General features: G+C 42.8%; 3 protein-coding genes and 3 long non-coding RNA genes across 8 annotated transcripts in view; 3 read left to right on the forward strand and 3 right to left on the reverse strand.

Moving 5' to 3' along the window:
* The first annotated feature begins 2888 nt into the window (after positions 1 to 2888).
* RFESD (Rieske Fe-S domain containing) lies at positions 2889 to 8855 on the forward strand. The gene is made up of 4 exons (XM_042021490.1): positions 2889 to 4483; positions 5275 to 5455; positions 5546 to 5580; positions 5782 to 8855. The coding sequence occupies exons 1-4, from the start codon at positions 4406 to 4408 to the stop codon at positions 6073 to 6075; spliced, it is 588 nt and encodes a 195-aa protein (XP_041877424.1). The 5' UTR covers positions 2889 to 4405; the 3' UTR covers positions 6076 to 8855.
* Positions 8856 to 17343: 8488 nt separating this feature from the next.
* Positions 17344 to 25097, reverse strand: LOC121661359. 3 transcript variants are annotated; one of them, XR_006014935.1, is made up of 4 exons: positions 24887 to 25097; positions 23277 to 23846; positions 23063 to 23177; positions 17344 to 22164 (listed from the first exon to the last, which is right to left on the reverse strand). It is a non-coding gene; the product is annotated as an uncharacterized LOC121661359 (long non-coding RNA). The 3 variants fall into 3 exon arrangements; XR_006014936.1 differs by lacking the exon at positions 23063 to 23177 and having other exon boundaries at positions 17344 to 17656; positions 22089 to 22164; positions 24887 to 25095; XR_006014934.1 differs by lacking the exon at positions 23063 to 23177 and having other exon boundaries at positions 24887 to 25093.
* Positions 23721 to 45341, forward strand: RHOBTB3 (Rho related BTB domain containing 3). Its single transcript, XM_042021491.1, has 12 exons — positions 23721 to 23806; positions 23976 to 24192; positions 28634 to 28826; positions 30632 to 30783; positions 31577 to 31688; positions 32465 to 32833; positions 35105 to 35217; positions 36768 to 36879; positions 39586 to 39759; positions 40944 to 41110; positions 42300 to 42396; positions 44970 to 45341. Coding segments are annotated over exons 1-12 (1824 nt in total). The 5' UTR covers positions 23721 to 23804; the 3' UTR covers positions 45086 to 45341.
* Positions 45342 to 45861: 520 nt separating this feature from the next.
* Positions 45862 to 51295, reverse strand: LOC121661358 (syncytin-A-like). Its single transcript, XM_042021492.1, has 2 exons — positions 50975 to 51295; positions 45862 to 48298 (listed from the first exon to the last, which is right to left on the reverse strand). The coding sequence occupies exon 2, from the start codon at positions 47290 to 47292 to the stop codon at positions 46207 to 46209; it is 1086 nt and encodes a 361-aa protein (XP_041877426.1). The 5' UTR covers positions 47293 to 48298; positions 50975 to 51295; the 3' UTR covers positions 45862 to 46206.
* An 8237-nt stretch (positions 51296 to 59532) lies between these two features.
* On the reverse strand, positions 59533 to 61772 carry LOC121661361. The gene is made up of 2 exons (XR_006014938.1): positions 61172 to 61772; positions 59533 to 60777 (listed from the first exon to the last, which is right to left on the reverse strand). It is a non-coding gene; the product is annotated as an uncharacterized LOC121661361 (long non-coding RNA).
* Positions 61773 to 64427: 2655 nt separating this feature from the next.
* Positions 64428 to 70448, forward strand: part of LOC121661360 — an 8679-nt gene continuing 2658 nt past the window's right edge. The window contains exon 1 of the long non-coding RNA XR_006014937.1: positions 64428 to 65385. This is a non-coding gene — a long non-coding RNA (uncharacterized LOC121661360). The remainder of the gene's footprint in view (positions 65386 to 70448) is intronic.

Raw genomic sequence — 70448 nt, forward strand, 5'->3', positions numbered from 1 at the left:
AAAAGGTGGTTTAGATAAAAATAATCTCTGCTAGCTGTCATGCCTAACAGTCAACTATAGAAATGATAGTGCAAATGCATCCAGGAATAATATTAAACCTGAAAGGGAGGCAGGTTCATTAGCTTATCAAAGAAACTTCCATTATGAAGGGTCATGTGGAAGAAATGTGATAAAGACTCTGTATAGGAAATGTACCATTGATCTGTGCAAGCATGATAATACGTCATAATATAATAATAAGATATAATAATGGATGTAGTTCTTACTTCCTTGGGTATGCAGGCCCTCATTATGAGACAGAGAATCAAAGAAATAAGGCTGGTATTAAATTACCTAAACACACATGGAAATCACTGTTAATAGGGAATTTCTGAAGTGACCTGTGATAAAACATGTAGGAGATGAATCTTAGTGAAACTAAACATTAGATGAAGTCACTGTGGGAGGTTTATCTGGGATCTTTCAAGCTACTGAAGAGGAAAACATTCTTTTCTATACAGACTGCAAAACTTGCTCTTTCAAAACTGTAGCGTGTAAACTGCAGTTTCTGGAGAGAACATGGAGCAGGAGGTAAAACTGTACTTCTAGCTGTAAAATCCAGAGAAAAATGCTTTTCTGTATTGTTCTACATTGGTTTTCTAAAAGTGGAACAAAATAGTTATCTGCTTGTCTCTTCTCAAATATTTTGAACCAGTTGTCCACTCGAAAATAGGATATAAAATCTGAGTAGCTTTGTCTTCCAACTACTTATATCAAATACTTACATATATGATGAGTTTAAAAATCTCTTGGGTTTTACTTTGTGCTTTTTCCCAAAATAATATAATTGGTCTGCTAGAATTCAATGTAGTGCTGTTTAGTATTTTTTTGGGAAGTAATTGAATGCAGGAGTGTGCAATTTTTTGCTTGTTCAGCATGAGAAAATGCACACTGGGAGAGCTACCAGTGCTCTTGAGGATAAGCTAAAATCCAAAGGAGTCTTGATTAGCTGGAAAAATTATCTGAAATCAATCAGGTAAAATAATAATGGATTAGTTAAAAAAAAAAAAAAAAAGGGAAAGGGAAAACCACTAAAACTGTGAACAAAAAACTGTTTAGGCTGCATTTTTACAGTTCGAAAAAAGTACTATATACCTGGAAATTTTACAGAAACAGAAACAGCATCAGCCAACCACATGATGTGATGAAAAAGGAAATTAGTGACTTGTGAGTATGGTTTAAAGGAGTACTGTTTGTAAGACACGAGAGGCAATTATTTTATTAACTGCAGTGAATGCTCAGGGTATTGTCTCTGCTTTGTGACTTTGTCTTTTAAGAAGGGCATAAACATATCAGAGCACTTGAAGGAAAATAATATAAATAAGGGACCTGTGAATTGTATTAGGTATCAGCTGTCAGAGCAACCTTGAGAAGTCCTCTGCAGTGACAAAGCCTTCACTTTGTGGAAAATGCTGCCACCAAGAGCAGGAAAAAGAAATTATTTTGATTTTCAGGCAGGGCTGTTCTGATGAGCAATTTGGAGGAAAAAAAAAAAAACCTCCAAGTGTTTAAACATGAAAACAGCCTGCCAAGCTATCTAAACTCTGCTACTGGAATTAAGTTCAAAATATTTGTCAGGAATGGTACCAAAGTAGATGTGATCCTGCACAAGATCGGGAAGCTGGCAGAGGTCCCTTTGGGACGTTCTTTACAGCTCCTTTTTGTCAGCAGAGGGGTTGGTTTAGGCCTCACCATTATTACTTTAAAAACAGCCACTGAGCTTTCGAAGTCACCTGCTTTGGTCTGTCAATCATTTTCGTACGCATGAGCTGTCATCAGCATGCTGAGGGTTTTGATGACACATATACAACCAGCTGTAAACATTGCACGTTGCTTGTGCCCGGTCCCACAGAAACAGAACTCTCACATCACAGAAAAGTATAGGTTTGGCTGTATTTGTAATGTCAAAATGACAAAAAAAAAGAAAAACTCTACTGGTTCAGTGAGTGCAGGGAAAACTTGATAAAAAACAACAGAGCTAAATGAGGAGGGTACAGTCTCAGAGCAATATTCCTTCACTGCTCTGCCTTAAAACATGCCAGGCAGGAATAACTATAACAATGTTTTAGAAGACTTTTACCATAAGCAGGGGTGTTTTAAACATATCCATCCCATCGCAGTGTGCCTGTTATAGTCCCCTATGCAGTCTGTGCAGCTCATCAATTAACTAATGCAAGGATTGCACCAGCCTGCTTGAAATGAAATGGTCACATCTACACTGTTCTAGTGGGTTTTAACAGCAGCAACCACAAAAAAAACACCACCACCACCAACACGACAAAAAAAGAGAGTAATTTCCTGGGCTGGACAATTTTATTTCTGAATGAGGTATCCCAAAATCCACAAATACGACCAAAATACTGGTAAGGCTTTGTAAGGATGACAAAAACTCAGGCTCTGAACGGGAATAAAGTCCAGTCAACTTGTGTAGCAACTGCCATCCTGCTGATCTTATCTGCTTCTCTAAGCTTGACATGAAAATATTGGGGGGGGGGGGGGGGGCAAAAAAAAATTAAAATAAAAACCACGTGCCCCAAGCTCAGGCAAGGCTAAGATAAAAGACACGGGCATCAGCAGCAGGACGGCGCCCGCTCCGAGGGGATGACGGGGGCAGTTCGGCTGAAGACGCGGGGTGAGTGGTCCCTCCTCTGTCTCTCCCTTCCCACCTGCAGCGGGGCTGCTGCTGCTCTGGTGGCCCTACCCGAGCCTCCGCGGAAGCTTGTGTGTATTTATATACCTCTATACATATGTGTGTGTGTGTGTGTGTGTGTGCGTATACACACATACACATGTCGGCTGTGCCACCCCGGCGGAGCATCCCCCCAAGGAGAGCCGGGGAGAGCGGCGGGCGATCGCGCACGGCCCCGGCAGCAGGGGTATTTTTCCTTTTATCCAGAATAGCAAAAATTATTCAGAGCAGGGTGCAGCAAGGAATTGCCACAATTCACAAATTCAGCTCTGTTTCCAGCTGGAGAGGGAACCCTTCCGCTGCTCTCAAACCTCTTTGTCGTTCCCACCAGGTGGCACTTGGCAGCAGGGACAACTCTATGCGTGCTGTCTTCTGTGACTCAGAAAATATTAAAAGCAGACAAACTTTTAAGAAAATATCTGAAAAAAGCTGTTAGAAGGCTATCTTACTGTGTATATGCGTTGAAATAACCTTTCCTCTTGCTGCCTGAAGTGTGCTCACTTCCTCGACTTGGTGCTGCTCCGGTAGCTCGGGATTCTGCCATGGAAACTGTGAGGTGCTGATGTGACCCATTTCCGCTTATCTAAGGGAATAAAGTTGCCTTGAGGGCTTTCTTTTGGAGGGCCCCTGATGTGCCAAGGTAGTCCTTAGTCCACACTTGTTTGTAGATAAGAGTGTAAGTATCAGCTGTGAAAGAAAGCTGTTGGCTACTGATTGCTTGCACAGTTTAAGCCATTCAGGGTCCACGATGAGCTGATGGTCTCAGTCAGGCTTCAGAATGGGAGCCTGGATAATTTATGTGCGAAAAATCCAAGCTGACCGTAAAATGTCATGGCTAAATGAGCTGGAGGTTAGGTGACAAGTGTTACTCTGATACCGGTTGGGACACACACATACACATGTATGTGTACAAATACCTGTGTGTGCGTGTGCTTCTGTTTCTATAGATGTATTTATACACACACGGGTTTTTAGAGGTGTGTTAATAAAAGCATTTTTAACTACAGACTTCTGTATTTTAGTATCTTTGCCAATGTGGAAAGTTTATAGGGAGAGTCAGCCAAAACGTGATGGCAAAATTTGGGGATTTCCTACTCTGGTTCCTGAGGTTAGTTTGCTTATCTCCTAAAAAGACTAAGTGTAAATGCCTGAGTGGATCGCCCTGTGAGTCTGGCAGTGACGTTTCACTTTCTGGGTAAGACTGGGTGGTAGTTCCTTGAACTGCAAAGCAGGGAGTTGGTCTTAGCAGTTGGTCATGTGCAGATCAGTTAACAACTGGTCTTGGAAATGCCACACTGTCACTTAAACCAGTCTTCCCAGCGCAGTGGTTTATGAGGAAGCACGCAGTTGCTGATCCTGAGGACACGCCACGTAACCTGTGACTGAGCAGGATTTTGGGAGCAGGCAGCACTGGCGTGGGCTCACGGTGAGGAGAGCAGCAGGAGGAATTGGAAGCTCTGCTCTTCTGTTATCAGGCCAGCTCCAGCGTGTCCCCGGTTCTTATCAGCCCTGGCAGAGCCGGTTTCTGACGCGCTGAGCCTCCACACGTCCTGCTGTAGGGTGCTGTTGGGGCTGGCCCCGTTGCCTCCTGCTTGCACTTAAAGAGGGGCTGCGAAGCACCTTGTGACATATGGGAGCAAGGCAGGGCAGTGCTGATAGACACCGTGAAGAGAGGGGATGCTGGACCTCATCATCCTCAGCCTCCACTACTTCATCTGCTTTCTCATCTCTGTTGCAATCTGGTGTGGACCAAAGGTACAGTGCAGCTCTCTGTGACTCTGCACACCCCTGCAGCCAGGGAGACAGAGAGATCCCCCCCACCCAGCCCACAGTTCCCCTTTCTGTGTTTATAAAGACCTGTTTCAGCCTTATTTTTCTAAGGAAGTGAGGTTGTACTGGGAATTGAGGAAGAGCTGGAACACAGTGGCTAATTGTAAGTAAATTTAATGGGAAGGTTGCTTTTGTGATAAAACTGCTTATATTCTCTGTTGTGAGAGGGAGAGTCCGTTATATGTTTGAAATATGTAAGAGGAGGGAAGGAAAGGCAGGCACATTTGCTAAAAATGTCAGGCTGAATACAGCTTCTTAATAAATAATATTTTCTCCCCTTCACAGAATAATTTTTTATTGACTTAAATCACTTTATATTTCTAGCCATAATATTATGTGAAGAGTATCGGATTTGCATGTAAATGCTACCCATTGAGTACCTGAATTGTACAGTATTTTACATTTGCCATACTTGTATTTATTTGCACATGGGTTTTGAGGGGTGAAGGTGGTTTAGGTGCAGAGTAAATGAAAAGTGATTGAGAGTTTATCTTGCCTCAGCCTCAGGTATCAGGTTTCCAACAGCTGGTTTTCCTTGTCCTGATAGTTCTGTTAGAGAACATGCTGAGTGAACTTTATCACCAAGCTCTTGTGCTTTTCTACATCTGCACACTGATAGTCTTTCACTGAAACTTTTTCTCCCTCTGCCCACAGAAATCCAAATGTGAACTGCTTTATAAGTGACTTTTTCATTTGTTTGTACTGTGTGTTTTAAGGATGTGGATCGGCACAGCTCAAGTGCAGGAGGAGCTGAGGCGGAGCCAGATGGCCTTATATTCATTGGCAAGGAAGAGGACATAAAGAAGTCCCAAAGAATAACAGCCAAAGTCGATGGCAGAGAAATTGTTGTTTTCTACCATGAGGGGAAATTTCATGCTCTGGACTCTCGCTGCTACCGTAAGATATTTGCCTGTGTGATCTCAGTGTTGCTAGAGTTAAGCATGAAGTGTGCTACATAAATTAATATGGTGTTCTGCCATGTTTCAGATGAAGGAGGCCCTTTACGTCAAGGAGAAATAGAGGTATGTAAGCAAAATAAAAATAATGCAGAGGCATAGAGTCATATGGAAGCTCTAATGGATTTTTTCTAATGCCTTTATCTGAACATAATATTGAAAAACCCAGTCGTATACACATAATAGCAGACAGTCATACAGCCAAATTACCAAACATACATTTTGTCCTAGAAGATGACTTGCTATCTTTTCTTCTTCTTCCTGCAGGATATCGATGGACAAGCATGTATTGTTTGTCCTTGGCATAAGTTTAAAATTACCTTGGAAACAGGAGAAGGATTGTATGAAGGAATAAATCCTCTGGAGCCATCACTAACACCAAAGTGGCAATCAAAAGGAGTAAAACAAAGGATTCATAAGGTCACAATAGACAATGGAAACGTTTATGTGAATCCTCCAGATCTGTCTGTGAGCTTTGACTCTGATTATTATGCTGACAAGTACAAAATTGGTGGTGAACTAGCTATGGGAAAACAAAGTCACTCAGAAGCCGCGGAGTAGGTCACAGCCAAAAAGCAGAATCCCGGGGAATGCACCAATGAAGAACATTTGTTGGGAAATAAAAATGTACTGTGCCATGAAGGTTGTGTCCAAATTATATTCCAGCGTTAATGTTATGTTAAAGCATCAAAATACATGGAAATGAGAAAGATAAGCAGCCCTGCATTGCCAGAAATGTGACTGATCTTGTGCTGAGGACATTTTTTTCACTTGCATTTCAAAAAAGACTTAATTACAGCAGAGTGCCTCATAATATTTGATATTTTGCTAGAACTATTTTAAATTTTAAGAGGGGATATTGTATATTACAGTTTATAAAACTTACTATGTAATTTAAGGTAGATAGTCAGGTGGAAAGGTTATCTTTATATGCTTAACAGTTTATACTTCTAATGCCTTTGGTAAAAATTGCATGGGAATTTTTAACTTTTGAAGTACTTGTGTGATCTCTAGGTGTTTATTAAGTGCCACAAAGGGAAGCACAGAATTTCAGCATATTTTGGTGCACTCCTTTGTGCCTATTTGTGCGTTGCTACCTTGAGTACATAGAGCCATTTATTTTCCTTCTCCTCACTGAACTCTTGTTAGTTCATTGAATAATGTGGCAAGGATTTGTTATGTATAGCTTGTTCTTCCTGATTCTGTTGGTTAGAGGGAGCTGTTTGGTGTCATATGTGATGTAGTAGCCCTTGTTTGTTTTATTTTTTTATTTATTGTAACCATATTTTTATTCATTCATTTGAAAAAAAATCATGCTTTCTGTGTAGAGGCAAAAGTTGTGTTTTTCTGTGTGTGTTCACTGTACAATATCAGACCTGCCCCAAAAACCCCTTCCAAAGAAGTTTCTCTCTGAGTTCTGCTGCCCTCCGGGACATGGTGGGCTCTTCTGTTAAGCCTGTGGAGCATCACGGAATCATTGAGGCTGGGAAACACCTCTAAGACCATCAAGTGCAATGGTTAAATTAGCCCTGCCAAGCCCACCACTAAACCATGTTCCCAAATGCCACACACATCCCTTAAATACACCATCCTGCATTGCTGCAATTCTTCAGCATGTTTTTTTGTGTGTGTGTGATGTGTTGGCTTTTTGCAAAGTTCATTCATAGTCAGGTTCAGTTTTAAATGCCTGCTCTTCAGCTTGAAGTTTCTCTTGTGTGTGCAGCAGGCTGGCTTGCTTTTAATGTATGTCACGGGCAACTAGGCCTGTGCCAACACAGTTGTTCATACAAAGGTGTTTAGAAGTAGTGAGGCAGAGGGAAGAATCAAAGGAAAATTTGTGCCCCATTGATCACAATGAAAAAAAGCAAAGCACACAACAAATTAATTTCACCACATCGAAATTGAGAGAACCACCTCTGATCATGCCTCCTTGACATGATTTTTGTGGTTGACAGGGGAAAAGCATATTGAAAGTGCTTTTGAGCTGACCTATCTCAGTTTTGTATTTTATATGAACTACAGCACAGAAACGCTTCTGTTGCTTCCTCCTCCTCCTCCTCCTCCTCTTCCTCCTCTCCCTGACCACTCAGCCAGCCAGTGCCAATGACCAGATGCAAATGCCTGCCTTCTGTTAAATGAATCACATCTTGATTATCTGCTAGAAAATGCTGTTATGTACTGACCAATTCTGTGATTTGTTGGGGGTTTTTTATTACTATTTGTTTGTTTGCTTTAAAATGAATATGTCATCTTCTCCTCTTGAAGCCACAGGGTAGACAGCAGGAAGGTAGGGCAGGTACCTTCCTGCTGTCTACCCCAGATGATGCCCCAAGGGGCTTGGGTGGCATGAGGGGGATGGAGAATTGCTGCCCTTCCCTCCCTCCTCACCCAACCACCTGCACCTGCGATTAAACTTGACCACAGACATCGTGTCCTAGTGAAAGACACGGATCATATAAAAGGAGGGTATTGAATCACCCCAAACGGGGCGAAGAGACACTGCAGAGACAGAGTCAGAGAAGCGGGTATTTGCTTTATTCGGCACTGGGTGCGTGGGGGATCGCTCCTCCAAACACACACGGCACTTGCTACAACACAATATTAGGGGTCAGATTCATGAATATTCATCAGGTTTCTAGGGATAGGAGGGGTTATACAAATTAGTTCTCGGAAGTCATTAATATCATTAGCGTATGTGTCACTCGTGCGGTGTACCCTGGTGGTCTCACTGGGGAAGGCTCCTCTTTTTCCTCCGGGGTCTTTCTGATGGATATCAGTATCTTCATCACAATGCACTTTTCACCTTTCTTTCTGAGGCATGCATAGTCCTTTACAGAATGATTCAGCAGTTTCTGTCTTGGATTCAAGTAAATTCTTGTTCCTCTTATCTGGACAAGATTGAGTCCTGCTTCTTAGGTTTTGATCAACATTTGCTGTCTCCCAATACTTAACTGCGCTTACATGAGTTAACTATTGATCATTTTTATCAGTATTGCAAGATCTTCAGCTACGCCTGCATTGGCTCATGGATTGCTGAGATGGTATTTTTTAATGACATTTTTTGAAGCAGTGCATTACTAGAAATTGACTCTTTAAATTAGTAAATATGCAGTTCAGTTTAAGAAAGTACCAACTCTGAACAAAATGCTATTGACTGTATGACATTTAGAAGCATGCTGGTAACAGGAAGTTCGGTTTGAAAGCTTCATGGACATGTTCATACCAGTGGAAGAGTGCTCATGATTTTGCAGAATTGCCTTTACTGGCTAAAATTCAGAAAAGTGTTTATTCATGGGCTTACTCTTAATCATATGGAATAAATGCAACTGCATGTCCAGGCATAGGTAAATCCTTTTTCTTCAATACTTCTCAGGTGTAGTAACTATCTGCAAGCTTTTATGGTTGCTTTACCTTTTTTTTTTTTTTTTTTTTTTAAAGTGTTCTTTCCCAGGAGGATTGCTTTAATTTAACATCTAAAGCTTGCCCACTTGATTTCATTCCCCTCGATTTTCCTGTTGATGATCACAGGAAGAACTGAGAATTATTAACTTAGACAGCCATGAACAAAGCCAGGAAGGTTGGTGGGCCATTAGTTTTTCATTTAATTTTCCTCTTTTTCTTTTTTCTTTTTTTCCCTTTTTCCTTTTTTCCTTTTTTCTTTTCCCTCCCTTTTTAAATATTATTTTTGACAGCAAAGAACAAAGCCTTCAGTAAGTTAGTCACTTCCTTTAAGAAAAATATGTGCACTATTCTGAGCTTTGAAGTGCTAGACTACGCACCTAATTTGAAAATAGTTTAAATATTTAATGTCCTATATTTGAACATTCTGAGTCTTTTCTTTCCAGCCCTTTCTAGGTCCCCAGCTATACCGGTAAGAGTGCATGAAGACATGGAAAGCACAGGTGTTTTCCTGAAAGGGAACCAGTCAGGAGATTTTTCGTGAGGGACAGAGGGGGGAATGCGGGGGGATCCCAGATGTGCTGGGAGGGCAGCGCCAAAGCTGGATGAGGAGTGCCCATACAGGAAAAAAAGAGGAGGTGTTGATCCTCACAAGGAAAGGAAACTTAGGTGGGGAAAACCAGGAAAAGCAGCAAAAGGCACCTTTGGGAGCAAGGACGCTGGAGCAGGGTGGGGGAACCGAGAGCCGTCCAGGGTAGCCCTGGAGAGGCTGGAGTGAGGCTGGAACGTGGCTGTTCACAGTCAGGGACTCACAGCGGGACGGGGACAGAGGCGAGGAGTGGTTAAGATGCTAAGGTGGCATTTAAGGGACAGTAAAGAGACAGAAGGAATGAGTAGCTGCGGGCAAGAGGTCAGTGAGTCAGTGGCTGGATAATTACCGCTTCCTAGCGGGGTGTGTTAATGACAACCAAATCATTCTGGAGGAGTGTTTTGTTTGTCTAGGGGGGGAGGTTTGGTTTAATTTGACAAATGAAAAAACACCATCTGGTTTTTTTTCATCACAGATCAGTCAGGCAGGCAGCAGAGAAATAAATTTTATTCTTTGGAATGAAAATTTTCGTGATGATTCTGCAAGACTTTCAGGCTCTGTAATAAGCAAGCAGCTTGAAGACAATCAATAAGTTATGTTTATACTATCATGGAAACATCTTTTCAAGAAAGACAAGTGAAGACTATGTAGCAGTTTGAAACGCAGCGTGAGCCTTTACCTGATGTGCCTGCACTGCAAACCTTGATTAAAGAGTAGTGACTGTAAGGCTGGGCGCTGTCCCTTTCCTTCTCTTTGTAGTACCTTGTTGAGCAATGTTCCCCAGCTGCACTCAGTGCTGCACACTAAGTTAAGGATCCCTTCAATGTAAAACCTGCTATTAAGTTGGGACTGAGAAGTTCATTATTGAGCATGTTTCTTGGACAAGAGCAGTCTTTGCAGGATGGCAGAACACAGGGAGAAAAAAATGTGCATTCTGTAGGAAAATAATTTTTAAAACCACCTTTCTCTGTTGAAGACCTTTTCAATGGCTTTGTACAGTTCCTAATTTCATACTTAATATTGGAATGAAATCAGTTCTGAATTTTGCATCTCTGGTTTCTGAAATGATCAGAAGTATCTCACGTGGTTCTCTTGCTGGTGGTACAAATATGGACTGTTAAAGTCAGCATTCACCAACACCCATCACTCTGCCTCATTGGCTTGGCAGCTGCTTTCCAAGGTTTCTGGGGGAAGCAGGGGCCAGGGAATGGAAATAATCTCAATGGAGAGGTACTTCAGCCTCTGTGTGTGTGTGGGAAGGCTGCCCTTTGCTGGCAGAGCTGTGGGAGAGCTGCTGCCACAGCAGATCCGACCGCTGGGGTCTTCCCCACCCCGGCTGCACCTGAGGTATCTGGGGTCTGTTGTTTTCTGCTGGGCCAGCAAATTCAGCCAGCTCCGTCAGCAGGCGAACAGGTACCATGCTGAGGGAGGCAGGAGGAGTCAGTGAGGCTTAAGGGGGTGTGATAAATTGGGTCAGTTCTTTGAACTCTATTCTGCAAATGCTCTTTTTGATGTGGCATTTATTGATGCAAGCCTATGGATTTCATTAAGTGAATTTTTTAGTTGAATGAAGAGTTGAGCACAGTTTGCTGCCATCTATAAGTTACTGAAGTAGATTAAAAATGAAAGTGACAGTTTTGCCTGTAGGGAAAAAACCTGGAAAATCAGTGCAGATGTCCTAATTAGCCCATCTGTGACTCTTCCTCCATGAGATGAAGAGAGGTCCCTGACAAGCAGTAGCTGTGATGCTTGAACAGTGGAATTGTTCCCCTGAGAGATGTCAGAGAAGGATGGTTTGTTGTTGCAAACCATAGTAGTTAGAAATCCAAAGCTTATGAATGAAAGACTACTCCAGAAATAATTATTCTACTTGAAAGTAAAATGTGTTATTAAAACCAACAAATGAAAAGTTATAATTAATTTAACTCTTCAAATTACAATTAATTTTTGCATCAGCTGTGTTTGACTAAGGACCCAGATAATGAAGAGATTACAAGTAAAGGTGATCCCTCTTTATTAAGGCAGTCATTATAGTGGAAAAAGTGGTAAAGCTTTTACTCCTACTGAAGTAGGTCTGTAGCACCTGAAAGTTTTCTGATATTTTTAATGTATATATGTGAGTTTAATAAGAGGTTTCACCTCTGCACACAAATGTCCTGCCTTTATTTCCATTAACATCCAAGACTCATATTCAAGGAAAAACTATAGGTCTTTTATTAGAGTGTGTGCTGAACATATCCCCTCCCCCACACCCCACCCCCTCCAAAAATGCAAAACTTCATGTTTATTTGGCACAGATTGCTCCAGGAAAGACTGAATAATTGTGTATCTTTGTTTTGCCCCAGGAAAGCACAGAAGAGTAGTGAAGTGATGGTCTCTCACATTCATTGTAAGGCCTTGGGTATTCCTGGCGCAGCACTGGCTCAGCACCCAGGAGACCAGCACAGTCACCCGCATTTGAAAAGCCATGGATGCTCAGGATCAGCAGCACTTCCCTGGAGGCTGTGTCACCTTGCAGTGCTCATGGTATTTTTCATGAGACTCAGCACTGAAAGAATACCTGAAGCTAATAATAAGTTTGGAGGTGCAGGTGTTCACAGTAGTTTTCATTATCAATTTTCTTGTGCTAAGCAGAATGAAGATTTGATGTCAACTACATGGATATGCAAGGTTCTGCACCTGGGTCAGAGTAATGCCAAGCACACAGGCAGGGCAGAGAGAATGGTGGAGAGCAGCCCTGAGGAGAAGCACATGGGGTGTTGGTGGACGAGAAGCTCGAGATGAGCTGGCAATGAACTTGGACGGGCCAGAAAGCCAAAAATGTCCTGGAGCAGCAAAAGCAGTGTGGACAGCAGGCCAAGGGAGGTGATTCTGCATCTCCACTTGGGTGAGACCCTGCCTGCAGAGCTGCATCCATCTCTGGGGTGCCACTATAGAGGGATGTGGACCTGTGAGTCCAGGGAAGGCCACGAAGATGATCTGAGGCTGGAACACCTCTGCTATGGAGACAGGCTGAGAGAGTTGGGGTTGTTCAGCCTGGAGAACAAAAGTTTCTGGGGAGACATTAGAGCCCTTTCCACTCAGTAAAGGTACTCCAAGAGAGCTGGAGAGGGTCTTTTGACAAGGGCCTGCAGTGACAGGACAAGGGGAATTGGTTGAAACTGACAGGGGGCAGGTTTAGATTAGGCATTGGGAAGAAATTCTTCCCTGTGAGGCTGGTGAGGCCCTGCCACAGGTTGCCCAGAGAAGCTGTGGCTGCCCCATCCCTGAAAATGTTCAAGACCAGGATGGACGCGGCTTTGTTTGAGCAGGTCTAGTGGGTGACATCCCTGCCCATGGCAGAGGTGTTGGAACCAGAGCCCCTTTAAATGTCCCTTTCAACCCAAACCATTCTGTGATGTTATGATTTTATATGATGTGGTACTCTGGTTAGTTTTTCCATTGCTTTTTAATAGCTGATAGCTGTGAAATTGAAGCAGAAATAACCATTTGAAATGTTTCCTAGTTTTGCTATGGAGTATTATTCCTCTGTTAAAAAAAGTGAAAACACTGGAAATGAAACAATAAAAGATACCAAATGTGGTTTTGGCATTTACCCAAACACTCTCCCCGTATCTCCCTAGTGAAAAAAGGAAACAAGAAACAACCCAAAATTTCCCTTGGCCTAAAGAAAATAAATCAGACTTCTCGTCTTTTGAAGTTCAAATGGGACAAAAACAGAGCTGTTCTAAACTCCCTTCCTGAGATGACAGATAAATGAAGCACATGGTGGCTTCCCCTTGCTCAGGGCAGCAGTTTTGCTCTCCCACGGTGGTGACAGGCTGTCCTGTGACTGCAGCTGTGCCATACTTACCCTCTCCTTACCTGTATAAAGCAGTTTGTCAGAAAGCTCCCAAGCTCTCCCTGTACCTGGCTCTGCAGAACTCGCCCCAGAGAGGGTGTGGCTCAGTCCAGTAAGTGTCAGATTTGGTTGACAGCCTGTGTCTAGAGGGTTTTTAGTCAGCAGGTTCAGCTGGAAACACAGGTTTGGAGTCTTTGGCCTTGCAGAATGCACAATAACAAAGGAACAAAGTACCTACGGAGACATGGTATGGGGTTTTATCTGTACTCTGTACAGAAGTGAGTGTTCCCCATGCTTTCTGCTTAATGTACCCTGCAGGCATTCCTGTTGGGTGTGTGGGTGTGTGTATGTGTGTGTTCCGTTCAGAAGCTTCCTCCAGCTTCATGAGACCAGTTGGCCCAGTCTCCAGCAGGATTTTATAGCCTTTTGCAGGCTGATGTGCACCAAAACCAAACATCTCAGCTGCCTCATCTCTGGAATGCACTAATTATGCGAGTGCATGGGTGGTTCCTCCTGCAATTCCCACTTGCTGTTCCAGTCTTAGGAGAAACCACATTGCCCATCAGAGATGGTGGGGGGAAGGAGGAAGGAATGTCTCTGTCACACCCCTCCAAGTTCCTTTCTATAGGAGCTGCAGGTGGGAAGAATATCAGTTTATTTTGACAGAGTTGTTCTAGCTGAAATTAAAAATAATAAATGCAACTTCACATTGACAAACTCCTGGTGTTTAGCTTTAAACACCTGGATGACATCCTCTGCAATGCCGTCTCTATACCTGAGGAGCAACATAAGCATTAATTAAGAATGAATGCTGCTAACAAAAATCGCTGTCAAGATCTTTCATGTATCACCCATCTCCAAGTTTCCTTGAAGCCAGGGAAATGGAACAATGGAGGGCAAGCTGCCCATCAACCGGCAGAATTAAGCCTTTATTTCAAAGGGGAGGAACTGAGTTTCCAAAACAAGCTTCCTTCACTCCTTGCAAGATATTTTCTAGCCCAGCAGCTCTTGACAGGTTGCACATCTGAGTTGACTGCAGCTGTGTCCCATCCTGCTGAATGTGGGGCATGTGGGATGCTTACTGCCAAGATGGGATATTGGCACGACACTTTGTGGTACCTAGGAATGCACCCTAGTCACAGGTTTATTTTAATTAGGATTACGAGGAGCTATTGTACATGGTTATGCATATATATGCGTATTGGGCAAGGTTTCTGAGTAAACAAAGCTGGGCCTGCCAGGAGGCAGCACATGGTGAATCGCAAATGAGGTATCTGCAAGATCCTGCCCTTGTTCAGAAGTTCATCCTTTTTAGAACTTGATAATCCAGGTTCCAACAGGAAAATAGAATCCTTAGAAATAGGAGTATTGTAGCACCTGCAAATCCGCTGCTGCCTCCCCTCTGCCTCGTGCCAGTTTCAAGGAGGTCCATGGGCAACTTCTGCCTTGTTGACCCTGTGTTCCTGTTCCCTTTGGGTGGCTGAAGAGCTACTTGTGGCCAGTCTCCTCCTTCTCAAGTGTCTGCTGGCCCTTCTCCACCACACTGGCCACAATGCAGTCACCAGCAGGGAAATCTCCAGCAACCCAGCCATCTGGGGCCACACCTGCTGAGCCCAGCCAGCAGGATGAGGCCTCCCATTGAAAGAGTTGATGGAGCTGATGGAGAAGGTGTGTCTGGACCAACCAGCTGCAGCCTTCCTGTCCCACCAGAGTCTGGGTGCTCAGACGTCCATGGCAGTCTCCTCTCTCCAACATATGCCAGTGGGGAAACTGCTGGAAGAGCTGCTCCACATCCCCAGCCTTCTGTGAAGGGGGCTGCTTTACAACTTTTCAGACACTTGGGCTGAGAGCAAGGCTTTGATGTGTGCAGGTGAAGGTGCTGGTGGAGTTTATGGTCGAAAACTATGGTGACATCTTTGGGGAGGTGATGGCTGGCCTCTCCTGTCCATCAGTTGAGGAGACCCCCACGGCCAGTGACAGGTACAAGGGTGAACTAGAGTCTTGTCACAGCCTGGGGCTTGGGATACCAGAAACCTCAAAGTTAAGAAGACAGCTCTGTGTGCTTCAGGTGTTCTTGATGGAATGACATGGAGCTGTGTCAGGGAGTGTTAGTTTGGATATCAGGAGAAGGATTTCACACAGGGGGTGATTGAGCACTGGAACACGCTCCCCAGGGAAGTGGTCATGGCACCAAGCCTGACAGAGCTCAAGAGGTGTTTGAACATGATGGGATTCATGAGGCTGTGCTGTGCAGGGCCAGGAGCTGGACTGTGAGATACTGATGTGTCCCTTCCAACTTAGGACATTTTATAATTCTAATTTGGCTGAAATGGCTCACAAGGGCCAATGAGGAACAGCATTGTGCAGAGTGTGGAAAGAACTCCATGGCAGATCCCAGGCCCTCTCACTCTCCACTCTGAGCCCTGCTGTGTGGCACAGGGGCCCAGTTCACCTCTGCACATGCACAGGGCTCTATGGGCATCACCCACAGACAGAAGGTGCTGGAGCCATCCTGTCACCAGTGCCAGCCATTAGTTCTTTTCTGGGCTGTAATGACCCTGCTCTGGGTGAGCTCCTGACCTCAAAGAACATTGACCTGGTGAGGAGCTGGGTCAGGACCCTAAACTTCAGCTGAGTAAATTTCCAGCTGTTCAAAGAAATAGTGAGATCTGCTGGGATCTGTCCTTAGTAACGGATCTGACCAGAGGTGGCAACTCTTTAAAGCAACTTTTCTTGGAGCAGAAGACCTTTCCAAGCTGATGCGTAAGGAATCAAGCAAGGCAGAAGGGAAAGTCCCACAGATAAACAGGGATCTGCTCCTGAAACTGAGGAGTAAAAGGAAACACACTGCCAGTGGGCATAGGACTGGTGACCAGGGAACAGTACAGAGATACTGTTTGGATGTTTGGATGTGTGAGGATGGGATCAGGAAAGCCAAGGTAAAAATGAAACAGGACATGGCAAAGGGTATGAAGAGTAACAAAAAGGGATTCTATAAGTACATCAGTCAGAAGAAAAAGGCCAAGGAGAATGTACCCCCTGATAAATGAGAAGAGAGAACTGGCGACAGCAGATATGGAGAAGGCTCAGGTACTCAGTGAGTTCTTTGCCTCACACTTCAGTGGCTGTCAGGCTTCCTGTGTCCCTTGATTCCCTGAGGCTGCGGGTGGGGTTTGGGGAAGTGAAGTCTCCCGCATCATCAGTGAAGACCAGGTTTCAGAGCACCGGATGCGCCTGAATGGGCATAAGTCTATGGGACCTGGTGACATGCATCTCAGTGCCCTGATGGATGATGTTGCCAGGACACTCTTGTGATAGTTGAAAAGTCACAGCAGTCAAAGTCCCCAGTGACTGTAAAAATGGAAGCATCATTCCCATTTTTAAAAGGGGAAAAAAGAAGGCCCAGGGGACTACTGGCCAATCTGGTGGCATTCTGTGGTGGAGTGACTGCAATGACTGACAAGGGAAGACTGACCAGTCATCTACCCAAACTTCTGTAAGGCCTTTGACACAGTCCCACACAACATCCTTGTGTCCAGATTAGGGAGATATGAAGGGTGGACTACTTGATGGATAAAAAGTTGGCTGGGTGGATGCAGGCAGAGAGTTGTGGTTGATGGCCCACTGTCCAGGTGGAGCCTGGTGACAAGTGGGGTCCCTCAGGGCTGTGTCTTGGGGCCAGTGCTCTTTACTGGTTTTAATGATGACGCAGACTGTAGGATTGGTGGACCTTCAGCACTTTTGCAGATGACATGAGGCTGAGTTGGTGCTGCTGACACAACAGAAGGATGGGATCCATCCAGAGGCACCTGGACAAACTTGAGAAGTGGGCCCATGACAACCTCATGAGGTTCTACAAGGCCAAGCGCTGGTGATGCACCTGGGTCAGGGCAATCCCAGGCACGAGTACAGACCTGGAGAATGCTCTCCTTGAGACCAGCCCTGCAGAGAAGGATGGGTGCTGGTGGATGCTGGTGGATGAGAGGCTGGACGTGAATAACCCATTTATAAAGACACCTTTATTTATGTCCTTTCATCACATGGTATTTCTCACACCGCATGCAGAGTTAGGATGCAGCAAACACTCTAAGCAGCCAAACACCTCTTGAGAGAGGTCTGACCTTCTGGAATAAGCAATATGAGAGTGCAGGATAATGCAAGAGGCTACAAGGCTAAAATTAAGTTAATTTCTGACAGCAGTAAGGACAACGTTTAAATCCATGAAAAACATTCAGTTGTCACACACCGTTCATCCTCTCTTGCTGCCTTGGTAATTGCTTCTGTATTTAGAGGTATGCAGACAGAAAAGGAGGCTGAAAAATAGAAAGTAGTGGTGAAATCATAACAGAAAGGAAAACAAAAAAGAAATCAGGAAAGTAAGTTAAAAAGAAAACAGATGATTGGAAGTCTCACTCTGAACGGCATATGTGGGTTTTAGTAAACTGAAGGGTTTTCTTAAGTATTTTTTTAAAATACAAAATGGCCATCCACTGGCAGATGATTAACATCAATATAATGAAAGTTAATTAACAATGTGCTATGTCTTTTGATTCTGGAAAAGTACAGTTGTATGAAAAGGGTTAGAAGGCAACTTCAAACAGGAAACTAACTCCTGATGAAGATTTACTTATGATTCATTGAGACCTTACAACTTCCATAAGTGAATAAGTGGTTTTGTTATGCAGAGAGTTTATGGCAGTTATTTGTATATCTAGGTATAATCTTTGTTCTTTAATTTTCTCTTCTTAAAATGAACATTAACTCATGTATTTTGCTGACATAATTAGATAATTTTCATTTACCATAGTTAATGAATGCTATCTTCACTCCTGTTGTATGTTTTTAGTAAGAAAGAAGTGGAAACATGACTTTAGTAAGAAAAACTATAAAGTCATACATTGCTGAAAAAAAAGTGTGGGCAGACAAAAGGCAGAGCTTCTGCAGGGGCACGTTAAGTAGTTTGAGGCACCTCTCCCTGTAAAATTCACGTGCTGGGTCACTCAGTCTTAAGTGCTTATCCAGGGGATCATAAGGTGGATTAAAACAGCTCAGAACTTTCAAAACATGCTGAGCGTATGCCATCCCTCCCCTGCCCCCAAATATCAGCAGCATCTCTGGCCAGGGTGGTACCGTTCTCAGTACCTAGTGGGAGAGCACACCCAGGCAGCAGGGGTTTGTTGAAGCGATTTGATCAGTATGTGTGGCCAGGCTGCCCCAGAAGAGACATTTCCTTGCTCTCTAGTGAGGATCACGTGCCGCTTCCCCATTCTTTGTGGTGCTTGCTCCACGCCCACCTCTCCCTGCTGCTCAGCCTCAGCAAGTCCACGCCAACAAGCCTTGGGAGGGGAACCAGGGCAGGCTGGGGTGGGGGTGATGCTCCTCTGCATGACATGCTGGTCCATGCCCACCTTGCGGCAACAGCTTCCCTTTCTAAAACAGCAGAAACAACTACTTTTTTTGGATCCTTTGACCTGCATTCTAATGCAATTAATAAACACTTGTTAAACTATGACGTGAGAATCACAGGATGCAACTCTGCATTTACAGTTGGGGGTTTTCACCATTGTGAGCGGGGTTTCTTCTTTCACATCATGTTGTGCTTTCAGCTCTTCACCTCTGGAGCAGGTTGGGGCATTTAGGTACCACACGGGTCCCCTCCTCATGGCACAGGACCTTGTTTCTTTCACCTCCAAAGGCAGAGAGCTTGCAGGGCTGTTCTTGTGTGGGACATCTGCAGCAGCAGACCGGGCTCTTGTTGTCCACATCTCGTCTTCACAGGGCTAGCAGCTTTCCATAGCTTACTAGTTGCTTGCACAGCTGTATTCTACCACAAACTGGATCTGGTTTTAAATTTAGAAGTGATATTTTTCTTTCTCCTTGATCTCCCATCAGATCATTTCCCACCCACTTCGTATTTTTGTTTCAATATTGCCCTGGTATTACTTGATCTGATACACTAAGACTAGAAAAAAAGAAGTAGTAAAAGTAGATGTTAATAAATAGACAGGATTAGACGAAACTGTGACAAGAAAAAAATAATAATTCTCTCTGGGATCTGTGTATCACTGGAGGGCCCCAATATATTCAAAAACTCTTTTAGCAGGGCCTGGGGAATGCCAGAGTAGTGGGAGCAGCTACCACTCCTGGTGAGAGGACACATCCTGTGACACAAAGTGAGATCCAGGGATGAACACAGTCTGTTGGGAAGCTGTTGGAGAGGCTCCAGTGAAGTCCAGCATCACTGGCTTCTGGAGGAAGGGTGGTAAGTATGCCAATAAAGAGGGTCGTGTGGGCATAATAATCCTCTTGCAATTTCAAAAAGCCTTTGAGAAGCTTTTTGCAAAGCTTATTAAACTTTGTAAAGAAAATAAGTTGCCACAAGATTGGATGAGAGGTTGGTTTTGGAGTTGAAAGCTGGTGTAAGAAGAGGAAGTGAGGGACAGGGCTTAGTGGTCACTCTCCAGGAAGGAGGAGATTTGTGCAGTCAGGGGATAATTCAGGTCAGAAGGGACCTCTGGAGGTCATCTAACCCAACCTCCTCTCCAAGTGTGTCTAAAGGGCTAAGGTTGTGCAAGGACTTCTTCAGTGAAACCTTGAATACCTCCAATGATAGACATTCCACAACTTGATACAAAAGCCTTCCAATCTGAGCAGTTTTTTCTTGATGCCTCCATCTGTGACCTCCAGAAAGAAGCCAAGAGTGAAACCTGTTGGGCTGGAGGGACATCGGACTCTGGCTGTGGGTGCCTGTGCCATCACTGAAATAGACTTGGATATGGAGGGTGGGGCTGAGCTTGGTGATGCTTAAGGTTCTTTTCTGTCCCAAACCATTCTGTGATTTATATGTGGAAATTGAAAAAAATTGCTTCCAAGTTTGGGAAACACTACACGATTTTTCTGGCATGGTTATGCTGAAAAATACTACTGGTCCTGAACACTGTCCCTCCATTCATTTCCCACACACAGCTTTTGTTGGTGGGGGTGTGGCAGATGACTGCAACAATAGAAAACCTCCTTTTTGTTTGCTGGTGCTTTGTCTGAACAGGGGGTCTTGGCTGGCAGCCGTGTCTAGTCTGGACAGGAACCAATAAAGCCAAGCCTATCACAGGCTATTTTTTGCAGTATTAGGAGGAAACAGCTTTATACAGCAAAGTTTATTACTGTTATTTGGAATCATCTTCTATCTTTGAAAAAAACCACCTGGAAATTTACCTCTCCTAGAAAAAAGAACTCATTCAAAAGGTCTTGTCTTTCACCTGAAGCTGATCACACCAGCAGCAGCAGCAGCAGCTTTTTGCAACGTGCAAATTCAGCTAATGAGCAGGTTTGGCAGTGACTTTGACATCAGGTGCATTAAATCTCCTCACTGTCCTGAAAATACAGGCTGGATAGTTCTGCTTGGACCAGTACAAGTAAGGCTACAGCTTCCACAAGGGAAAAATCCTCCTCCTTGACTTGCCTGCACTTATCTCCTTGCACTGGAAAATATCATTCCCCTTTGTCATTAGCGACTGTGTATTTGTTCTCAGAGCTTTATCTGAGGTGCTCACCGGAAAGCTACAACGGAAGTGGTTTGAAACAAAACAAGAATGTTCCAGCGCAAACTACACACGACCGAATATGCAATTGTTTCCTGGACCCTATCAAAGACTCCCTTTTCTGCAGTTAGTGTTTGTTTGTCAGCAGCAATGGCAAATGCCTGCTGGCTGAGGAGTTTGCTGATCACAGGGTATTCAACTTCCCGACTGCCAAACAGAGAACAGTCAAGCAATCCTCTGCAATCCTCTCAGTTAAACAATCTTCTACGGCTTTCCCTTGCAGTGCCCATGTAATTGGCAGAACGCATCTAGGGTAGGGGTGCCAAGCAACTTCCCTATTTGTGGTATTTATTATCCTGCCAAAGTGAACTAATTTCCTTCCCTGTTTTGTTTGTTTGTTTATTTGAAGTGTATTGCACAATCCCTGAGCAATGCAAGCAAAAACTGGGTTATGGACTTACTTTGACAGGAGTACAGATAGCATTCTCATCCAATTTTAATGCTTGCTTTAGATATTGTTCTCAGTCTTCTAATTGCTGGGAAACACTAAGACAAGTTCAGTGTATTTCAGTCTGTAAACTTTAAGTGCTGTTCATCAGCTGAGATGAATCTCACATCCACCATCTGCCTACTTTGCCAGAGCTGATACTTTTGTCAGCCCCAAGTTTCCCAGGTGGTTGAAGGAACTAGTGAGAGGAAGACAGGTGTTTTGTGACCCTCCTTCTTGGTTGGTACCCCTGCCTTTGGCACCCCCGGGCAGGACTTGGTCCACAGAAATGAATGAGTTTTGTTAATTGGAGTGTGGGTTAATTGGGTCACTCCTCATTTGTACTGCCTTACTCACCAGTCTGGTTTTTCTTGTTACAACTATCTATATATGTGTCCACATCTGCATGTATATGTGTGTTGTATTTATAATATGCATGCATACATGTTTTTAAACATATGCGCTTATAAGTCTGTGTATGCACATTTGTGTATGTATATGCATGCGCACGTTTATTCATGTATTTAGTTATTTATGCATTTAGCTCTACCAGGTCAGGCTCATTAGTGGTGTGAAGAATTTTTCTCCAAAAGGTTTCCTCATTTTCAATGGGTAGATCGCTGCAAGTGCAAATGTAAGAATTCCAGGGGAGGTTCAGTGACCTTTAAAAAGTACACAAATAGTCATGGTTGCAAAATTTTGAGTCCTCTGTTGACTCACAACATCATATACCCAGTGTTTGGGCACCGCTGAGGCTTTGGAGGTGTAGGGCGATACATCACAGTTGGAGGATCACCTGGGGAAAAAAACAGTGGTTTCCTGTGATAGTTTTTTAAACTTACCTAAGAAACACGTATTCTAACTTCTTTTTTGCAGGAGGAAACAAAACCACAACCTCCACTTGTCCTTTGTCTTATAGTTTTCTAGAGCAAAGATAGACTGAAAAGCAGAAGATCGAATGGGATAAAATGTGTGGAAAACAGGTTGGTAAATTATCTGTTGTTTTGTTCTTTTTTTTTTCAGTAGTAGAGTTTATAATAAAAATAATAAAAATAATTCATTAGCATTCATTAGCAGATATTAATACTTACATTTTATTAAAATGGTCTTGCCATTCAGTACTATATTGGTACAAAACTTTGGCAGTGACATCAAATGGCATCTCCTACATTTGCAAATAGTGGAATAGTGCTTTTCTCAAACTATGGATTGTTGCAAGCAAAGCTCTATTCACTATTCTGTTGATAATCGTATCAACTCCTGTTTTGAATGAGTTCTTGCCCATGGGATTAACAGTAGCATGTGTTCACATAACAGAGTATTGTTTATCACCTAGAATGACTAAAATATTTTTACTTTTTTTTTTTTTTAATTTTAGAGTATGCAGTGGTATCTGACAGCAAACATGGTATTTTTAGAATGGATTTGGTATATTTCCTGTGTGACCTCTGTAGGTGACCCTGCGTTGGGGGTTGGGCTAGGTGATCTTCAGAGGTCCCTTGCAGCCCAAACCATTCTGTGATTCTGTGATTTGTGTTTGTTTTAATACAATTTGAGATCATCCTGTTGGAAAATAGTGCTTTAAATGTCACATGAACACTAAAAAATCTGCATGGCATTTAAGAAATTATCAGCCTAATATTAAAAAGATATATATTATTTAAATTTTAAAAAATTAAAAGAGGTTTAAATACTTTAAGAGACGATCTTCACACTGCTCTTTCCTTTGGCTGTGACAGTCCCAGGTCTCTTCCCTGGTGCAGGCAAGTGGCGGCACCGTCCTCTGGTGTGGGGATGCTGGTCCTGTTCCTGCGGGGCGGCGGCAGAAGCAGGAGCAGAAGCGGGGTGGGACACGGCTCTGCCCCAGAGCCTTTCCCTGCCCCAGAGCCTTTCCCTGCCCCTGCTCACCTGGCTGCACCTGCTCTCGGGACGTCATCTCGCTCTGCCCATCGCGTCCGCGGTGCTCGCTGACGTCAGGATGTGATGGCCGTGACCGCCCGGCCGGACCCTGCTGCGCCTTCACCGACAGCGGCGGAGCAGCGCGGCCACCACAGCCTGGGCTGCTGCCGCCGCTGCCCCTCCTGCTGCTGCTGCTCCTCCTGCTGCTGCTGCTCATCCCGCTGCTGCTCATCCCGCCGCTGCTGCAGACCCTGATCCTGCTGCTGCTGCTGCCGCCGCTGCTGTTACTGCGACTGCTGCTGATCCTGCTGCAGCTCCGGCGTGCGGCTGCAGTGCATCGCCCGGAGCAGCCAGCACCAAGTTATCCAGCCCGGCCAAAGCAGAGGGAATGCGGCAAGAGCTCCAGAGGTCACCGCAGCGAGGCTGAGCGTGGACACCAAGGAATACGAAGCCAAGCCCGCTGGGGATTTGCAATGCAAGCAGCCTTTCCAGGTTTCTTTTCTGCTTTGCTCCCACCCTGCTGCTGGATTTGAGATCATGTATGTGGTTTTGCTGTTGATTACAGGAGGGTGTTAAAATCTAGGGAGGGAAGAGGATTCGGAAGGATTAATGTGTTAGTTTTGATTTAAGGGGATTTTATTTTCTTTCCCCTTATCCCTGCCCTTCATCTTTGTTAACACAACTTTGTCTTTATTATTTTTATTTTAGGTCGGTTAATATTGTAGCTTTTGGGAATGAAAGAGATGGTTTTTCTGAGGACAATCAGCAGCCCAGCCTGATCTGGAGCTATCTCAGGAGAAGTGCTCTCATTTCCCAGATCGACAGCAGCCTGTCTGCCAGTCACGTTGGAAACCCAGTTTTTACCGAGTATCAAGCCTGCGTGTTTGGAAATGTCAGACTGGTGGTACACGACTGTCCTGTCTGGGTAAGAGATCCATCTCAGTCTTTGTAACTGCAATTAGCAGTGTGAACTTATTTTAGTAAAATGAAAACATATCCTAATTTTATATGGTTTTCACTGTTGAGGAATTTTATTAATAGCTTCATTATTGCAAATAGTAAGAAAAACTTATAAAATGTAACCAGGCAAATGCTGCGAAATCTCAAAGGTGCTACAAAAAGTTTCCCACAAACAAGCCCCTGTTGGCCTCCTCTGTGGGAAGGTGGTTTTTTCAACTGTGCTGCTTAGTGGGAATTTTGTTGAAGATAATCCAGAGGTAAACAAGAATGCCTTCTTAGTGACACTGCATTATAAGCTTTCTCTTCAAATATTTATCAACAATAAAATGAAACTTAATTTTCTGTAAAAAACAGGCAGTAAGTTTTCCAGCTTTGAAAAATGACAGATGAAAAGATTTGATAGCTTGCAAAATACAATGTAGGGAGTAATTTTACTTCTCTTACAAAGAATAATCACATCTTAACATTATTACCTTTATCCGATAGTAAAAAAAAGATTTTGGCACTGTTGCAAGTTGTCAGCACCTTTGTTAGTAAGTGAGAAAACTTAGTTATGAGTGTGAGCAGATCAATGATTATGTAAGAAATGATACTGATAATCTAAATTAAAACATATTTAATGACTACTTAGTAGCCTTAAAAAACCCCCATCAGCTTACCAGCTTTTAGAAATTAAAACAATAATCAGTTTCAGGTCCATAATTCTATCCTTTTGGGTGATTTTTGTGCTCCTGTAAGGGAAACCTTTTGGAGAATCTGCAGGAATTGTAACAGCTCCGTGAAATACACAATCAGAAGCTGGCAATCTTGAAACTAAACAATCCAGTTTAGCTGTCCTTCTGTTTTTTATTTCTTTTTGCCAGCTGTGCTTACAGAGACCAGTTCAGATGGACTGGAGGATCCTGTTTCTAATCTGTGAAGCTGCATGTGACCTGCATGTGCAGTTTGCTGGAGTCACTGGAGCGTAGTAAAGAGTAAAATCTCCTGAATATAAATGAAGTCTGTAGGACTTCAAAAGGCTGTTTCAGAGGAATGGAGGATTGTAAAGGAGGTGGGAAGGCAAGTGGGGGTAGCTGGAGAAGGGGAAGGGAGGGGTAGATTGGAGACACAGTTGATGAGTTTTTACACTGCTTTAATTACATTTGCCCTTCTGCAAAATGAGATTGTTCAGTTCTGGAGACCTTATAATTTCTGCCCTTCAAAAGCTAGCTTGTTGTTGTCTGAGTCACTGCACATCTGAGCCCTCAGGTTTTTTCCCTGTGTAAGCTAGAGGAGGCAGAAGATGTATTACTGGGAATGTTGAGGACAAATTAGCATTTTTCTCTTCATAGAAGACATCTCAGATAGCAGGACTGGACTCTGGTGGTTATTTGCAAGCAGTGCCCTTGCTAGAGTAAGGCAGAACAGGACTATTTCCCATAGGTTGAGTGCTTGAGGCTTACCATGTAACAGTGGTTTATTCAGGGCTGCTCCCCTGCTAGCCTGGGGAAGCAGCACAGAACAATTCAAAATGTTGACAGATGTTGCCTCAAGTCGGATACTGCATGGCACAGGATCCCTGTTGGATGTTACCAAAACACAGAGGTGGTGGTGTGGTGGGTCTTGCAGTATTTCAGCCTCTACCATCTGAGCACAAAGGCGGATTTGTGTTTTACCTGGGATTTGTACCTCATCTAGATTAAATCCATATGATTAAGGCAAGTCAGTCCTAGACATGAACTTGGCACCTGAGTACACTGGTAGTTGGGAGTCTCAAAACTCAAGGGTGCCCCGCTGCTCTTTGTCCTTCACAGCCATCAGTCTGGAAAGGCAGTGTTGATGTGAGTTTACTGAATAGAGCTCCACGGTGAGTGGGGGGGACCCTTTTGTATGGCAGATTGTGGTGCAGTTTAAGTTTCCTTCAGTCCCAGTCTGCTGCTGCATCTGTCTGTCAGTCCAGGACATTGCTTGGCCTTTTGAGTCTGCAGGAGGGCCAACAGTTCAGGTGTCTTTAGAAAATTAAAAAGATAGATTCATGTTTGCCAACATGCAAAACAGCATGTTGAGAGCAGCTCTCCTTCCTGAGGCAGTTGCAGGGTGGAGGATGGAAATGTTGACTTTGGGGACCTTATAATCCACGCAGATATCACAGGGCTGTAGAGACAGTAGCGGAACACCACACTTTTCAAAATGTGGGAGCAAAATGTCAGGGTTTCCAAGGACAGGTTGCTATTTGTATGCCACTCTCTGGGTGTACCATTATGGCTTGCTGTGTCCGGCACTGCTCTGGCAGAGCTGTGTGCTCTATGCAGGGGACAGCTGGACAGTGCACCCACATCCTTGTAAATCATGTGGCTTCAAAGCATTTTCTCAAAAAACACAGACCTAGGATGAGAGGAGACATAATGAACTAGGTAAAAGACATGTGTGCTAACATCTCTGCTGAATATTGTGATTTTAATAGCTGATCAGCTCCTATGCATGCTCAAGCTGTTCTATTGTAGGTCATATTGAAAAAGAATGTCAGAGTTTTTCTAATTTTGGAGGGGCAAACCTCTGTATGGAGCTAGTAACTCACAAGGAGTACCTTCCAAGAGGAATTTTAAGATTTGCTTTGGGAAAGGCTGCTTTAATAAACACTCTGTATTAGATTTGACAGTCTTCATGACTGAGATGCCATTTTACTGACTTGCATGTTAATTGTGGTTTACTTATTGCAGAACAAAAGCTTCTATTACAGAGATCAGTGGGAATGCCTACTACAATTTATTTCCTGATTTATTTTTTTGTGAGGTCAAGACCTGAATTGGGAATTATGTGCACTAACAGTTCAGGTAAATATTTGCTGACTTTGACTTCCATCAAGGTCATGCTACTTCTTGTAGTTAAGAGCATTGCAGCAACCTCATTGTATTTCAAACAATGACCCTTTTGAAATGATCAAAAATAGTTAAGTTGACAATGCAAGCCACATCACTTGTTGATATTACTAATCTTTTATGTATTTGACTCCCATTTATAATGCTTTTATTTCTGTGACTTGCTTTTCAAAATTTGCATTGATCCCCCCCAACTCAAACTTTGAGTTGTGCCCTTTTGTTACTTCTTCTGTGCTCACTTATTCCTGTTTTTCACATCATCTTTATTTCATTACCGCTGATTTCCTTTTTCAAGATCCCAAGTTCTTCTAGTTTTGCCTCATGATATGCAGGGCTGTGTAGAATGACAGAATCACAGATTGATTTGGGTTGTAAGGAACCTTAGAGATCCCCTCATTCCAACCCCTCTCCCATGGGCAGGAACTACTTCCAGTAGACCAGATTGCTCAGAGCCTCATCCAGCTTGGCCTTGAACACTGCCAGGGATGGGGCACCCACAGCTTCTTGGGGCAAACTCTGCCAGGGCCTCACCATCCTCTAAGTAAAAAATGTCTTCCTTAAGTTCAACCTAAATCGACCCTCCTTTAAAACCATTTCTGCTTGTCCTATCACAATAGGCCCTGCCAAATAGTTTGTCCCCATCTTTCTCATAAGCCCCCTGAATATCTATAAATAGAAAAAAAAAAAATCTTGGTTCTGAGAGGTGATAGTATTTTGGGTTATCAGAATTGTTTTTTGGTTCTCTGGACCAGTTCCAGATTTCTCTCAAGAGTTTTCAATTCAGCATACATTCAAAGGTAGGGCTATCCCAGGTATTTATGAGCTATCTTCAGGTGAAGCAGAAGTTGTGGAATCACAGCTCCATGACGAATACACAAGTAATAAACGTATATTGCATGTGGATACAGCACAGTTGGAAATTGACAGGGTATCAAACAATTTTAGAGGTTAAATCCTCAGCATGAGCAATGAAAAATTGAACGTGAAATTGAAAAAAGAAGTTCAGGTATGTGATTGAAGTCCTTATCCTGAAGACATTAACACCTGGTAAAGCTATGTGGAAGCTCTTGTGAAGCAGATAAAAATCACACTGAATTATTGAGTTTGTATTTAACAGTTCACAGGTACATGGGATAGTTCTGTGTAACCTTTTCCCTAAAATGGTGTGATTAATAATGTTTTTGTATGAATAGCTGAAAACCTCTACCACTGAAGGTGCTTTTATTTCCTAAATGAAACAGTTTTAAAGTTAAGTATTTAAACCAGCAAAGTTTCTTCCTAAAAGAAATATACCCAGATAAACTATATTTTCAGTTCTTCTTGCAGAATTCCTGAAATCATGGAAAATATTTGTGATTTATTCTAACAAACAACTTGCTCTCCACACAAGGAAATTACAAAGCATGAATTCTGCTCATTGTTGCATGTCTTCAGATAAGATCTAATCAGCCAAAAACACTTACGTAAAGTTTTGCATTAAGAATATTGAATATTTAGTCTTTTTCTTTATAGACGGTAAATTCTTGATCAGTGTTTTTTTCTTATTAGGATATATTTGACAGTGACTGGTACACGTCCTGCAGGCTCATTGGAGGAGCTGATATTATTGTGATTAAATACTCTGTCAATGACAAGACTTCATTTCAAGAACTAAAGGACAGCTATGTCCCAATGGTAAAAAAAGCATTAAACCACTGCTCAGTTCCAGTAATAATTTCTGCTATTGGTGCAAGAAAAAATGGTATGTATCCAGCCTCCTGTAACGACAGATAAAATCTCATTTGGAATTTGGGTACAGTGTAATTTCAGTAGAAGTTGGTTGTTTTTCCAAGTTGTTAACAGAAACAATTAGTCTGTCAGGATGACAGTAATACACACATGTATTTTGGCTCTGTAGACTGATGTATTGGCTAGAACATTGTGCTTAATTAACCCCAGTGATGAAAGGCAACCTATCCTTCTTTGACCTCTGCGACGACTTTCTTGTGGAGCCATCACACATGGGGATTAAATCCAGTAATTTGGATTAAGCAACATATGTTTGGGTATAAAATATGTCTAGTGTACAAGATCAAAATTCTATCCAGCAGTCTGCAAACACTGGAGAATGGGTGGGAAAATCCTTGAAATTCTCTGGGATTTTTTTCCTAAAGTAATGAATGAAAAACACAAGCCCGGCTTGTCTTTTACTTTATGACACTTGACTAAAACAAGTGCTTCTGAGCATCCCTCCTTTTAATGAGTAAGGGATGCGAAGAGTGTAGATGTAAACATTTATTTTATAATGTACATAAAAATATTCATCCATATGAGTATATCCTCTGTGGATGGAATGCTCAGTTTTGCCAGGGTCAACTTATAAATCTTCTAGCTCAGTGACTGATAAAGGACAGTTAAAGATCTCCATAACAGTTAAATATTTATTTTCTTCCATTTAATAATTCACTGATCACAACCAAAAGCTTTTATGCTCTCATTTATACAGGAGTAATAAATCTCCCATTCTAAAGGCAAGATCTTGGTAAATTGTTTGTCTTCCCAACCCTTTTCTTACACTTAGTATTTAAGCACAGGATATCACCAAACTGAATGACTCCTCTAGTGGTTTTTTTTTTTTTCTTTTCCACTTAGTTTTTTCTGTCTTCCTCTTTAAATAATGTGGTCATGGGAGACATCAGGCTGGATCTCTGGGTTTGCCCTGGGACCTGTCAGAGCAAACTGCTGTGCACACACAGAACCCTTTTGTTTCTAGGAGGTATTTGTGAACACAGCAGTTTGCTCATACAGATTACTAAGATCTTAATCCTCTGTAGTGGTAAATGGCGCTGCCAAAACAAATGATCAGAAAAAAAAAGAAAAAGCTCTTTTAGTACATGTTATCCATAGGTCTAGGCAGAGGACATTAACATGGAGCATGCACAGCACATTTGAAAGCACATCCATGGCTGGCAGGTTCTTACTGTCATTGAGCAAAGCTGACCCAGTGTGGCTAAAAGACTTTTAACATTTAACTGGCATAATATTAAAAGTTCCTAATTTGTTTTTTAAAAAATGTATGTAAAATATGTGTAATTAAATCAGATCCTGCAGTATGTACATACCCATCAAAGGTTGGTCTGGAGTGGAAATTTTCCTTTTCCATTTCTGTGTGTGCTTCCTGCATGGACAGGCCACAATAATTCAACAGGTTTAAGGGTGTCATTCATGAATGATAACACCTGAAGGCTAGTACAAGACCTGGGCATGCAAATGTAATGAGCCAAAGCCAAACCTGGCTTCTGGAAGTCTGGCTGGGCTTTTCCACCTTAACAAAACCAGTAAAGTAATGCTAGTGTAATGTGTATTGAGGTTTGTAGAGTCACTAGTATTTTGAACTGATTAATAAGAAGTTGGGGTTTTTTTCTGTAATTACAGATTTCTTACTATAAAATTACTGTTTTCATTTCCCTCTTTGTTCTCTTCTAAAATAACTTTACAGTTATTTAGGAATCAAAAAATTCTGCATTATTTGGCCAAAATGGGGTTTTTTATTACTTTTTACCCCAGGAGTGTCTTGCACCTGTCCCCTGTGCACTTCAGACAGGAGAAGCTGTGTCATGACCTCTGAGGGAGTTCAGCTTGCAAAGGAACTTGGAGCCACTTACCTTGAACTGCACACTCTTAATGACTTCTACATCCAGAAATACTTTGGAGGAGTGGTGAGTGAGAATCTGCTGGTTTGGAAGCAGGTAGAACACAGAGGAAGTGCATGATTGATGTGAGGGCTTTAGAGAACCAGGGGAGGCATACCGTGGGCCCTTCCACTGAGTGCAAGTTCCCACTGATGCAAGATTCAAGTTAGAAAGAAGTTCTTCACTGTGAGGGTGGTCAGACACAGGAACAGAATGGTCAGGGAAGCTGTGAGTGCCCCATCCTTGAAAGTGTTCTTGGCTGGGTTGGACAGGGCTTGGAGCAACCTGGTCTAGTGGAAGGTGTCTCTGCCCAGGGCAGGGGGATTGGAACTCGATTGTCTTCAAGGTACTTTCCAAGCCATTCTAGGATTCTATGATCCTGTGATGCTATCTGAATTAGCAGTACCTAAGTTGCTCTGGTTTTAACTAGGAAGGTTTAGGAAAGCCATACAACACACTGCAGTTTTCCACTTGTATTTCTGTCCTTTTATCTTAACACCCAACTGAACGAGGCCACTTCACAAGATACAGTCAGCATCTAAAGAGGTTGTTAAATTGAATATCTTTGTGTCTGTCATTTCTAGGAAGATGAAATACCCAAAAATTAGCTACAATCATTTGAATAAATCATGTTTTAAATGGTACTAATTCCATCTAAATATGGTAGCTTCTGCTAAGGAGTGTTGGGACTCTCCTGGATGATTCATAATAGTGTCAGTAGCTTTAGCGCTGAATACAGAACCTGTTATACTCCTTAATTTGACATCTAGGTTGTTATTAAACAACAAGGGTTTTTAAAAAAATGTATTTCTTGTCTTAGTTGGAATATTTTATGATCCAAAGTTTGAATCAGAAGTCATCTGAAAAAATGAAGAAAAGGAAAAAGACACAGAAGTGCCACCAAGTCCAACCACCTCTGCTTGAACAGCCAGGTGCTCACTCATGTCTGGTCTCTATTATCATTCCTTATGTGTGTCACTTTCTATGCACAATTAATATTTTTTATTGCAGTTTTTACTAACAATTGTTCCTGTGAGCTGTGCTATCTATTGTCAGTTATTCTGAGTATGTTGCATCATCTTTTAGTGATGGTTTAATTAACTTGAGGAGAATTGCATGGCAATATGTAACATTGCAATGGATTTCTAGTTAATTTTAGATATAACTAATAGCGGTTTTCTGGTGGACTTAATGAATAGCGAAAACATGAATTAATAAAATCCTTACATAAAAGGCTTGTGGACTGATTACAAAAGAAAGCTGTTAGTGCATGAATTACTATTCTACAGCATCAGCAAGGGAGAGAAGTATGCACTTTTATGTGATTTCTGACCATATGATGCATTTATTCTGTGAAATAATTACTGACAAGTAGTTATCTCTAAATTTGTAATTGTCTCTTCTTGTATGTTCTAGAAATTTGCTCAGACCTCTTAGATTTGGGATACACAGTCAACATTTCTTTATAGTGTAACTGTCTATAGAAGGTTCATGGAAGGACAGGCACTTACTGTGAAATTAAGTATTTCTTAACTTATTTACTGTACCAAGTATTTCCATTTTTAGAGTATTTTACTGAAGATAGTCGAACTGCATATAAGAAATTTTCTCATTGAATACCTCTTTTAAAAATTGCCCTTTGTTTGATAAGGTCAGTTGTCCTATGATTAACACTTGCCTAAGTTTTACAGCCTGACTTCTTTTGCAGAAAAAATGCCGATCCTGAAGGGTGAAGCCTCGCACTACAACGCAGACCTGCACAACCTGCTCTGCTGCTGCCAGTGCGCAGATGTGGCCTTCTACCCCGAGGACCTCAGCAGGGCAGTGGAGGCTCACAAGATCATCCTCTGCTCCGTCAGCCAGCTCTTCATGCTGCTGTTTGGGGTGAAGAGCCCATCTGACGCCCACGATGCCTCCATCATGCAGCTGGCACAGAGTCTCTTTGCGGTGGAGGCAGGGGATCCCTTCCCCTCATCCCCCCGTGGTGTCCCACCCTGTGTCCCACCAGTCAGGGTGGTGGTGAAGGATTCTGTCTTCTGCTCTTGTCTCCCAGACATCCTCCACTTCATTTATTCAGGTACCTACTGGGAACAGGTCTGGCTACCCATTTCCTATCCTCTCATGAAGGAGTATGTGCATTACCCTAAGGAACATGGGTTTGCTGTCGCGAGATGATGTTTCACCATGTTGCCACACGTATTTTATCCTTTGTGACTATTATGGACAATGGAAAAAAACCATCACCTAGATTTAACAAAGATTAAATTAGTTGTCATTCCGGACTTAATGGGCCTAAATTAAATTAGTCCATAAGCTAACATCAATAACATTCAAAATTTTGCCAAAAAAAATTTGGAGTTCGAGTCATTTTCAGATCCTAGGCTCTTAAAATGTTGTAGGTTCTAAACACAAGAGCAAGAGTGCAGAGTTACTTAAGAAAACCCAAGTAATTTTTCTTCTGGGTATGGTGCTGCTGAAGAGAAAACAGTGGTAAATGGTGGGAGTCTGGGGACTTCCAACATGTTGCATGAGTTTTGTTACCAGTTTGTACAGACTGTGACCTCACCTACGTAATGCCAGCTATTAAAATGGCACTGATATTTTTTTCACTTTTCAGATGTTGCTTAGAAACCCTCAGCTGAAAAAGTTGGGGTTTTTTACTGGAAGTAGAAATACCTGTTTGTTCTTTAAAATTATTTTTCAACCTGTCAGAGAATCTTTCAGCTTTCAGTTGGAGTCTGCTCATCAAAGGCATCCCTTTCAATTCTTTCCAAAACAGTGACAAACATTAAGAACAGATGCAGAAGTTTTTCACGGTGAATGGATTTTTTTTGGTCTCATTTATTGGAGACAAGGATAGGGGATTAAAACTGGAATTTCAGCAGGTGATGGATAAATACAGTATTTTTAATTAATAGAATAATTTGGGTTGGAAAAGACCTTGGGATTATCAAGTCCAATCACTAATCCATCACTTCCAAGCCCATCACTTAAACCATGTCCCCAGGTGTCACATCTTTGAAGTGACTTCAGGGATGGTCACCCCACCACTTCCTTTGGCACTTTGTTCCAGTGCTTGGCAACCCTTTAGGTGAAGACGTTTTCCTGATATTGAATCTAAACCTCCTCTGGTGCAACTTGAGGCTGTTTCCTCTTGTTCTGTCACTTATTACCTGGGAGAAGAGACTGACCCCAACCACAACCTCCTTCCAGGCAGTTGAAGAGAGTGACATGGTCACCCCTGAGCTTCCTTTCTTCGAGTCTAAACATCCTTGTAAACATCTTCATCTGTTACCATCTACAACTTGTGTCTGCTGCCTTGTATGCACTAATTTCGCTTTTTCACTTTCCTTTATGTCAACCAAGGAGCTGTGAAACTGTGCAGTTGCAGGCAGAGCTCTGCTTTAGGTCACAGGTCCCAGCATGAGGGGCATTGCCAAAAGTCCTTGTGCCTTTTGGTGCCTCTGAGAGGTGATCATGTCTTTTGAAGGCATGTGAGGTATGGGCTGAGAAAAGAACAAATAATGAGTTTTCAGGTTTCCAGGACTGTGACATGATGCCCATGAAGTTATAAACCAGTGTGGTATAGCTGGGAGCTGACTGAGCTGAGGATGCTGTGTGCTGTAGGTGCTGATTTAGCCTCTCGACAGCAGAGCATCTTCAGGGCTGTGCTAAGTTGGTCTTGGCACTGAGCTTTATCTATTTCTGTGTTCTTGTCCTGGGTTAGAACTGAAAGTTATCACAAAGCCCCATGGTGCTTTTGAGAGTTACTCCAGTAAAATGCATGAAGATAAACTATCTTTGTTTTAACTCTCTTCATTTTCCCAAGAAAGTTATTGAGACACCTCAGTGAGTATCATGGCTTTGACTGTGAAAACAAGAATAACAGAAATTCTACTGCAAACTTTGTGCTGGTTTTAGCTATGAGGACTCAGAATGTAACTGCGCATGAAGTTTTTGTGGTTCAGTCACCCAGAGAACAATGCAGCCAGCAGCAGGGGCAGAAACTAAAGAACTTCCACAAATATTGAAACACTGAGGATTACTTTTTTCTGAATCTCTATCTGCAATATGTAGTGACTGAACTGGGAGGAATTCAGAAACTGAGTTTGAAAGCAAGGGAGATGCTCTAGTCTGTTGGTACATGGTTGCACTATAAAAAGTACCATGGAAGTTTTAATGTGCAAAACTGCATCTTTCCCCTGCTAAAAGCAAGGATCTGGCTGATTTATGTACAAAAATCTACCATTTCTGCAGGATGTGTTTGGCATTGATATCACCTTTTCTCTGCCTGCTGAGGCCCATGCTTTGTTGATGTATAATCCATTTCTCCCTGCTCCTGTGACAGGTGCTTTTCAGTGGGAACGATTAGAAGAGGACATAAAAAAGAAATTGAAGGATCCAGAAAAAACAGACCATGTGCTTGAGAAAGTTAAATGTATCCTGAAAACTCCAGGGAAGGTACATCTGACTCCCTTGGGGTCACCGTTAGTTACTTAAGCTCTCAAGAAATTGTTTTGTAGGCAACGGTCTCTTGTCAGTCTTTGTTTTAAAGTCATTTTGGCTTACACAGCTTGTGCTTTTCATGTTTTCAGTGGCTTGTTTGAAGAAACGTACACAGTTATCCTGATGTAACATGCAGAATTAACATAATTGGTAAAAATCACACAAGTACGTATTCTAAAAGGATTAGTTGTATTCACAGCTTTCTGGCAATATGATTATGGGTTGCTAATTCCCATGTAATAGAGGCTGCCTAGGGAAGATTTGCTCCTGAACATATGCCAAAAGTTGGGATTCTGCAGTAGATCCAGAGGGGTAGTTTCTCACATAAATGTTGTGATATGGAAAGCCGTCTATAACTCAGTATAGTTCATTCAGTAGAAGACCTCACAGAAAAATGTAACATATCATATTATTAAGTTAATAAAAAGTTACAATGTAGAATTAGTTTTAATATATAATTAGTTTTTATAGACATTTGCTTGTGGAGCTTATACTTTCCCTAATATTATAGAACTTGCTCTAATGATTTCTGTCTGTTTAGATGGGAAAACCTCTCAGAATCTCTTGGAATAACACAATATAAGGATCAAAAAGTTACTGAGCTGTTTTCAGCTTCTGACTGCTCTGTCTTAGGCTTACCAGCCCTTAGTGCCCACAGCTAAAACATTTATAGGTTTGGACTTGGAGAGTCTGGAGACTTTTGAGATACTGAGCCTGCACTGTTGTCTTTTTTTTTTTTTTTTTTAATGCCTTCAGGGTACTCTTATTTCGTTTTTCTTTGGAGGCCAAAAAAAGGAATTGTGATTTTTCTTAGTAAAACTAAAAATTTATAAATTTAAGATTTTAATCATAAATTCATCTAAATTTCAGTTGTCACAATCTAGCAATATGATTTTAATGTTGTTCCTTTTGGCAGCTTTGGATTACATTTTTAAAGTAAGAAAACCAAAACAGAAAACTAGCTGGGAGTATAGGGCTTTGGAGCATCTTGACACCACCAGGTTACTGTAAGAGGAGTCTGTGCTCCAGCCTGTGAGCTCCCCCTGCCTCTGTGGAGGAAATTCCAGGGCAATATAAAGAAACACAGAACTCTCACCTGCCTTGCGTCTGTAGAGAGCATCGTCCTGGGGGGCGGATGTGCGTCCCCTGCTACCACCAGAGACCTCAAAACTCGTTTTGCTGCAGTGTTGGGTCTCAGCAGGGAATGTATGAAGAAGTGTGGACTCCAGAAAACTCCAATGAAGCCCAACCTGTCTGGTCGGGCTGGATGGGGGAGTTTAGTCAAAGGCCAAAAAAGGCAAGAGCTGAGGTGTGACTGTGGGGAAAAAAGAGACCCCTCAGAGCTGCTGCACTGTAGGGAATAGGAAATTAAAAGATAAAAGGTGATTGCAGAGGAATGCACATGTGAGAGGCTGTTGTTTATTTTCCCATATAAATGATGTTCCATAATATTTAGTTCTGTGGGCTGCCACACGACAGCTCTTTATTACCAATTTATTTTTCAGCTAAACACTGTAAAGGAGTGCAGGTCACACGAGATAAAACGGCTCTATAATACATCTCTCAGGCTGTTCTTTAACACACCTGTCCTGGCTGATGTCATCTTCAAAATACAAGGTAAGATGCCTCTGCTCCCTTTGCCTCCAGCCTTTGTCCTTTTTCCCCTCTTCAGGAGTGTGGGGCATAGAGGTGATCATGTTCTATGGAATCAAAGCTAAAGAAATGTGAATGCTTTGCTGTCACTCTGGAAAGCAGGGAAAGCTTTCCCTGTGGATGCTCTGTAGCACTGTCCACTTCCAGCATGGTTTGCCTGGGCTGAGCCTATAGGAATTCCCTCTGCCTGTCATGGTAGACTGTGCCATCCTGGTTGACATAATCTTTTATTCTATTTTATTCTGTTTTGGTTTACTCCATTTTGTTTTGCATTCTTTCATTTTGTTTTACTTTGTTTTACTTTGTTTTACTTTGTTTTACTTTGTTTTATTTTATTTTATTTTATTTTATTTTATTTTATTTTATTTTATTTTTTAATCTCTCTCCAGTTCCCAGCTGCACAAGCACTAGAACATATTCAAGGGCTCTGCCCAGCATCACACCTTGGAGAGGCATGGGCTCCACCTCTGTGCTTGTCACCCTCAGTGAAAAGATCAGAGATGGTGGTTATTGACTCCTGCCCAACATCCCTCTCTCCGTCTCAGGCTGGTGCTGGCTGTGGAAGCACCCTTCTTGTTCCCCCAGAAGCTGACAGGGACTGGATTCACTGTCCTTGCTACCAGGGTTTGGTGACCTGCAGATCTGATGCCACTGACATTCAGCACATTTTACTGCCTGATGTGCTGCAGTGTCAGGATTGAAATTTTTGTCTGGAAATTAAATGTGCTCATCCTTACGATAAAATATGCAGTGGGAGAAACATGTTGCATGCTTTTGTAAGAATAAGAATGAGATGGTTTTTAAAAGTTAACACTATTCTCTGTCCATCCTCACCCTTCATGTAGAAATGGCCTGCTAGAATTAGACAGTTGCTTAATTATTTTCAGATGTAAATCTCAGGGCCAAATATGAAGCATTAACTCCTCAAGCATAAGCACACAAGGGCAAGCAGACTCCTTCTAGATGGTCTCTTTAATACATGGAAAAAAATTCCACAAAAATATCTTTGAAAAGGAGAGGGAAATACTGATGTTGAGCTCAATGACGTGAACAATTCACCTCAGTATCCCACTCCTTCAAAAGGCTTTGTGGGAAGTTGATGAAACCAGAACAACACTATATATTTCACAGAAAAAAAACCCAAATCCCTGAATGGGTTGACAAGAATTTTAAAAAAGCATGCTCATCCATTAATAAAATATGAATTGTTTTTCTTAATGCTTGATACATCTTCCAAATGTTTTTCTCTAATTCATCAATCACAAAAAATGTATTAAATAACTACTAAGAGAAATTGAAGGCCTTAGTCTTAACTAGACAAACAAATTTGTACATTTTTGAGAAATTCCTTGGATACTTAGCATTGCTTTGAGCTTTCTAGCTTACAGAAGTAGGGGAGTCAGGAAAAGTGGGAGCCCATTATATCTGTGTAAAGACACAGAACGTGACTGAGCTTCTTAATTAGTAGATGAATGTCCATTCACAAGCACATACAGAACTGCATGTGTATTTTACATCAGAGCAGCATCATGTTACTACAGACAAACTACAGAAATTTGTAAATACTACATATTTACAATTACATAAAACTATTGACAAGTGTTCTTTCCATATAGACATACACACACATATATGTGTATATATATATATATATATTTTTTTTTTGTATGCAGCTTAGACATTTTGGAAGTAGAAGCACAGGGGAGTAGAAATAGAACAAAAGACAAAAATGCCAGAAGGCTTAAAAGAATTACTCAGGTGCCAGTGTTGTGGTTAAAGACATAATTAAAACAGCAACTTCTTTGTAAGTATATACAGTATATTTATCTTGCATGTCAGTTGATCTGTTTATTATAATTTTGATAAAAACATTTACATCCAACTCTAAATGCTCATTTTGGTTTTGGTTGCTGTCCTGACTGGCACTTGCTTGACACTTCCTTGCACGTGGAAATGGACTGCTCAGTCCAGCTGGACTCTGCAGCCTGAAAGGCCTCTACCACCCTGGGCTGTTGGCCTCTCCAGGTCTTCCAAATGCTGTAGTAAAGCAAAGGACTCACTTGCAAATACTACAAAATTAATAAATTTATAGAAAAAATCATCAGTGGTTTTTTCATAAGACAACCATTCGGGAAGTTCACTTAGGCACAATATTTAATCCAGTTAAATTTATACCTACTTACTGGACTTAATGGAATTTCATCTGGAACAATTTGCCTTTCTCTGCTTTGTGTGGTTATTCTGGTACAAATATTAATTACCAGGAGGGTTGCTGGTGAACACAAATGACCCATCATAGAATCATTCAGGTTGGAAAAGACCCCTAAGATCATCAAGTTCCATCATTAACCATTTGCAAAAGAATTCATAGCACTAAATATTTATGCAATGGGCTGGAGGTTCAGTTAATGTGAACAGATGTATTGTATTGGTTTAGTCTATTTCATTTTGGTTTAATTAATTTTTGTTTGCTGTTTTTTGCTTTATTTTACTATTCATTATTCATCTTAATTAGCATGCAGTGAGTGTGCTGTTAGTTACTGTCAACTTTCAACACTTCAGTCATGTTCACTGGAGTGAAGACCTTCTAAGAAGACACGAGCTTTAAAATGAACAAGATCTGTGTTATATAACGTCACTGTATATTTATTTTAATCTTGCATCCTGAAGGTGCAACTGTACCAGCCCACAGGGCAGTTCTGGTGGCCCGCTGTGAGGTTATGGCAGCTATGTTTAATGGTAATTATCTAGAAGCAAATAGCGTTCTGGTTCCTGTGTACGGGGTTTCCAAAGACACTTTCCTCTCCTTCCTGGAGTACCTTTACACTGACTCCTGCTTCCCAGGTAAGAAAACTGTAAAATACAGTTCTTTATCTGTGACTCATTTTTCCAAAATACTCATTGACAGAGAGTATTGTAGCAGCATTTATTTAATTGAAAAGTGACAATATTTGAATATGCAGTGTCTCATATTTTTTCATATTGTGCAATAAAAAAAGAAATCCGCCCTATTCAAGTAAAATCAGCTAGAGGCAGAAGAAATACTGCTAATAAAATTATGTATTTGCTTTGTGCTTACATAATATGATGCAAAGAAGTTGCAATTTCATTTCTGATCCATTATAATATTTGGGATTTTATTTTTACACTACAGTAATGTTGTTTTCTAATCTTGATTCTGTGTTTGATTTAAAAGTTGTAATTTCTTTAACATGTATATAGCTAAGTTTAATATAAACAAGGTTAAATTGCAAGATTATCTTATTTTTACACATGGTTGTCTTACATGTATGTAAACCCAGAAAAAAAATGTCAACTGGAGTGTTTGGAAAGAAAAATTGAGCTAAAATATTCTTTGTGTCTCGACCTTTATCTTTTTTTATGGGAAGAAAATCTGCATACTACATGTAAAACATGATTTTAATGCGGCTAGTTTTTCCTTGATATAATGAATGATGTTGTGATATGGTTTTTTGCTTTTGTTTTCTTTTGAAATAATTATTTTACCTTATTCTTATATTTTCCATGTTTCTCCTTCCACTCCATCTAACATTTCCTTGCTTATCAATTTAAATAAGCAACCACCATGCTATATTTAAAAAAAAAAAAAAAAGGTTGCTCTTTTTTGTCTTTGGCCTTTTGGCTATATTTTATTGTATCATAAAAGTGCTTTTTTGAAAGAGAACTCAGAAAGATAAATCCTCTTATTAATAACCACTTACTCTAAATAGATCAACAACACTTGACTCATCATCTTCAAGTTCTGGGATATTGACAGTAATTCTTTACACCTACCTGCCAAAAAGTTCTAAACTCTTTTTTTTTTTCTTAATTTAATAACTTATCTGGAAAAATAAGGTGATACAGCAAGCATAAATTTATAATAATGAAAAATAAAACAAGGTCATCACAGGTGTCTGATTTTATGTTTGTTCTTAGGTATTTAAAAGATAACTTGGTGAAAAGTAGCTTTGATCATCTTATCAAAAAGGTAAAAAACGTGTAACTTATGTCTTCTTGATTTTTAGCCAGTATTCTCCAAGCGATGTCTCTGCTGATCTGTGCAGAGATGTACCAAGTAATGAGACTCCAGCATATTTGTGAACTTTACATCATCACGCAGCTTCAGAGCATGCCTAGCAGGGAACTGGCTTCCACAAGCCTCAGTATTGTTAGCTTGCTCAAAAAAGCTAAGGTATGTGTTATATATTTCAAATGAGAATATGTATGTTGACTTTAGTAAGTTGTTTGATTTTTAAGATTTTTAAGATGTTAACAGCAATTTGTGTTCCCAAGGAAATATGCTGGTATACAATCTGTTTATTAGGGATAACTGGTGATACCAGGCTGGCCAGAAGATGTCCTTCAGCCTTTAGTTGCAGAATGTGCAGTCACAGAAACACAGAATTGACTCTACCACTGTCCCCAGGGCAGCCTGCTCCAGAGCTTGACAACCCTTGCCATGAAGAAATTTTTCCTACTATTCAACCTAAACCTCCCTGGCACAACCTGGGACCATTTCCTCTTGTTCTGTCACTTGTTTTCTGGGAATAGAGCATGACCCCCATCTGTGCACAACCTCCTTTCAGGGAGTTGTAGAGAGTGATAAGGTCCCCCAGAGCCTCTGTTTTTACCAGGATAAAAAACCCCACCTCCTTCAGCTTCTGCCCATAAGATTTGGGCTCCAGACCCTCTAGTCATACCCTCATCTGTGTAATTTCCTTTATCATGGATACACTGCAGTAAGTCATCTTAACCATAGCTTATGCCAGAAAAGATGTGTTTTAGGCAAGTGAAGATGTACTCCTTCCTCTTTTAGTCAAAAAAGAAAATTATGCGGTATGCAGGTGACAAAGGAGATCTAACTGGACAGAATATTGAGAGAAATGCATAAAAAGTATGAAAAGAAAAGATTTGAGGCTGAAAAAAAAGAGATACAATATAGGCAGGGTTGGAAAACGAGGAAAATAAAAACTAGATTGCAGGCTATTGCCTTAATCAAACAGGATTTTCTGCAGAAAGAGGAGACCACAAAACCAACATCCACCTTCCTTCCCTCCATTTGTGTGAAGCTCTGCCTCTGTGCAGATGACTAAATTTCCAAGATTCATGATTGCTCAGGGGTTTTTCCTACCTCTAGGAGAGGGAATTTTGTGATTTGCTCTTTGGTGTTTATCTGTTTACATATTTGTAAATTCACACGCTTACGTATTACACCTGTTTCCATTAAATGACTTTTCCTTCATTATCTTCCACAATCAAAACTTTATTTAGTAAACTGCGGTATTGGCAGTGGAAACCTGAATATTTTGATACATGAGATGTGGTTGTGTTTTAGACATTATAGCATTACATAGTTTTTTGTGTTTCCTTTCTTTTCACAGTTTCACAATTCTGATTGCCTTTCAACTTGGCTTCTTCATTTTATTGCCACTAACTACCTCATCTTCAGTCAAAAGCCTGAATTTCAAGATCTTTCAGGTATTTTTCTGTTCATTTTGAAGAAACAAATATTTTTCTGTTTTGCTGAGATTAGAAGTGATGTTCTGGACAATATCAATTTTGCATGAGACAATGATTAGGGTTTCTTTAGGATATTCCAGCAGGATGTTTCACCACGCTACTGTGGGATCAGCACACAACATGATCCAGCCAGCACAGCACCACCATTTTTTTCGTTCCTACTCCGATGGCCAGGTTCCCACCCATGCCTGAATTTGCTGGAACACTTTGGCCATTGCATGTCAACCCCTTCATGTTATCTTGATAATTTAAATCAAAGGCAATGGGTCATTTTTGGTACTTCTTCATTAGTGCTGGGGTTTTCCTTGAAGAAAATAGCATTCTTATAGTACTCTCCAGCAGATCTCATAAAATGAAAAAACTGTGGTCCATTCAAGTAAACAAATCCAGCTTCTTCCAGGAAACTGACACTTATTTTTCCAAGCATTTGTATTTGCTTCCTGATATGTAACTAGAAAGTGTTGCTCATTGCCTATGTGATTTTTCTTTACCCTGATGAGGGGTGCATCTCTTTGACCCGGATACCTCTCTTTGACCCATGACACCTCATCACCTCGAGGTTCAGGACAGAAATACAGCAGCAGGCAGTCACTCTCCAAGGGCTTTCCAAGACCTGAGACCTTCACAGAATCACAGAATCAGCCGAGTTGGAAGAACACACAGGGATCACTGAGTGCAACTCCTGGCCCTGCACAGCACCATCCCCAAGAGTCACACCTGGAGAGTATTGTCCAAAAGCTCCATGAACTATCAGGCTGGTGCTGTGACCACTACCCTGGGGAGCCTGTTCCAGTGCCCAAACATACACTGGAAGGACTTTTTTCTGATCCATTCTAAACCTCCCCTGACATAACTTCAGGCCATTGCCTTTGGTCCTGTCACTGGTCACCACAGAAAAGAGATAAGTGTCTGCCCCTCTTCTTCCCCTCTGCCCTCTTCTTACCCTCACGAAGCAGGCCCCAATGAGGTCTCCCCTCAGTCTCCTCCAGGCTGAACAGACCAAGTGCCCTCTGCCACTCCTCACATGGCTTTACCTCAAGGCCCTCCTTTTGACACTCTCTGATAGTTTAACATAACTCTTATACTGTAGTGTCCCAAACTGCCCCAGCACTTGAGGTGGGGCCACCCCAGTGGAGAGCAGAGCAGGACAGTCGCCTCCCTGGCCTGGCTGGTGATGCCGGGCCTGATGTCCCCAGAACACGAATGTCCCTGTTGGCTGCCAAAGTACTGCTGACTCATACTCAACTTGCCACCAACCAGGACCCCCAGATCCCTTTCCAGGGCACTGCTCTCTGACATCTCATTCCTCAGTCTGTCCATATATCCAGGATCACTTCATCCCACATGCAGAGTCCAGGACTTTTTACCTGTTTGAACTTCCTATGGCTGGTGATCATCCAGTCTTCAAATTCATTGAGGCCTCCCTGCAGGGCCTCCCTGCCTTTGTGGGAGTCAGCAGCTCCTCCCAGATTTGTATCATTTGTAAACTTGCTCAGTGTCCCTTCCAGTCCTCCATCCAGGTCTTTTATGAAGATGTCAAAGAGCACAGGGCCAAGGATGGAGGCCTTTGGAACCCCACTAGTGACAGGTCACCAGTCTGATGTCACCACAGTTACTGTAACTCTTCGTGCACAAGCCGTGACCCAGTAGCTCACATAACATGTTTATCCAGCTGCAGGCTGGATATTTTGTCTAGAAGGATCCTGTGAGAGACAGTATCAAAATCTTTACTGAAATCCAAAAACATTACATCAACTGGCTTCCCTTGATCAGCTAGGTGGGTTACCCTGCCACAGAGGAAATCAGATTTGATTAGCAGGATACTCCACTGAAGAATGAAGCCCTGATTTGCGCCCAGTATGAGTGCAGTTTGCCTGCCCTCAGGCTCCCCAGGCTGTGGGCCTCTCTGCTGTGCCTTGGTCCAAGCCTCTCAACCAGGAACCATGGCTGCAGGCTGGCTCTGGAATATCTGGGGTTAAGGGGATGAAAACGCACCTTTCTGCAAAAGCAGAAGAGATTAATCTAAATAATATGGTTAAAAGACACTGTTATATAACTTTGCCAGTGATAAAAACCACATGCAATAGGAGATTAACATCTTGCTGAATTCTTAGTTGCAGTCCTCATCTTGCTTTTTGTACTGATCTTGAGACAAACTACTGGCACAGGAATTGACATACCCTGCTTTAGAGTGCTGCAGCATAGAAAAATCCTTGCATAGCACACCTGGCTATCCTCTAGGGATAAAGAATGTTCATCTTTAGGAATATCTCTCTGCTCTCCTTAATGAGTATTGTATTCACTAAAAAAGCCCAACTTGTTTATTACTAACTTAATAACAAGGAAATATTGTGTGATAGCTCTTACATCTGCTCCACAGCAGAGCTGAAGCAAAATGGGCAGCACTCATCTTTATCTTTTCAGTTTTATTTATAGCCTTAATGTTTTTTAATCTATTTTAAAAGACTTTTTACAGGCTGTGCATGTGTGCTCTATGTCTATACATTTAATTCCTTTATTTCTTTGTCTAGTGGAAGAGCGCAATTTTGTAGAGATGCACCGATGGCCTTCAAACTTGTACCTGAAGCAGCTTGCTGATTACAGGAACTATATCCACTCTCAGAAATGCTACTGCACAGTAATGTAATGAAGCTGAATACACACAAAGTGCATCTCAACTGTAAAATTTCAGATTGGGGATTATATAGAATATAAAAACCATGTCAAGTGTGAAACCTGATGCTGACCTCCTGTGGAACTTACAGACATTCTTTGTTTTGCTAACAAATCACTCTAATTTTTACCTTGAAGCATTGAGAATGTATGTTGAAGTTTTATTTTAAGCACAAGGACTTCATATCCATGGGGATTAAATGTAGTACAGGACAGTGCCATGACTGCCATCTGTTCCCCCTTCTAATTTCTTTATTGCTTATTTTATTGTTTTTCATGGTTATTTGTGGCTGCTAGACTGAATCTGTTGAAAATAGATTAGTTCTGTAAATCTGAGTGTAATAGAAGCATAGGAGCACAGTAGCAGCGCAGGAAAGCTGAGAAGCCAGGTCGTAAGTTCTTCATATACTTGAGGACGCAAAAATTTTCTGCAACATTTGTTAGTTCACAATATAAAGGGTAGGCTTAATAAGTACTGTGGTTACTACTAATTTATTACTTCAGAGAAAGCTTGTAGTTCTGTTACAATCCTCTGAGTAGATATTTTAATTCCAGAGGAATGCCTATGCATCACTGTATTCTCTAGTGCCTCCCAAATATCTAAAAAATGACATAATTTTTCCTGCCAGTACGTAGAAGAAAGCCTGTTTTAACAATCAGCAGATTATTAATTAGGGATAGGTGATGACAAAAGCTGGCCAGAATAAGTCCTTCAGTGTCGCGATAGAGGGGAAACCCAGATGCTCAATATGAGTGATCAGCAGGAATCCGATTTATTGATTGTACCAGAACTCCTTATATACTAACAATAATAAGCTTTATGCATATTCGTAACGGCGCATTCTAAGTGGTTCACGTCGACTAAGCTGATTCTAAACCCCTCCTTAGACCCCCTTTCGTGGTCAGCAGTTCTGCCTTTTTCCCTGGCCTTCTAACCACAGATGTCCATTGTTTTGCTGTCAAAACCTAACCTTGCTGGCTCTGCAAATAAACCCATAGTTCAGCAATAAGACTCAATGGTGGTTCAGTTACTGAGCAAGATACATGTAATATTCTGTAACTTCAGTTGTTACACAGGATGTGTGGTGCATTGTCTTATGAGACCTTGCTCAGCCAGCTGCAAGGGCCTATGTGCCCGTTCTCACGTAGCCAGCTTCTCAGATCAGTAAGCTGCAAAGAATCTGTATATCCCGAATCTATATGTCCCTTTTCACGTAACCAATCTCTCACAATTCCCCCGTTTATATTAGTTTGAGCAAGCAAAACTCCCTGAGTTAGTCGATCTACATGTTTGGCTAAACAAGAAGATATAATGCGTGCTCCAAGCAATAGCAAAAGTATGATGCCGACCCATCTAAGACCTTCTTTTATGAGACTTATGGCCCAAACTCCAAGTCCTCCAAAGGTCCCTTGAAACCATCTATCGAAAGGACTGTCCTGAACAGTGAGCTTTTTGGTATGTTCAGTGAGCCATTGAAGCTGAGAATGTATGGATTTACTGTGATCTGCTAAGTTAAAGCAGCACATTCCTTCTATGTCTTTGCATCCATGTCCATGTGCTAACAGTAGGAAATCAATGGCTGCACGATTTTGCAGTAAGGTGTGGCGTAAGCTATCCACGTCTGCAACAAGCTCACCTATCAGGTGTGAGGTGACATTTGCTTGCTTGCCTGTCCAACTTGCCAACCTTCTAAGCTGAGTGAGGGCACGTGCTGATGCAGCTCCTGGGGCTAAAAGAGAAGCAAAAAAGACAGCAGGAATTTTCCATAACTGCATATCGTCTCTGCAATTAGGATCTAATGGAAGAGCGCTTCGTCGTGCTCGCTTGTGTGTAATATTTAACAGTTGCTGAATGCTAGGAGCAAACATTGTTAGTTTCCCAAAATAGCACGGTCCTCCCACTGGTTTAGAAGGCACTCCTGGCCATGCCTTGTCCCCACAAATGAGGAAAGTTCCTGAGGGAAAAGCCCTGGATTCTTGTGGAGGATTATCAACTGGCCATACTGAGCCATTGCAGTACACCGTGATGTTAAAGTACCATGAGGTGGTAGGGCTCAGCCATGTACTGTCTTTGTTTGGCCTTTGGGGGCTGACACTGCTGTCAAAGTGACTGCCTCTAAACATAAGACAATAGGGACTAGGCTGAGAGCCTAAGAGATCTAGCTCTTGTGGCTCAAACATAGATGTATTAAGGCCTTAGGCAATTGCTCGTGCTTGGGCAGCTAAAGGGTTTTTCTTTATTTTAAGGTCATTGCAGATGTTAAAAGTAGAGAGGTGAGTATCGAGATAGTTATCAGTGAGGGTAGAATAGCTTGCATTACAAAAGGTTGAGAGTGCAATTTCTGGCTCTGAGTAGCTGAGGGTGTATTTTTTAAGGCTACCAGTTTCTGCTAATGGAACCCCAATAAGGCAAGTGCGGAAAGGGTCAGAAGGCGTTGCTAAGGATAAGCAAAAAGAATCTTGGCCTGTTTGGTTAGCCCAGGTAATCCACATGTTTTTTCAGTGGTCTATAGCGCTAACGTGGTGTGGATCGGTAGCGTGCACGGTTATCAGCAATGTTGCAAGCGCTAAAGTGATGGCACATGCATTCCCACTCATGGGTACGCACCATCCATTGGCGTGGTATTTTAAGGCCATCTCCGCAAACTTTATGCACTTTTGCGGATTTAAGCTGTAAGCGAATGCGAGCAACCTCATGATTAATTCGATAGCGAAATTCAGCAATAGCTCATTGTTCTACTGACTCATAAAGAGTAAGACCCTGAAAAATTGGTAAACCAGTTTCCCGTTCTAAATCTCTCTGTAACGTGTCACGTCGCCAAGTTCCCTCACAAATAATACACCATGCTCCCCCTAACAGAAGTGTCTGAGGAACCCACCACTCTTTGTTACAGCCCCCACATCGGATAAGAAACCATGCAAAATGCCCTGGCTTCCCGCAAACACCACAGGTTCGACAATTAAGCTTCCCTGGATAATACTGTTCAAGGGCGTCCAGTAGCTGTTCTGCTTCCTCCTAGGATTCAAAGTGCCTAAGTTGGGTAGGCACGATGTTTGCAAGAGGTGCGATCACTGGATCAGCTACTAGATGTAGCCGAAGCAGACTCAGCTCCGGAAGATGATATTGTGGAGGCTCCAGACTTGAGCGGTGTCGGTTTGACCCAGCGGCTGGGTATCCACTGTGGACCTGTAGGAGTAAGCACACAAACATAGCCACGACCAAAATATAACACCTCTGCAGGGCCTTTCCATTCCCCTGCAGCCATGTCCTTAAAGTGAACATAGCTTCCAGTCCCTCTTTGAGCTGGTGGAGGGGAAAAGTCCAAGCAATGGCCACTCCTAAAAATTTTGGTCTGTGGTAAGAACCATGTCCATTTGAGCGAGTATGTCTCGTCCCACCAGAGCAGCAACACCAAGTGGCAATGGGATGATGGACACACTACAATTTACCACTTGATCAGCTATAGTCCATTGCAATGGAGGGGACTTGTGAGCGAGGGTAAGTCCTCCCACTCCAGTGACTGTAGCATCAGATTCAAAGGTGGGCCAATGCTGAGGCCAGTGGTGACTGCTGATGATGGATACATCAGCGCCAGTGTCCAAGAGTGCTGTCAGGGTAACAGTCTCTTCTTGGTATGTTACTGTCACCTGGCGGCGTGGCCGACTTTTCAAGCTCACAGTGAGCATGGCTGCCGGCCCTGTGGATCCAAAGGCTCCCTCACCCCTAGGGTTGGAGTGTACAGGTGATAGTCCTTTAGTGAGAACCAGCAAAGGCACCAATTGGGCTAGTCGAGTGCCCTTTTCTATGAACATTGGTGGAAAAAGAGTCTGTACCATAATTTGAATTTCTCCAGTATAGTCCGCATCAATTAGTCCTGTAAGTATTTGTAATCCTTCCATAGTAGCTGATGAGCGTCCGATTAAAAGTGCTCCGACCGCTTTCCCATTTATAATTATAGGTCCTTTAATCCCGGTGGGGACACGCTGCGGTCGAATGTCTATAAGAGTACAGTTTATTGAGATTGCCAAGTCCAATCCGAGGCTCCCCCGGGTTGCGGGCTGGAGACGAAAGTGCTGGTCAGAGTCAGTAAAGGTGTGCAGGTGTTGATTTCCTGGGTCACTGGGTATGCTGCCGCTTTTGGTGTCATCGCGGGGTGGGCCTTCCCGCTCGATTTCCCGTTTCCCGACCTCCGGCAGGCAGTGCTGGCATGGGTGTCCGATCGGCAATGCTGACACCAGACGTTACCAGCGTTGCAATCCCGTCTCAAGTGACCGGAGGCTCCACAGCGAAAACGTCACAGTCGGGTGGTCTGTCGTCGAGACCCGCTCTGGTGATTTTGCAAAGGTGCAAGGGCAGCTAAAACCTGACTCTGATTTGCCTCAATCTGCCTCTGAGCTACCTCAGCCTGCTGTTTCATCCCTATTCCCAGTTCCTTTCCAAGTTCCTTTATTGCATTAACAATCATAGCTTGGGGACCTACAGGGACCTGTGACATTCTCTCTAGTGCCTCCTCAATAGTCCAAGTAGCAGGCAGAGTAACTAACACACTACGTGCAGTGGGATTACAATTCTGGATAGCACATTGTTTAAGCAAAATACCATGCATATAGTCTGGAAGCCCAGTTGCTACAATAGCGTTTGCTACGCAATCTATAAAGGTACCAAATGGCTCATCTCTTCCCTGTTTGATACTCATATGTGATGGTAATCCCCCTGGTTGCTTAATATGATCTATTGCTCGTCGTGCTAAATTCATGCTTTCCCGAACCTTATCAGGACCTATGAGAGCCTGTGCTTCTGTCCGGGTGTAATTTCCCAGACCCATTAATTCCTCTAAAGTTACCCCACGTAAAGGATCTCCTGTTCCCCACTGCGTTGCTACCGACTGCTGGCATAAAGTCTGCCAGTAAGCTCCAAACAGCATACGCTGGTGCTGTGTTAGTATTAGCTTAGTGATATTTTTAATATCATTCGGTAGCAAGAGCATAGAGCCCCATAAATAATCAAGCATTTGACGAGTTGGTTCCCCTTTTAACCCAGATTCATTAACAGTGGCTTGCAGTTGGGTAAGCACTTTCCAATCTAAAGGTCTGATATTAACAGTGATCTGTCCTTGAGCATTAGGAGGTGAAAATTCAACTGGAAAAGCCTGTACAAACTCTCTGGCAAAATCTATGTCTCCCTCAGCAGCAATATTCTTAGCAACCTCTCTCCAAAATTCCTCTCGTTCCTTAGCTATCTCTTGAATTCCTGAGTCTGTGTTTACACTAAGCAAACTATTAGCTTGCTCAGAAGGGAGTGAAAGTGCTGCCGACTGGCTCTCAGGCGGTGGCGGTTGAGGGCGGGCTGTGGGGGATTGTTCAAAAGGTGGGGCTGTAGGTAATAACTCATGCTCTAACGATGCAGAGGGGGCACTAACAGCTTGGGGAGATGCAGGAGGCGAAAACACAGGATCTGAAACTACTTTTCCTGTCTGCATAGTAAAAGTATTCATTGTGGGAGGTAACAGGCAGCTATCACCCATGTCCTTCTCCCGAGTAAGCGGCATTCCTAAGCGCTGCGCAGCGGCTGCTGCAGCCTTCTGCTCTGCCTCATACTGTGCCAAAGCATTACTCACTGCCCGCCACGGTTTCATCATCTTTTTAGCCACCTTATCATCCTGCGTAGCTGCATCAAATATCTTATCCCCAAACACTTTCCACTGCTCCCTCTCAAAAACTTCATTCGGATCAATAAAACAACCCTTAGCAACCCCATAATCTAAAAGTCCAGGGAGATCCTTTTTACAATCTATCCCTGGTGTGCTCTGCTTTTCTAAAAAGCATTTGAGCAATTGATACACCGCTTGTCTCTTAGCCATACCTAAACGTCAGCGCGCTGTTGCAGCCTTTGCAAGACCCGGCGGTGCGTGGCCAGCAGGACTCCTCTGTAGGTGCTCCTGGGCTTGGAGGTGTGGACTTTTCACCACCTCTGCAGCCTCCCGAGCTGCTTACGGGACTGACGCAGACTCTGTATCGTGCCGTGGCTACAGGTTGTCCGCCTCTACGGTCCCTATTCCCGGCAGGCTGATGGACGCAGGTTATCCATCTCTACGGTCCCTTTTTCCATCCTCTGTTCGGGCGCCAGAATGTCGCGATAGAGGGGAAACCCAGATGCTCAATATGAGTGATCAGCAGGAATCCGATTTATTGATTGTACCAGAACTCCTTATATACTAACAATAATAAGCATTATGCATATTCGTAACGGCGCATTCTAAGTGGTTCACGTCGACTAAGCTGATTCTAAACCCCTCCTTAGACCCCCTTTCGTGGTCAGCAGTTCTGCCTTTTTCCCTGGCCTTCTAACCACAGATGTCCATTGTTTTGCTGCCAAAACCTAACCTTGCTGGCTCTGCAAATAAACCCATAGTTCAGCAATAAGACTCAATGGTGGTTCAGTTACTGAGCAAGATACATGTAATATTCTGTAACTTCAGTTGTTACACAGGATGTGTGGTGCATTGTCTTATGAGACCTTGCTCAGCTAGCTGCAAGGGTCTATGTGCCCGTTCTCACGTAGCCAGCTTCTCAGATCAGTAAGCTGCAAAGAATCTGTATATCCCGAATCTATATGTCCCTTTTCACGTAACCAATCTCTCACACTTCAGCCTTTAGGTGCAGAATGTGAAGTCACAGAATCACAGAATTGATTCTACCACTGTATCCAGGGCAGCCTGCATGGTCATACTGTATTTTTCCCCAGGAGGAATAAAGAGAGGGAAAACCACATATGCTCAGGACATATCTTATGGTACTGATGGATGGGGGAGAAAGGCAGAGGGGTTAACAGCCTTTCATGGGGTTTGAGAGAGAAAACTCACTAGCAGAAGTGAGTTTTTGGGAAAAGTCTGTCTTGTAATCATAGGTCCCCAAAATATCTGGCAACATAAATGTTAGATGTGCTGGACATGTAGGAAGTGACCCTCACAGATTTGCCAGTGTTGCAGGGATGTCGGCTTTTGTGGTGGGACTTCAAGCTCAAACATCCCCAGGGGAGACTTCATTCAAATTTAGTTATCATCATGTCCTCATAAGCTGCACCGTGTGAGACAAACCTAGCTGTGGATCCTTTCTGAGATACAACAGAAAACCCCAGAATATTATGACTGGCAGGGTCCTTGCAGATGCTATTTAGCATTTTCTTGACCAAAATAACTTGTCATGCTGCTGACTTGTGTGTACATAGTATGTGCTAATGCCAAAATGAACCCAGCCTTTACCTGAGCGTAGGTGCTTTTCTAGAAGCGAAATCTAATCAAGGAGCTAAATGTCTCATTATCATTCTTGCACTTTGAATTCTGCTTTTTCATCTGTCTTTGTGTTGGGGTTTCAGTTTAGTCTTAGTTTTTTTCCTGTTAAAGGAATTTTTTCCCATATGCATGTTGCTAGGGGACAAATAGCTGTACTTAAGAAAGACAAAAAGGGGGGTGGGGCGGGCCTGGCTACTCCTTTGTCTACACCTGGGTGTGGGGTCAGTTCGCTCTGAGCGTCCAGAGAGAGAAGCTGCAGAGAAAGGAGCTGCTGCTTCTTTCTTTTTGGCCGTTCTTTCTTCCTGCTGGAAACAACGCCAGGACCCCAAAAGCCGCTTTCCCTGCCCTGCTGGAGGCCGAGCTGTGGCTGCCCTGCCCTGCTGCTGCTTCGAGCTTTCGCTACGCTGTAGCCCTGCTCACCCTGCCTGCCTGGGCCTCCGTGGGGTTCTCCCATCTGGATACATCTCGCCTGCCACCCGGGGTTTGTGTTCGTCCCTGCCTCTCCAGCCTGCCATTCCAGCCTGCCGTTCCAGCCTGCCGTTCCAGCCTGCTGTTCCCGAGAGTCCGGGATCGGCTGCCCAGGGGTTTGTGAAGCCTTTGTTCCATCCCTCCCGGGACCCCAGGGCGCCATTGCCGCGTGTTTCCCGAGCTCGCTCCGGAGCGCCCCCTGCAGCCGCGGGGGAACCATCGCACCTGCCCTGCTCACCGGGAGCCGCCAGCGCCCCTGCATATGTATAGTAAAGAACTGTTATTCCTATTTCCCACATCTTCGCCTAAAGGCCCTTGATTTCAAAATATAATAACTTAGAGGGAAAAGGGGTTATATCTGCCACTTCAAGGGGGGGCTTCTGCCTTCCTTAGCAGACACCTGTCTTTCAAAACCGAGACACTTTGTAATTTGGTATGTAGCTTGAGACTTTATCATTTTCTCAATGTCCACCACACCAAATGCACCTGGAAACTACACTTGTGAGAAGAAGGTGGGAAAGCAAATTGCTGGAGCTGCAGCTTTTTTTTTTTTTTTAAGCTATAAGAATAGTTTTATTTTTCAATAAAGTTTTATAGGTAAATTGTTCTTTTCAAGTTTCATTCTAGAGTCATAGGGATTTTTTTTTCCTTGGTGATAATTTGCAGAACTTGAGAGTGTGTTTCCTTCCCTATTTTTGTATATACACAAAATAAAAAGTTTATGATTGAGCTGGCTGCTTCAGACTCAAAATTCCGAGGTTAGTTTTATGCAAGAATGATTTAATTTTTTTGAAAACTTTGCATCTGCTGATCTTAAAGTCCTTTAAAAGACAAATACACTATCTACATCTCACATACAAGAAGTCTAAAATACAGAGCATTATATTGCTTTTTCAAGATCATTAAGGAAAAAAAATAGTAGGAAAGTAATACATATGGAACTAAAACATGAAAAAAAATTTTATCATTATACAGTTATGAAAAAAGTTAAGCAAAAATTAACTGGATAGATAGGAAAAAACTGTAAGTTTTTTGAAGCTTAAAGTCATGGAAAAATTTGTGCATACAGCTGAAGTACAGCTTGTCTAAACATCTGATAGTATCCTTGGTTGCTTCTACCAGAAGCCAGCTCAATTATCAAAAGTGGGGATTAAATGCTTCATACTGACATCGTGCAAAAGTGACACAAAAGCCCTGTGAATGTTTGTCTGAGCTTTATGTAGTCCTGCATTTTTAATACTTTGAAAGCTTTTCCAGGTTTTTTGCTAGGAGTTAGTCTGTTGCCAATGATGTGTGGTTTACACTAAGCGAACTATTAGCTTAGTGGTTTTAATTATCGGTAAATGTTTTATAGGTATTTAAAAATAAGCTTAATGGAAATACAAACACTTTATATCCAACCCAGAGAAATATTTTGCTATTATGCATTTTAGTCAGTGGTAGCCACAGGTTTTATACAGGCAAGTCAGGCAGTATAAAAATATTTATTATTTATTCAGAGGTTCAGAGATTAATGCTTACTACTATTCAGACAATAAACCATGTTTCCATTTTACTGAGTATCCCCATAATGCTGTCTGTAGCAGGTCCAGATGTGCTGTACTTGCAGACAGACCATCTGGTAAACTTTAATTCTTAGAAGAATTCTTACTATAAATTATTATTTTCATTCTCTAAGATGATTTTCTGTAGAAATGTATATATCTTAAAGCTGTTTTTAAACCTGATACTTTTAGCATTTAGAAACATGACTGAAAGTAGATAGTGATGCTTTGTGAGTTATTATTCATAGCTGGTTTTAGTGGAGGTTTTAGGACTGTATCCATCACAGATAGTCAGGAATTAGGGCAGTACTGAATTTGGTATTTATCTATAACTGTGTATGGCATAAAATAAAAACTGCTATGATACAAACTCCCCCCACCTTATGCTATGGTATTAAGTAAAAATCAGGAACCAACTGAAAAAAAGAAAAACCAAAATATTTCTGGAATTCTTCCACTGGTTTCAACACCTTCCAAACTCTCCTAACACAGGCAGCATTGGGATGCAAGAAAGAGGTCAGTGGTTGTAGCGGGTTGAGTTCGAAACCAGGCAGAAACACCAATTAAATGTAGTGCGTTTGTTTCAAGATATTCATTACTTACTTATTTTCCTTCTGAGAGATAAGAATTAGGAGAAAGCAAAGCAGGCACAAACCTTAAACAGTTGCAGTACAATGAAAGAGCTTTATTACTAATAGAATTAAAAGTAAAGAGAAAAGAACAAAAAAAAAAATTAAAGCAAATCCCCCTCCCTCCCCCCTTTCCAGTACTTCTCTCCTTTTACCCAACTCGCACAAAGGATAACAGAATATGGGATGTTAGTCAGTGTTCCAGTTCTTGAAAAGTCTCTCTCTTATGCTTAAGGAAAAAAGGGTTTTCCTTCAGTTGCACGTGGTTCCCAAACTGCCACCAACAGCAGACCCGCCCGGAAACAATCAATCTGCTGTGGTGTAAAACATCTCTCCCATGAAAAATCTCACAGTTCCTTCACACTGCAAAACATGGGCCATCACATGGGGTTATTAATCTTTTTAAGGATAAGTTATTTTGGCCTGCACACAAAGGCTTTTCTTCGCCACAAGTCTCTAAAAGCCTCTCACTGCTTCTATATAGCCTGGCATAGGCACTCTTCACAATCTTCACAGGCACACAAGGATCCTCCATCCCCCCATGTTCTTCAAATGGATTAAAGAGACAAACAGTTTGTGGTATTACAGTTTCTTACCATGGCAGGCAAGAAGGTTTTTTAAGCTACGCGCAAGAATCGTGGCACCGCCCTCTTTTCTCCCATTGCCATGCTCAGCTCCGTCCCACGGGACTCACTTCTCTTTCTCTCTGACTCTGAAGCCGCCATGTTGAAGTGTGTTCTTGTTCGGGCTTTACGGTGGGGAAAGCCTCGCTCCCTCTGTGCTGCTGGCTGCGTGGTGTCTTCTTCAGTTCAGCGCGAAGTGTGCTGGTTGTAGACAGGAGGCTCTGCCGGCTCCCGTTGGCTCCGCCGGCTCCGCATGGAGAGGAGAGACACCTGCCTGTCCCCAGAAGCCGCGCTGGATGGGTCCAGCTGTGAGCAGTCCATGGCTGGTTTCAGCTGTGAGCAGTCCATGGCTGGTTTTAGCTGCCTGTGGCTCTGGGACAGTCCCCCCACAGTGATCCAGGGTCCGTGCCGCAGCGTTGGGAAAAGGGGGGAAAGGGCAGCGGCCCCGGCCCAGCCCGGCAGGGCCTGGAGGCTCGGAGCCCCCCCACCTTCCAGCAGGCGAGCTCGGACAACAGGGAAATCCCGGCTTTCCGTGCGGTTAAAATATGTAAATTGTGAGAAGAGTCATTGGTCTCAAAGACTGTCCATCAACTCAAGGTCAACCCAATACAGTGGTGAACTTGGATGCCCTTCAGCAGTACTTAAAGCACTTGAGATTATATATTTAGGCTTAAGTTTAAGTAGAGATGCAACTCCTGAGTCCTTCATTATAGACCTAACTCTTTTAAAATTATTTAGAAAATAATTTTTTTGAATAGTAGATTACACCCTTAATTCTTGCTCTCCTACATATGTGTTCTTGTCCCAAACTAGATCTAAGCTTTATAGAGACTAACAAAGAAAGCTTTCTGCACTAATAAGGTTTTCCACATGATACTCAGAAAACCTCTGCTATTGTCCTTAGGTCATGGTGTGTTTGATTTGAAAAAAAAAAAGCTGTTAGAAAAAAGAATAACTATTTTATTGGGCATGTCCTGAAACTCTTGTATGTTTTTCTTTTAATGTACCCTGACTAAATTACACATTTCTAGATTGAATATGTAAAATTTTGATGCAAAATTTAAAACCATTTCTCTAATCAATCTCATGACTACTTATAGATGTGTATTAGCATGCTTGAGTGTTACACTGGAGATATTTGTTGTAGCTTACTGCAACCATAGAACCATACTGGCTTGGGTAGAGCCATTGGCTTGGGTTGCAAAGGACTTAAACATCATCTTGTCCCAACACCTGGGACAAGATGCCTTGGGCAGGGACAGTTCCACTAAACCAGGTTGGTCAGAGCCCAGCCTCACCTTGGACACTCAGCTCCTCAGCTGAGTACCCACTGAGCCACAGCAGCAGCATTGAGCAGTGCTGGGAGCTGCAAGCAGTGTCCCAAAAGCCAGAGTGCATTCAGGCAGCAGTGGGAGAATTTGGGAGGAAGGGAGGAAGGATCTGGTTAATGAAGCACTGAAGAAAGAGAAAAAGGAAAGAGAGATCTGATAGGAGAGGATCACCAGTCCTGCGTCTAGCATTGATCCAGCCAAGGGTGTCCAGGGTATTGTGAGTTCCCCACCTGCGTTCTGTGAGGGTACCTTTTTATAGGTAAGCATATGTAGCCTCCCTGCATTTTTTTCTTACCTGTCAGACTTTTCCAGTGGTTCTGAAAACAAGAGGCATTTCAGCCAAGGACAGCATTAATACTCTTTTATCCCATCTTCACTGTCACTACTGTAAATCTGTGGGAACCTGCTCATCTTTTTCCTAAAACCTTCTCTGGTGAAATTTTTGCCATCTTGTGGCAAGTGCAAAACTGCAAGAAACTTACTGTGGGAAGGGATGGATGGGTGAAAAATCAGAAATCATACAAACGATTGGCACTAAGTTTGCTGCAGATGGCACCTGATTTCCAGGGCTGTGACATGGTATTCAGCCTTCAAGGGTTACCAGGGATAGTTTGTGCCCACTTCCCTGCAGTGGTATCAGGGGAAGCTCTGCTGGTGGACAGCAAGTAATACACTATTTGCTGTCCTTGTAAGTCCACAGTGCCTCTTAGAAAACACTGCAAAAAGTGATGTCAGCATGAAGACAGACATATCAGCCAGCCCGGGTCTGCTCCAGAAGCCTCAGGCTGCAAGACAGAGAAGGCAAACACCTAAGGCAGAGACATTTCACACAAGTACAGATGGTGGTTTGGGGTAGAAGACTGAATTCTGGTCAAAACTTTAATTTTAAAAGGTTTGCAGTTATTCTTCCTCTCCAGGTCAATATTTCTGACTTTGCAGTACAGTGATGTCTCACAGAGTGTTTTTTACTGCAAATGTTTCAAATTCAAGGCTATTATGATGAAAATGGCTATTTTGAAAGCATGTATCTCATTAAGTCTTGAAGCCATTCTTAGCCTGTCATATTTGGAAAGGAGGAGGAGGTTCAGGCCAAGAGATGGGGGAAAAAGCCCAACCCTTCAGTACTGAGATCCTTCCCTTTTCTCAGTTCTGCTCTGCTCCTGGCCGCTCATTCAAGGACAGCTGGAAACAATGGCTGAGCCCAACAAGAACATCACTCTATCCATCTTCATCTTGTGGAGGCTGCTGGCCAAGTCCTTTGTGTGTCAAAGAGGCAGACTTAGTCAGAGGAAAGTCAGCCCTGATCCTGACTTTTGTGGCTGTCAGGGTGAAATCTGTGTTTTAGGGTTTTTAACCTGAAAGATTTTCCACGTGACCTGGAGCTTCACGTGGGAGCTCCAAGCTGAAGACATAAAGTCCTCACTACTCTTTGCTCAAAAAGATAAAGACTCAGGGGCTGGCTCTAGGCTGTAAATGCACAATCAACAACTACCTACATTCTTCTGTATGTCCAGTCATGCTCAGTTAACAAGAGAAATCATCTGGACAAGCCTGGACCATTACAGGCCCATCCTTTTGAAGGCCAGGGATACTCCAGTTCATATACAAAGACTTTCTAAAGACTGGGATGATTTTTCATTCATGAACCTGATGAGTTCTGCTTTTTCCTACACCAAAATCTTAACACCTGCAGCAGCAGGTGGGGACCATCCTGTGCACAGGTGCAACCTCACCAGCAGCACTGCAAGCTGGGATGCTTAGCTGTGTTTTGCACCATGGGTTATCCCAACTGTGAGCTGGCATGGGACAGAGGAGTGGTGACAGGCTCCTGGTGAAACCAACAGGGTACCAACCCTCCATCACCTTCCTATGCCAAGGACACCGTGCCCTGCCCCACTCCCAAGGGTCTCAAGCAGCCTTCTGGTTTTCAGGGATGCTCCTGCTTTATTCCCTGGTGATGACCTTGTAGAGTTAGATGCAAGCTATGCAGAGCCTCCTGAGCCCATAGAATAATTTTTAACAGGCATATAAATCAGCTTTCCAGCAACTATAATTTACTGGATTTGTGGATTTTTCATTGTAAATTTAGAATGTCTTTTTCCATTTTAGGGTGTTGCATTTTCTGGTTTTTTTCCTCTTTGGAGCAGAGTGGTTTTTTTGTTTGTTTGTTTGGGTTTTTTTTTTTTGTTTGTTTGTTTGGGGGGTTTTTTTGTTTGTTTTTTAGGGATCTGGACCAAAATAACAGCCAGAAATATGCAGGCCTAATAAGTAACTAGACATTACACATCCTAAAGGAAGTTTACAGGCACAATGAAATGTGACCCAGAATAAGGAGCTCTGCTTGTAAACCCTCTGTCTCGGCCAACTCTCGACAGTAGCACTCTTGCACACTCTGTCAACCAGCAGCCGTCACCAGGCCAAGGGGAGGCACCGAGGACAATTCACCCCGTGCTCCCCAGCATTCCTTGTGCTGCTGCACTGCACAGATGTAGGAGCACCCCGCCCAAGGCAAAGAAAGGAACCAAGTGTCAGGGTTTAAGAGGTGACATTTTATTGAACTTCAGCTGAAGGAGAACAGAAGGGCAACAACGGCTTACGTGTTCAATCACAAAACGCCCCAAGAGGCCTCAGGTACTGGGGCTTAACATCGTTGGCATGAAGACAATTGAGGAAGCTGTAAAATACTCTCCTAGGAAGAAAGGGGCATTCACAGCCCTGTTTGAAGGTTCCCAAATGTTGTCCTCCCTCAGTCAATTTACCCCAAAAGAGTAAGGTTATGGCATTGCTGGCCACACCTCTACCCTGTCAGCTGAATAAATAAATGACAGGAAACTTAGGAAAAGAACCAGACTCCAACGTCCCCATAGGCCTGTGCAGGAATCAACAGCTGTGTCTCTCTGGAAAGACTGGTTGTGACAGACTATGTTGAAAAAAGCTACAAAAGGGACAGAGTTTCCATAGGGACACTTTAACCCAATTTCTCTTGAAAACCCATTGAAGTACCTTGCCTCCAACACATCTCCATGTGTTTTTAAAACACTTGCAGAAGACCTGGATATTCCCTGGCTCACTGACAAGGTGAAGCCAAGATTAACAATCAGTCCTGGGAGCTGCTTCAGCTGACAGCTTAGAGCAGCCCATCCGCGTTCCTCTGTACCCCTCCAAAACAAGGTGATTTGGGGTTGTCCAAATTCCTACGCCTTCGACCACTTAAGGCAAAGAGCTTGAATTTACAAGAAAGGTTGGAAAACACCCCTATACTTAACATAAAGAATTTCCATTTGCTGCAATATTTTCTTAAAACGTGTGCATATTCTTAGTAGAGGTACTGGGTTCCCACCATCTACTGATAAAATTATTTCAGTGGACAAACCTAAGTGTTGAAGAAAAGAATTGACCAGAAGAAAGCCACTCCAAATATGACATAAGTGACAATAAAAGAAGGAGTTAACAATAATGCAACTTCTTTATTCTTACAGTTGAATACTAAATTCTGTAAGCTTTGACCAACTAATCCTTTTAATGTTTTAAACAAATAATCTTCTACTCAATGCTAACGTAACCTACTGTTCAATACTAACTTGAATAATCCTAAAAAAACTAATCCTCTATTTGAAATAAAAAAGCCGGAGTTCATTGATGTTCTCTTGCTGAAACAGACGACTGGTGCCAGGACTCCACTTGCCCCCTGTCAAATTCAGATACTCACTGCTGAATATGTGACAGCTTTTTGTGGAGATACTGCTCCTGCTGTTCATCTCAGAGTAGCTGGGGCTACCCTGTGAAGGAGAATGAAACAAAAATTAGGACATACACACATTTCTGCTGAGTTTAGAATTTGATGTCCTTTGCTTTAAAATACCCTTGACCCAGACTCAGCAGTTACCAAGCCCTGCAGGTCTGGTTTTACTTATGTAAAACACAAAAAATACACATAGTTTGACTCTAGAGATTTTTTCCCTCTGTGAGCTACCACCCTCCTGAGAACATTGCAAACTGAGACACTTGCAATAGAGACCTAAAAATATATTCCAGACAACAGAGAAACTTAACAAGAAGCATTCCCTAAGTTGTTTGTTAGTTTCTAATGTAAACAGTGGTGGAACAAGTAAAAATTAGGAACAAATGAATAGCATGGTGGAAAAACTGCTGGCACAAACTGCACAATCTCACCTGCTGAAGGATCTTTCCAAGGGAACCCTTGCAATTTTGCTTGAGCCCATCTCTCTACAAGCGAGCAAGTAACTCTGGGTTCTCGTAAGTTCTCAGAGCCAGTAAGTGAATCACCCTGTCCCTGTAGGGTCACTGATACACAGCGTTGCACAGAGTCCAGTCAGTGCAAGCTTCACAATTTTCAATTCTGTTTTGCCCCCATCGGACTTGGGAGTCTTCCCCTGCACCCTGGCAGGCATCGCAATTCCTGAAATTTATCTTCTTCTTGCACCTCATGAGTGCAGGCAGAAATGGAGCCCATTCTTGGAGACAGGTAAAGAGGAGAACAGGATGTCAAAGCAGGACTAAGGCAGAAGGAGAGTGGCCACCAGCTGCTGGCTGGACATCACTGGGCTTCTGCTCAATCCTCTGCTTCTTCCTCACCACAGGACTTGTAAAGATGGATGCCAGAGGCCATTTCTGCAACAAAAACCAAATAATAACAAAATCTATCATCAGACTTAGGTTTTGCTGCCATTCTGAAAAAGCAGGCAGTTGTTGAAAACACATCTTTCTTACCTAAAAAGACCTGTCAAACAAGGAAGTACTGCAGCTAAATATGTGCTCTATTTCATTCCTAATTTCTCACCCTCATATTTAGCAAGTCCTTCTCCAAATCTGCAGCTAAAAGGCTTTGGGAGAAAGACACACCCTTCAGCAGCTCTATCAAAGGCTTCCCCAAAATGAGGAGCTCAGGCTAGTTTTCTCTAGGTCCCTGCTTCTGCTTGGACACACCAGGAAAAGACTCAGGTCTTGCTGTCACACACCCACACGATTTACTAAAGCAGACACAAGAAGCCCCTGGTGGGGTGCTGAACAGAGAGCATGGATGATAACAACAGAGAGTAGCCCCAGGGTGGCTGCAGGTGTCATGCCTGATCTTCTCCAGAGGAAACCCTGGATCACAGCCTCTTCCCTACCAAGCACACACTGCTCCCATCCAGGCACATCAGCAGCTCAGAGCACGAGTGCCAGACAAGGCTCTGTGCCAGCCTGCTGACAGAAATCCTGTGGGCACGGAGGCAGGTCGGAAGAGGGTGCTGAGGCCTGCACCGTTTCCTGCTCTGGCTGGAACAGAGCTGGGGAAAAACAGAGCTGTGTCCTCCCTCCTCTATTTAAAGAGACTTCTCTCAGTGGTGGAAGGCTTTCTGTACTTCCCAGTTTGTTGCTCGACATTGCACACATAAAGCACGCATTTCATCTCAGAATGTCTCCAACATTTCACACATGGGATCCCCTGAATCAAAGCGCTGCCTTCAAAGTTGCCTAGAGGGAAGAAACAATATTCCTACAAGTGCATCACCACAGTAATTTGTCCATATTCTAGACTTCCCTAAGATTTCTATTGAAACAGTACCACCGAGATGTGTGTGCATGTTTTAGGTAGTAGATCTGTCTGTCCCCAGATTAAAAGAAGTAAAAGGAACAAAGATGCCCAGAATCAGGAATTCATCTCTTAGAAGCCGAACTAAATCCCACCTTGGGATAAATTTTGATGAGCAGTAAATCTTTAATCAGTTGAAATTCAGTACCAAGACAGACAACAACTTGTGCCAGGGATGCATCCCAGGCCAGATGCACCTGACTGCTGTGCTGGACAGTTCTGAAAAGAAAACTACAGATGCCTTTTACATTTAGGGAGGTACTGGCAAGCACTAGCCTGGACTGCTGCCTTCTGCCCAGTGACATGCCCCAGCAAGAGCCCTAGCACAGGCCTGACTCAACTGCTTCCCTGCAGGGCCAGACTCGCCCTCAGCCTTCCCACGCAGCACCACTGGCTCTATCCAACATGGCCCAAGGCCCTGCCGGGCCTGCTCAAAAGGCCACAGGTGCCCCAGAGACCAAGAGCTGCAGGAGGCCTGACTGCCCTTGCCAACATCACTGCTCTGACAGACGCTGCCAGCAATTTCCAGTGTTTTATACCACACACACACACACACACCTCTCCCTCCCCTCCTGCACTGCAAATACAAAGAGGGGATGCAACACCACAGCTGCAGCTGACCCTGTGCAACTGCACTGCAGGAAGTAAGGGCCCATTCAGGCCTGACCCACCTCGGTGTTCATCTCTTCAGCTCTTCCCCACACCCTGCCCATCTCCTCCTTTTTCTTTCCATCTCCCTAGTTCACATTCACTGTTAAATAACACCTGTACTATTGACTTTGGAATAATGATCTTGCTTGCGTCTTAATTCAGGGAAAGGCTTCTTTTATTAACAAAATCTTTACACCATGGCTATCCACACAGGAGTTAGGAAAAGCAGCACATTAATACCTTCACCAAAATCCAAGGGACACAAGTACTTCAGCTTCCCCAAGTCTTGTCACTTCTTGTTGGACTGCTGAGTCTCCTGCTGCATCCTGGCAGCAACTGGGATTCTAGAACTCCAAAATTTGTCTTTTTGTGGCACCTCATGGATGCAGGGGGAAATGGAGCCAACACTCAGAGACAGGTATGAAGTGGAATGGGATGTGGAAGGCAGCACCAAGGTAGAAGCTGCTGGCTGGACATGCCTGGGCTGCTGGTCAATCCTCTACTTCTTGCTCATCACAGGGCTCATAAAGTTGGAATTTAGAGGCCCAGAGTTTGGATGAGGTTCTGTACTCTTGCCAGGAGCAGCAAAGTCAATTCCATGGTATAGGGGCTCCTGGCACTAAGGCGCCAATAACCTGCAGACAAAACTTGAGTGTTCCTCCTTAATGTGGCAACACTGGGTTGGAAAGAGCTCGGCACTTGTAAATTGCTCTTTGGCTCTTTTCAAAGCCACTAGGGAAGCACTGCACACACAACCTCCAAGCCAACCTTTTTAAAGAAATGCTTAAGAATTAAGATAATAAAAAGAGCTGCCATGAGGAAAAGTCAGCTGAAACAGGAAGGAACAATCAGGATCTTGGTTATGTCTTATTACCACAGGCCTGGGCCTTAGGGTATATCACTGTGTCCCACAGCCATAGGGAGGAGGAGGAGAGAAGATCCAGCAGGCAGGAATTGTGCAGCAAGATTGATCTATTTAATTATTTTACGAACTCTTTTATAGACTTTTTTCTTCATCGTCTAATTGGACAAAGGATCAGCCACCCCTTGGGGTGATTGGCTAAAATCCTAAAACATCCATTGTCAAAATATTTTTCTACTATACCATAAACAAGACTTTTCAAGGTTGCAGGTGGCTTGGTTGTTTACATACCCTGCTACCTCTTCTGTGAAAGAGAAAAGTCTCTCACAGACTTAGAAAATAGCAACAAAATCCTTGCTAGCAGCATTTTTGTATCTACAATGTCTCTCTGCTTTTCATTGGGGTTTTCTGACAAGCTTAAAAACACCATGATCCTTTATATTCTTTATTAGCTTACACTGCCACTGTGTACACACACTAGTCCTGTTAAAGCTCAGACCTTCTTGCCAATCTGGACTTCCACCATCTACTGATAAAATTATTTCAGTGGACAAACCTAAGCCTTGAAGAAAAGCGTTGACCAGAAGAAAGCCACTCCAAATATGATATAAACAACAAAGAGAGAAGGACTTAACAATAGTGAAATTTGTTTATTCTTAAAGTTCAACACTAACTTCTTTAAACTCAGATGAAGTAATCCTACGTTTTTTGATGAGACTGACAGCTGGTCTGGGGGGTCTTACAGAATCAGACCTGAAACCGGTCAGAATTTACCCGTAAGAATATTACAGTGAAACTCTGTAGCTTTAGTAAAACCCACTGAGAAAGCCAAGAAGATGTTCTGGACACAAGGGAAGGATGTTCTTGCTATGGGACATTGAGAGTGTACAAGGAGAACTTGTAGATAATACGTAGCAACTATACTTTTGCTTGTATAGCTGATTGTTTTTCTGCCTGAATGGTCATTGTTTGTTAGACAGCCTTGTCATGGCTTGTTAAGCAGCCAATCTTAAATTAGGCTACAGCCTTTGCAAAGAGGTATAAGAATAGCAGTAGAGAAAATAAAAAATCTTTCTAACTTTCTCGACTATGGATTCCGACTAGTGTGGCTTTTATGTCCACCTCAACTACAGCCACATGTGGTGACCCTGAGATGTGATTCAAAGAGCCTGCCTGCAGAGCTGGAAGCCTGCGTGGAGAGCAGGGGAAGCAGATTCAATGGAAAGAAAGTAGCAAGGAGAGCTACCGAGATCCAGATCGGACTGCAACCTTTTAAAGGTGAGCCTGTTGATAACAGAATGGGAGCAAATACATCCCAAGAGGAAAATCCAAGAGTTAATATATGGATGTCGATGTTAAAATGACGTGGCATAAAATATGATAAGCTGATATTGCAAAGACTGTTGCTTTGGTGTAAAAATCAAGGAATAGAGACCACATGCATCAACGCTTTTACTATCCAACTTGGGAAGCAGTAGGATGGCGTATTCTTGACCATGCTTCTAAGGGAGATTATACTGTTAAGAATTTATGATGACATGGAGGCTAGTTTTAGACACTTTGAAAGAACTGAAAAAAGAGCAGGACACTGCAGCTGCCCTGGCAGAGAGAACAGACACAGCTAATGCTGATGGGACTGAAAACATTGCAGTGGGAGGGGTAGGGGGGCACAGGCCGGTGAAGAAAGATCTGTATTGTTTCCAATACCCAAGCTGCGGAGGGCTTTGCCTCCTTCCTTTTTGGGTCCTGCTTCTCGATCTGCTTCTACCCCGCCCCGTCCCTACAAATCCTTTTGATCTACCTTTACCACCCACCGGGTGGGGTGACAGTGATGGGAGGGGTCAGAATGAGAGTGTGCCATCAGCACCCCCGCTGCCCGCTGCCGCACCCCCACTGTCTGCTGCTACTAATCCTTTTGTACAAAGTGCAAAAGAATCTGTGCCAGGGGTTCAAAATGATAGCCTGCTTTGCAACCCGTATCTGTAGCTCAGGGTAGGCGAGATCCTGCTGCTGTTTGGAGAGATATCAGGCTCACAGCTTTATCTGATAAAGATTTTGAAGCAGCAGAAAAACTTTAAATCATTTGGCAATCACCAAATTCAAAAGAGCCACTAGACTCTGTAAATTCTGCTTTCCCGGTTATCAGAGGCAGGTGTCAAGCGCCGGATCAGCATGTTCCATTTAACTGGCAGGTATTATCTGAGCTACGCCAGCTTGCTACTAATTACGGTTTGGGATCCCCGGCTGTCCTGGGTTGCAGTGTATTCTATCACCATCCCCATCAGCTGTTGAAACCAGGTGGGGCAGTGTTTCCTTGCCTCCTCCCCCAAGACTATCTTTCTGTTAATTGCCCACCACTGTCCTGCCGCCTGACTCAGAGATAACTCCCTCTGGACCATCTTCTGTTAATGAGCCTAATCAACACTTGGCCTCATGACTCAATACCCCATTGTGAGATGCTCCACCCAGAGGGAGGAACCAAGCATCCCATCGTGGATATAATCTGGGACTCTGAACACCAGAAGCAACCCTTCCCACTGGATTTCCAGAGGACAGGAGCTACACAGCCACCACTGGACTTTCTGAGGAAGAGCAGACTCTTTTACTACAGGATCACTGCTTCAGAGGACTGCAGCCACCATTCTACCAGACTGCTACCACCACCCTGCCTAACAGGGTGTCAGGTTGTACCTTGACTCTGTCAGTTTGAACCAGTGTTTTCTTTTACTTTTTTTTTTCCTTTTCTTTAATTTCCATTAAATTGTTATTCTGACTTGGTGCCTCCCACTGGTTTGTTTTCGAACTAGTACACTGGCTGTGACCAAAATGCTGAAATTCATAACAAGTGAAGAGTTAACTCCCTTTGATTTAAAGCAGATTGCTAGATTGCTTTGTACACTGTTCAGTATACCGTGTTTGAAACTGAGTGGAGGGCTTCTTGTGAAGAGACTGCTTTAAATAATGTGTGATTGCCACTAGTTGATCCTTGATTTGGTGCAGGTTTACCTCAATTAATGGGGTTGCATCCCGTGGATGAGCCTCAGCTGCAGGCTCGCCTGCACCCTTTGATCCTAGCACAGTCCCGTGACCATGCTTTGCAGGCTCTGTTTAAAGTAGCGAGTATGTCAGCTCCTGGGAAAAGCTACACAACTATCAAACAGAGCCCTAATGAGACTTTTATGGCCTTTTTAGACCTTCAGGACACGATAGGAAAACAAATTGTAGATGCATATGTAAAAGAGGCTTTAATTTTGCAAATGGCACGAGACAATGCAAATGAGGAATGCAGGAAAGCTATCGACTTACTACATATGAAAAAACCTTCATTGAATGATATGATTAATGCATGTGCAAAAATTGGAGCTGCACCACATCAAATGGCTATGCTAACTGAGTCTGTTACTACAGCTGTTACAGCAGCTATCAAAATGACACATAACTGTTTTGGCTGCAGACAGCCTGGTCACTTTAAATCTCAGTGCCCACACAGAACTCTGTCCTCCGGAGAAACTAACAAAGTTGCCAACAACAGAGCAGCTCAGGGAGCAGTTCTGTGTAACCAATGTGGTAAACTGAGACATTATGCAAAACAATGTAAATCCCCTTTCCATACCAATGGGCAGCCACTGAAAAATCAGGGAAACTATTCACGGAACACGAGGGGACGGCGCGTGCAGACAAAAATACTTCCCCAGGAACCGCTGTGCCCAGCACAGGTTTATGAGACCAGCTTGCCGGCGGAACAAAAGGCTCAGCAGGGATGGATGTTTGCACCGCTGACACAGTGATTATAGACTCTCCTGCAGTTCATAAAGTGCCTTTGGATGCACATGGACCTATAGGGCAAGATTGAAGTGCTTTGCTAATGGGAAGATCCAGTGCTACTTTGCAAGGGATTTTTGTGCATCCAGGAGTGATTGATGCAGACTTTACAGGACAAATATGTGCAATGGTTTCTACAGCCACTCCTCTTGCAGTCATACCTGCTCAGACTCGTATTGCTCAACTTGTACCTTTCAAGTTTCGTGTTCCCAGGACCGGACTTAAAAAGAGAGGAGACCAAGGCTTCGTTTCTACTGGCGTGCCTCAAGTTTTTTGGACTCAACAACTTTCTGAGCAGAGACCGCAACTGATTTGTGAGCTAACACTGAAAGGAGCACAGCCACAGACTGTTAAGATCAAAGAGTTGATTGATACGGGAGCAGATGTCACGGTGATTTCACATCACGACTGGCCAAACTCGTGGCCTGTCACTGCAGTGGGAAATTCAATTGTGGGTCTTGGGGGAATGACACAAAGTTATTTAAGTACACATTTTGTGCTCATAAAAATTCCAGACAACCAGGTTGCTACATATTGTTCGCCCATATGTGACTGCTGTGCCTCTAAATTTATGGGGATGTGACGTTTTGGCCACTTGGGGAGTTACAATTGGCTTAAATTTTTAATAGGGGCCATTGTGCAGGGCGGTTGCCACCCAGTAACACCCCTACGATGGGTAACGGCATAATGGTCCCTAACACAACAGAAACTTGCAGCCCTAAGCAATTTAGTTGATGAGCAGCTATTGCAAGGGCACATAGAGCCATCTGTCAGCCCTTGGAATACTCCTGTATTTGTGATTCAAAAGAAATCAGATAAATGGCGAGTGGTGCATGATCTGAGATGGATTAATGCAGTCACGGAAAGAATGGGTGCACTGCAACCAGGCATGCCATCTCCTACCATGATTCCTATAACATGGGACATTTTAGTTGTTGATTTGAAAGACTGCTTCTTTACAATTCTCTTACATCCTGATGATAGACCAAAATTTGCATTTTCAGTACCGACTGTTAACAATGCTGAACCTGTAAAACAATATCAATGGAAAATTTTACCACAAGGTATGAAAAAGAATCCAACTATTTGTCAAATGTATGTCGCCCAAGCTCTGTGGCCTATCAGAGAACAATTCCCTAACAGTTATTGCTATCACTATATGGATGACATATTGATAGCATCTCCTTGCAAACAGGATTTGCAGAACATACAGCCAGAGCTTTTAAAGGCTCTTCACAAACAGATTACAGATTGCACCAAAAAAAAATCCAAACAGAAGCACCCTGGAAATATTTGAGATTAAAAATATTTGAACATACCATATGCCCTCAATCTGTTCAGTTTGACACTACAGTGCACACTCTAAATGATGCACAGAAATTGCTAGGAACCATTAATTGGCTGCGTCCCTATTTAGGATTCACCGCTGCACAATTTTCTCCTTTGTTTAATATATTAGCAGGAGATTCAGATTTAAACTCACCAAGACAGATTACCCCTGAAGCTCAACAAGCCTTAGATAAGGTGCAACAAGCTATTTCCATTCACTGTGTGTACTGTGTGGACCCTGACATTGATATCATTGTTTTTGTTGTAATTCCAGAATTTCATCCAACAGGTATTATTGCACTGGTCTGATCATTGGTCTGATCATTGGTCCCCTGACCCACTGCATATTCTAGAATGGTTGTTTTTATCTCACAAACCTAAGAAAAAACAGTCACTACAGTTTTTTAATTGATTGCTCAGTTAATTATTAAATGTAGAAACCGATGCCTGCAAATTGCTGCCAAAGATCCTGCTAAAATTACTATTCCTATTCAGCAAGGTTATTTTGAATGGTCCTTGGCCAATAGTTCCACACTGCAAAGCGCACTGCAGAACTACACAAAGCAAATTGATTACCATTTTCCCAGACATAGATTATTATAATCACTGAATACTACCCCATTACCAGCAAAACCAAAATTAAGTCATACTCCTGTAGATGGGCCTACAGTATTTACAGATGGGTCAGGAAAGACAGGAACAGCAATTGTCACCTGGAGAAATGAGGACAGATGCCAGACTTTGCGGGATCAGGGTACTGGATCCACACAATTGCTCTAATTAAAAGCAGTTACTGTGGCCTTTCATCATTTTAATGAGCCTTTTAACCTAATTGTTTACTCAGCTTACGTTGCAGATGTTGTACAATGAGTAGATTATTCCCTTTTGAAAAAAGGTAATAATGCTGAATTGTTTCTTTTGCTAAAAGCTTTATGGACAGCTGTTTTGCAACGCATTTATCCTTTTTATGTTTTGATTATTAGGAGCCATACAAACCTACCAGGATTTCTTGCAGAAGGTAATGCTTGTGCTGATGCATTAGCTAATCCTGTTTGGGCAGTTCCTCAGCCAGATAAACTAGCCCAGGCTAAAACATCTCACACCTTTTTTCATCAAAATGCGCGCACACTGTGTAAACAGTTTTCACTAACACCTACAGAAGCTCGTGCTGTTGTTAGTGCCTGCCCAGA

The sequence above is a fragment of the Corvus kubaryi genome, unplaced genomic scaffold (genome assembly GCF_017639235.1).
Source record: "Corvus kubaryi isolate FWS band 111438036 unplaced genomic scaffold, C.kubaryi_AGA036_p1.0 37148, whole genome shotgun sequence".
NCBI lineage: Eukaryota > Metazoa > Chordata > Aves > Passeriformes > Corvidae > Corvus > Corvus kubaryi.

What these genes read in the sequence shown, in the direction of transcription:
- RFESD (XM_042021490.1), top strand. Translation starts at nt 4,406, where the DNA reads ATGCTGGACCTCATCATCCTCAGCCTCCACTACTTCATCTGCTTTCTC. An exon ending in CAATCTGGTGTGGACCAAAG is followed by an intron (nt 4,484 to 5,274) that starts GTACAGTGCAGC and finishes GTGTGTTTTAAG; the next exon opens with GATGTGGATCGGCACAGCTC. An exon ending in TACGTCAAGGAGAAATAGAG is followed by an intron (nt 5,581 to 5,781) that starts GTATGTAAGCAA and finishes TTCTTCCTGCAG; the next exon opens with GATATCGATGGACAAGCATG.
- RHOBTB3 (XM_042021491.1), top strand. An exon ending in CCTCCACTTCATTTATTCAG is followed by an intron (nt 32,834 to 35,104) that starts GTACCTACTGGG and finishes CTCCTGTGACAG; the next exon opens with GTGCTTTTCAGTGGGAACGA. An exon ending in CACTGACTCCTGCTTCCCAG is followed by an intron (nt 39,760 to 40,943) that starts GTAAGAAAACTG and finishes CTTGATTTTTAG; the next exon opens with CCAGTATTCTCCAAGCGATG.
- LOC121661358 (XM_042021492.1), bottom strand. Translation starts at nt 47,292, where the DNA reads ATGTTTGAGCCACAAGAGCTAGATCTCTTAGGCTCTCAGCCTAGTCCC.